This window comes from Bactrocera oleae, chromosome 3, assembly GCF_042242935.1.
Source record: "Bactrocera oleae isolate idBacOlea1 chromosome 3, idBacOlea1, whole genome shotgun sequence".
NCBI lineage: Eukaryota > Metazoa > Arthropoda > Insecta > Diptera > Tephritidae > Bactrocera > Bactrocera oleae.
The window spans coordinates 33,331,761-33,403,849 of NC_091537.1; the positions used below are offsets into that span (position 1 = coordinate 33,331,761).

Consider the following 72,089-nt stretch of genomic DNA (forward strand, 5'->3'; position numbering starts at 1 on the left):
CGGAATATTCTTTATGCGCTTATTCCAGAAACCATCTTGATGATTAATGAAAAATCCTTTAATTCAGAATCCATTATAGAATTAAATTCATGATAGAAAATGAATTTGGAATAAAAATCTTTCGTACAGCCCCCTACACTAGTTGATCTAGCGGTCAAATAGAACGATTTCATTCCCCCCTACAAGAAATCATGCGTTGTTTACAGACAGAAAACATCGATAATTTCATGAACTCCTATACAGATCCATAAACGAATACAACCTATCTATTCATACAGTTACGGGAAAAACCCATAGAAGCATTTTTTGGCAGACGGGTAAGCTCGAATCCCGAACTACTAGTTAAAGACAGAGAAGAAACAATTAAAAAACTCGTAGAGAAACAAAGAAACGATCTTGCTTACCATAACGCAAACAGGACACCCCCAAAATAATATACAGAAGGAGAGGACATTTTTGTGAAAATAAATGAAAGACGAGGAAACAAACTATAGGCCAAGTATAAAAAGGAAACAATAGCACAGAATCTGAATACTACAGTTATGACCAAGTCGGGAAGAGTAGTTCATAAAAACAATATCGAACTATCTTGAAAATTCCAAAGGCGCATTACGCAGCAAATGAACATTTATATCTGCTTTTTTTTTAAGACAAAATGAAAATTCTACTTACAATTTTAATGTGGATACTAGTGACAAAAGCACAACAATTGGAAATATAAGACCTGACCAACAATAACAGGTACATACCCATAAAAACGGGAGACCAGAAGACAATCAGTTACTACGATAAAATTTTACACTTCATAAACCTGACCTCATACGAAGAAAATATGTTATTAATTTCTAAAAACATAGAAACATTAAACGCTACCACTTTTGAAGACAAACAACTCCTTGATATGATAAATAAAAACTTTATTTTACTCAATACACGAATAAATAACCTACATATCAATTCTAAATCTAAACGAGGACTTTTCAATGCCCTAGGAAAAGGTTTGAAAATTAAGGCAGTGTCCATGAACAGCAATGACGAATAGGTAATAAGAGAAACAATATCTAAAATATATAACAATGAGCAAACTATTAACAGCACAATTAATAATTTAACTTTTATAAACAATTTTATGACCGAACATAGCTCATTCAGTAATTGGTTTTATACTTGCTATTGTTTACATTTTGTGTTCAGTAATTGGTTTTACTGTTTATATTTTGTGGGTGGTCTTAGCCCAACGAAAAAGAATATTGATTACTTAAATAAATAAAGACGCTTATTAAAAAGATGTATTATTGCTAAGTGCAATGATACAGTTTTGTTTATAATTAGCGTAAAGCTACTGTGTGGAGGCTGCCGTTTACTTGGATGTATGCATACGGTTCTGGATGTATTTATTAATAACTTGTATACACATATTTTTATGTGGAATACACGCATAAAACATAATACATAAGCTTAAGTAAGTAAGCAGGTATGTGATTTTTCAATTTTTTTTTAAATATAAACAATTAAGACTTTGCTTTTATATTTATATCTCGTGTTGAAACTGCCTCGAGCATATACATTTATATATATATATACTTACATATATAATACATATTTTTGTATGGTTGTATGTATGTGCCATGAATATAGGATATATATAGTAAATATGTAAGTATACACATGTATAAAAGCGATCAACGCTCGCATTATTTTCGATACGATACAGTTTCCTAAAATGTAAAACACATTCAAATAATAATAATTCCTAACAATCGTAAGGTTGCGCGATTTTCTTGGGCCGGAATATTGTATTACAGACAATCATATTTCGGGCCTCGTCGAAGTCGATCAGCCTCAGAACGTTTGGGGATTGGTTATATACCGGTTATGTTCACTCCTCATATTTTGAAAACTACTAAGAGTGCAGAAACTCACTAAATAAATACGTCATAAGAATTAAACTTCATAACCTACGAGTATATGGTACAAAAGGGCCTCATAGGAATGGGTGTCAAATTTAGACAATGGGCCTGGCGCTGCTCAATTTTATATGAAATCCTATATAACAAGAAATTGCAACGATAATTATATTGCATCGATGTTTTTACTGACTGTAACTATGTCTAGTTCCCATATATAATATTTATAAACTTTATTTGATTATCAGCATATAAATCGAGAGTCAATGACGTAATCAAAACAAAACTAGTGCCTTATGGTCAAAAAGCAAAAGGTCCCAGATACCGAATACATGCCTACTGACTTTTTATCGGTCAATCTGTGAGATATAGTATTCGGAGACAACCTCTTAATAATATTATGTATGCCCTTGTGTCAAAAATGGGTAAAATGGGTTAATATTTTCTAACCTCATATAAAAATTTTTAAACATCCGGTTGACTTTCGGTGTGAGTTATCTACATGAAATTGCGTGGAAATATGTTCTCGAATAAACTTGAATAATATCAAAAGTGAATGCAATCAGTCCAGATCTTTTTCTGGTTGATTTTTTCTTCATATGACCAATACATATATTAAATTTAGCCTTTTTTTGTTAATTTTATGTTATATTCCTATATCTCATCTAGAGTTAACTATTTTTATACTCCCACAACATGTTGCTACAGAGTATAAGAGTTTTTGTTCACCTAACGGTTGCCGTGTCACACAAAACTAATCGAGATTGATATAGGTTTATACATATACATATGTACATATAAATTACCAGGATGACAAGACGAGTTGAATTCCGAATGACTACCTGTCCGTCCGCCTGTCTGTCTGTCCAAGCTGCAACTTGAGTAAAAATTAGACATATATGCCGCCAATTAAGATACAAAACTGTAATTTTGTACAACGAATCGCAATAACAAGAGGCATCTGTGGTTGAAAATTTTAAACATTGGGCGTGGCCCCGCCCCCTAGTATCATTTCGACACCTTTTACAACAACGTGAAAATAGGTGAAATCGTATGATAACCACGTCCACTTCCCATATAACGGTTTTGTCAAAAACTATTCAAAGTGTGATAAATCAATAATTAAATGCGACAGAGAGATTAAATTCTACGTCCAGAATGGCACGAAAGAGCTTTATAAGAGCCGATGTCAAAATTGGACGATGGGCGTGGGACCACCCACATTTTAGGGAAATCACATTATTTTAACACTCCCATAAAGAGTGCAACAATGGGCGAAATCGAAATACAATACGCCAACTTCCCATGTAACACAACTTTAAATACCATCTGATTTTTTCACTTTCCAGTAAACAAGTCCAGCACAAATTAGTATATCGAGATAAGACTTTGCACAAATAGTGCCTGTAAGATATGTCATCTCAAGTCTAAAAAACACTCACATATCGAAGATGTATACGCCAGAGCCTATGGCTGACTTTTTACCGAATATATCGGTCAATGTGTGATAATTGATACTACTTCTTTCCTGATTATAAAATTTCTGTTTGTGAAAAATGGGTTGAATCGGGTTAATATTTCCCTTAGTCGAATTTCCGGCTGACCTAACACCCCATATATCGGCCAATATATGAGTTAACATAAAAAAATTGAGTGAGAGTGTTTCTCTCCTAAGGGTGCATCTCTGTACCTAAAATGGATAAAAACGGTTGAAAACTTGCCATAGCCCTCATATAACTAGTATCATGATTTTCAAACATCCGGTGGTTTTACTCCTTATATTTATATTGTTGATGGTATGTGAAGTAGCTTAATGAAACTCTGAGTGCATCTGTTTTTGGTAATAATATGTAGTAATGCCAAAAATAGATAAAATTGAGAATAATATACCTTTGTCTCAAAAATTGGTTGAATCAGGTCAATACTTTCCTTAGCCCCCATATACATAATACAAGTATAAAGATTTTCGAAGTTCCAATTGACCGTATACCAATGTGCTAGTTATTTTAATGAAACGTGTATTTTTGTGCCTAAAATGGACAAAATCGGGCGAAAATTTGCCCTAGCCCCCATATAACTAATATTCACGATTTTAAAACGTCTAGACGTCTATGCAAGCTGAAACTTGAGCAAAAATTTAGATATCTTAATGAAACTTTATACATATGTTTCTTGGTACCGTAAGACGGTTGGTATTACAGATGAGCATAATCGGACCACCGCCATACCCACAAAACGCCATTAATCAAAAACAAATAAATTGCCATAACTAAGCTACACAAGAAGATAGAAGAATTTTATTTAGTATACAGGATCACAATAAGGAAGGGCATCTGCAGTGAGAATTTTTTTTTAAAGTGGGCGTGGTCTCGCCCCCTAATAGGTTTGATGTGCATATCTCCTAAAACCGCTAAAGCTATAATAACAAAATAATTGAAAACGGACGCATTTAGTATCTCTATTGACAGTGTGAAAATTGGTGAAATCGGGTGACAACCCCGCCCACTCCCATATAACACCATTTTAAATCCCATCTGATTCTTTCACTATGCATATCAAGCAACAATGATTGCATCGGGTAAAAAATTTGCGTGAATAATGCGTTAAAGTATGCCATCTTGCGACCAAAAATTGTCTAAATCGAATCAAAACTGTTCAAGCCCCTAGGTACTGAATATGTGGACCCCAATGCCTACAGTTGACTTTTTACCGAAAATATCGGTCAATGTGTAGGATATACCTATAATTGAAATTCATATAATAAAATAAGTAAATGAAACTCTTGATACTATAAGTAGTATGTTTTTGTGTCAAGAATTGGTTGAATCGGATCAATACTTCCTTTAATATACAATTTTGCCAACACCTGACGTAATTTCCCTTGCAAGTTGCGAGAGTATAAAATGTTCGGTTACACCCGAACTTAGAACTTCCTTACTTGTATATTTATAAAATTGCTTGGAAATAAGCTCTCATGTATACTTAAGCAATGTCAAAAATTAATGAAATCAACTCTTGCATTTCTATGCACCCAATGATTTAGTATTGTATAATTTTCGCTAACGGGAAGTAGAACATAGTAATAGAACTAAGTGAATCTATGACCTTTAAAATAAGTTAATATGATACCAAATTTGATTGTTATCCATCCACCATTTCATCGAAGAATGAAGTTTAACCTTTTCGCTACATTTCTAAATATAAAATTTTGACACCCGAAGTTATTTAGCGGGTTTTGATTGTGCAAGTTGCAAGAGTAAAAAATGTTCGGTGACACCTTTGCCCTTACTGACAGTGCTCGTACATACTTGTATAAGAACATCAACTTATTTTTTTTGCATTTCTTCTAGAATATTCTACGAAATTTTTGTGTTGACCAAATTTGTTTATTTTCATTTTCTATTATTTCTAGGGCGCATGACTTTTGAAAACGCACTTGCAAACAATTAGCTTGTATAATCCACAAAATCCGGAAAAATTAAAACAGAAATCAACATTAAATGATCGATGCCGTTTTTCGTTTGCAATTAATTAATCGGGCTGAGTGTCCGCAAACCTCAAATACATGCGCACATACTTAGTATGTACATAAAAAACACCTATGGAGATTTGTGCTAAATAATAATATCGGCATTCGTTTTATGTGTTTGCAAATGAAACATTGAAAAATTGCTTAAATTGTTCTAAAGGACGAATGCCAATATTGATTTGAAGTTCATTAAAATATACTCTTGTATGTACATGTGTATATGTATGTATAAACTAGAAAATGTGATATTTATAACTTTTCCCACTACAGACGTTTCGTTTCTAAATACATCTTGATTATAAGAAACGAAATTTAACGAAAACGCATGATCTAAAAATATATTATTATGTGCGTGGTAAGTGGTAAGTGGGCTTTTACACACAGATTCTTTTGTAACCCAAACCGGTTAATTGTGGGCGAGGGGACGACGAGGAAAGACGAAGGGACCGTGCCCCTCGTGTTCGGATGGCACGCTATGTGTTCTTGTTCGTAACAGCTCGCTGCTACCCTTTTCAGCATTCCTTTATTTTTTGTATGTAATATGCAAATATGTATGCATAGAATAGTAGAAATATTTTGAAAAATTGTAAATAAGGAGAACATTAAGGTACTCAAAAATATTCAATTTACATTTTTAATAACATACCGCATAACCGCAAAAAATTTAGTTCGAATATCATTTTATTTAAAGCAAGAATTGTAACTAATTCAAGGTTGTTTTATTATAAATAGAAAAAAATATGGAATAAAAAAATTATGGGATTTTAACACTTAAAGATTAGGAAATTCCTGTTATAAATTTGGCCTTGAAATATTAGTAGCGGGTATTTAATACATTCTGTTGGATTAGGGAATTCCGTCTTAAGTATTTTTTTGAAACTATTAAGCGGGTATTATGCATATTGTTCTACCATATGCGTGGTAATTCCTTGCAAGCAAACTGTGAGACCACGACATACAACTGAAATATGCAACACACTCTACGTGTTGCGTAGCCGAAACATTTGCGAAAATTATATGAAAAGGAATGACAGAAAAATTAGACTCGAGTTGCTGGACTATTTTTGCTCGTATGAATGCACAGAGCGACACCAAAAGAGAATTTGCCGAAAACTAGGGTCAAAAGAGTCTGTGTGTAAAAGCCGACTAACATGTTTTGTGTACGTAATCAAAATTTTATTTAGCAATATAAGATGTGTTTGTTCGCAAACTAACATACGCATTCAGAACTAGCGCAGCTATTTACAAGCTATAGAACGAGCAACCAATTCGAAATACATATATGTACGTTGTGTATTTACATGTACAAGTACATACTCGCACATTCCTAATAATAACGCATAGGTACGAACTTATAAACACATGCAAAGGTATACTTGTACGTTTCCACACACAATTTTTTGCAGCATTTTGTATGTGCAGATCAACACAATAAAATCATAGACGAACGTTAATGGCGTGGGGAATGCGCCTAATTGTTGCTAAGAAAGCTAAGAGGATTTTATAAAATATTTTCTTCTTAATTTTTGCTGTGCAATATATATATAAATTGGTATATATATACAAGCCCAGCGTGATAATCCTGTGAAATCAACTAGTTAGAAAATAATTTATAGGATAAATTATAGATAAGCAGTCGATAATTGTGTCTTCAAAAGAAAATGTTAAAACTTATAACAACAGTAACAAGTTACGGTTATTAATTTTGTATGAAAAACTCGTGCCTTTTACAATATTTTAAGTTAGACATGTTATTTGTCAGATATCGAACAGAAATATACATCTGTAAAAAAATATAGTTCAATTACGTAGCAATCCTCTTCTTAAATAAAGTAAATCATTAGAAAATCGTTCTATAGGTGGTATAATACTAATTGTTTTCAGTCTAGTTGTATTTCAGACCGGAATTTCTATTCACAAACAAATATATTTACTAAGTAGTTTTATGCTTAACCATAGAAATAGTCTGTGAATATTTATAAGTATATGCGTGTATCCATCAATATAGTCAAGAAAATATATATGTATACATTCCTAAAAAAATAGTTTTTTTGTATAATACAACAAAAAATATTGTTTGTAAATTGAAATGCTACAATACCTAAACTATTCGTGGGTGCAAGATATATTACATTTTACTAGGGATTTACTTGCTTATACCTGTATGTATGTGGAACTTACAACTTTGTTTCACCGTCATATGCTATACATACATACTACTTTTATTCGGTTACTTAAGTTCTCGATACTATTAAAGAACACCCCTAATTGTTTTTTTTTTTATTATGAGTAAGATTATTAACGATGATAAGATTAACGATGCCATCAATATTACAGTGTTTTATTGGAAATTTGGGTTTTTCTAAACTTTGTAGGTCTGAGCTGATTGCATTTACTTTTCCCATTAAGCTAAAGCATGCTCGAGGACATGTTTTCACTCAGTTTAGTTGAAATAATTCACAATTTTGCAAATATATTTACCCGACATTATATTTGATAGACACCTTTCACATTATTTTATAGAAGTGATGTCTTCTGAATTGTATTAAGATATCTCTCAATTTTTAGTATACAAATCAAACATCAATACAGTTATTAAGGTAAAATTTTGCACAAATAGTGTCCTCAAATTAAATATTATAACGTCCAAACATTGCGAAATCGGACTATTACTTTTCAAGGACTTAGACACCAAATATGTAAACACCAGTGCATATGGCTGATTTTTAATCGAACATACCGGTTAGTCTGTGAGTTCTAGTATTGTAATTCAGGGAGAATATTTGTGTGTCCTTGCGCTAAAAGTGGGTAAAATCGGGCCAATACTTCCCATATCCCAAATACCTAATATTATATAAATATTTTCGAACTTCCGGTTGACTTTATACCGCATCTATTGGTCAATCTGTTCGAAATCTTAATGAAATTCCGAAAGAATCTCTTTCTAATAATAGAGTATTTTCGTGCATGTGATTGTAAATAATAGATGCAATACTTCCTACTTTCAATTAAAATATATACGCGAATCCGATACATCACTTTACCTTGCGAGAGTATAAATTGTTCGGTTACACCCAAACTTAGACCTTCCGAACTGGTTTTTTAATTACGAAACAAATGTTGATTGTGTTTTTTCTTTCAGTGTTCGAAATTGAAATGATAACATTACGTGCAACAAAGAAATCCCGAAACAACAGATTTTAGCTATATGAAGAGTAGACTTGCTAACAATCTAAGCTAACTGAAAAATAAACTGTCATGTGCAAAGTTAATGCAATGAGTGTCACACAAAATTTTTGGCATACAAATCGTATACCAACCAAAATGTCTTTGACAACTTATTTCTGATTTTCATGCCTAGGGTAACGCAATTCTTAAACTAAACATACTTCGTAAGTTGATAGTAGCATACGTCGAATGAACTTGCATGTGTTAATACTACCTATCTACAGGTAATGTGATGCCCAGCATCGCATTTAATAGCAGAAACGATAAATGACTTGTCTGATGTGTTTTACTATGATAAACTACTTAACCTTTTTCAAATATTTAATGAAGATTTTCTTTTGTTTATATTTTGTTTATATAAGTCCCACATCAGTTAAAAAAATTTATAAGTATAAAATAAAGCATATCATTAGAAAATCGTTCTTTAATTGGTATAAGAGTAATGGTTTTTAGTCTAGTTGTATTTCAGATTGGAATTTCTATTCATAAACTGATATATTTACTGAGTAGTTTGATGCTTAACCATAGTTAAAGTTCTCGAATACTTATAGGTATATGCGTACATCTATATAATGAAAATATATATTTATTTTATACATACATTTTCTTTTATTGAAATGTAAAAAAACATTAGAGTCTGAAATTAATTATATATTATATGAGGTGCAGTTAAATACATAATTTTATATAAAATATGTTAAGAAATTATAATTTCAGGGTGGTTCTGTGAATTTCAAGATTCTATTTTCAAAGTCAAAATAAACTGTTCATATCCATGCCCATTCCGAAACGCTTTTTATGCGTTATATATGTTACTAAATCTCATCATTTCTTACATATGTACATATATGTGTTCTCTTATAAATCCACTAATCTCTCAAAAAGCTTTCACGATCACTTTTATTCGGTTGTTCTCTCTAATGGATCCTGATACTTTATGCAAACTTTATACTAACGCAATCGATTGCATCACTTCAATGGCTATTATCACACCACCACAAATGCCAAAGCAACTGAGTCATGCTACCGCATACGAGCGTACTGAATACGCCAATCGCGCATACAACAGCACAACGAAAACTATGCTAGCGATTCGTACATAGCGACAGATCGCGGGCATGAGCGTACACCGAAAAAGGGAGCGAATACCCACCAGGACAAGCTATGCGCGTATATAACGAATACGCATACAAACAAAATGAATACATAATAGCAGTGATCTGTCAATGTGTGGATGGATGTTCTAAATAGGAGGGGGTGTAAGAGATCAAGAAGAGGCGGCAGTAACGGTATCTTGTGTGCTTTTAGCGCTTTGGCGTAAGCGGTTCGGCAAATATCGGCGGATTGCTAGTATATGGTATCAAATTGCCTCATATAAAAAGGAACAGTGCCGGCTGTGTGGGTCAGAACGGCTTTCGAACGCGTAAGTTCAACACCTTAATGTTGGATTATTTTTTGGTTGTGTATTTTTACTGTGAATAAAAGCAATACCGTTTTTTGTGTTTTCACTGTGGCTTGAATCCCAATTATGTGAGAGCGAAAGCAAGAAAGAAAGAGAGTTAATGTGCATACGAGCGATCGAGAAGTAGTAGCAGTATGAGCAGAAAAAATTAAAACCCTGCCAATCCAGTTTATTTATCTGTTTTTCAAAAATTGTTAGTGATAAAAGCTTAAGTGACTTCTATAGTTATTTCCAAATATATAGTGGAAAAACAAAACTAGCAAAGTAATGATAAATGTGTATATAACATGCCGTACAGGACAAAAGGATCACTTAAGAGACACTTGTGGATTACTCAATACCCAAACCGTTATTTGAAAATAGAGGCCAAAACCAATGGATTACGACGTGGCCACTAAATACTAATGTGGAATATTATTTTTTTAATATTGATAAATTTTTGAACATATTACATATGTATATATATCACATCTTTAGTGATTTTCGAACTCACACTGCGTTTTATATTATATAATTCATTGATACCTGTGCAAATGGTTCAGATCAGATCAGAATAGCATATAGGTGCCATACAAACCGACCGGTCAAAATTGAGATAAAAATCTTTGTATAACCTTTTATGTTAAAAGAAATGCACCTGTGAAAGGTATTATAACTTCGATGCAGCCTAAGTTATCTCTTTTTCTTGCTTTATACCATAATATATGCAATAATAAATTTAATATCAAATTTCAAAACGAAATTTGTTTGGTGTCAAATGAGTGACACAAATGTGCATTTAATGGATAATACTACATCTAGCATACCCTATACTTTCGACACATATTTGTATACGCCTGTAAATATGTCTTCTTGAATAAATAATTCATCTAATTTTGCGTTAAAGTTAGAAAACCCGTGCGAACATGCACAAATAATATTTTCAAAAATAGAACACTTTCAAATCACACATAAAGTGATCAACCAATAGGAAGAAAGAATTAGCACTTTTACGAAATCGTTCAGCTAAATATTGGTACAATGTTCTAACAGAAATTAACAGGAATCCATTTTATCAAATGAACATGTTAATTTCATGGTTTTCGAAATGAAAAAATTTAATTTAAAAATTTATTCAGTAGCATCAGGAAGTATACGAAAGAAAATTCGTACATATTAATACATATGCATATACACATACAAACTCATATTCACACACGAAGCGCAAGGTGAAAGAGCACGATAGAAATAGCAATATTTCTACACATTTACATGTCCATGCGTACGCATAGGTGTCTCGCACTGGCCAATGTGGTGGCGACCAGCGACCAGCTATTATCTGCCGAATAGTTTTCACACGGTGTCGTTCGTGCGCTGGCATGCAAACATATGGAAAACGATTTCGAAATTTCAAAATATTACCGATTTTTTAAGGCGATGTACTACATTGAAATACTCTCTGCAAGAGAATTTTATTTTAGCCACTTTATATTTTCTTGTTTAGAGCTCAAGACATTTTCGCGTTTTCCAATTCATTGTGATCTTGCAACTCGGACGTTTTAGATCATCTCCTTTTGTGCGGATGCTGTTAGAAAGCGATTAATTTAATTGAATTTCTGATTTCTTATTCGTTCTTTTTTTTCAAAACGAACAGCCGACAAACGGTTCCCAAGATTTGTTTCGTAAATTACGAACATTTTTAAGAACAATTGAAAGCAATTTTTATTCAAAAGTGAGATTAAATTTTTGAATAGCTTTTGCCAAAGCGCGAAGTAAGTGTGAAATACAAAAAAACATACGTTGAGGAGTATTTTCGATAAAAAGGAAATCGTTCTGAACAGAAGTCTGAAAAGTGTTTAAATTATTAAAAATAATGTTAGAAATATTGAAATAAAAAACAGTGCATATGTGGTGAAATTGTATTAAAAAAAGACATTAAATATTCTGAAATAATGTTATAGCCTGAAATAGGATTCACGTATATTACATTAGCGACTATTTTTGTGCCGCGGCAGAGATTTTGTAGGATATCTTGAAACATATCGAATGCATATGTGTATTCTTTGTTATGTAATGTTTTATATAGGTATACATAAACCTTGTTAAGTACATACACATTAGAATTTACAAACCTCAGGAATATTATTAAACTTAATTTCGATAAAATTTTCAATTACACGTACCTATTTGTACACATTTTGCATTCTTAATGTGTTATTTAATATAAAAATTAACTGTTTTCTTTTAAACGGAAGTGTTGCGAATTTTCGAAAGGCTTACGTAACAGTTGCACCACAGAGAATACTAAGTACACACACACGCACATAACAACAAATATTAGTTTATAATAAAGAAGTTTTCAAACGTATTGAGTTCATATACAAGACCATATAAAAAACAACATTTAAATAATGTATTTATAGAATTGTTTTCGTAGAAAATAGGTGTGCGCCTATGTATGTATATAGGCATGTGGTGGCGAGGTTGCAGCATCTCCGAATGCTAATTTTAAACAGCAACCCACACATTCCACACACACTCATTCAGACGTTAGCTGAGTTGCTAAAGCAGGAACCACTGACAGCTTCACTAAGAGCAAGCGCAACAAACAATCGCTGCTTATGTAGCTTTTTCCACGCCATTTATTGGTTCATGTCTCAGCTATTATTGAGATTTTCATTATGTGTTGTATACGAAAGGCAACATCCGCCATAATTCGCCACGTTACCTGTATTAGGTCATGCAGCGCACAGTAAATACACTCACATACTCGCAGTAAAAACTTTTGTGGACTAATAGAGAGCGCAAGCGAATAGCGCTGCGGACTAATGAAAAAAATTGAGCAAAGAAAATCTAGAGAGAAACTATCCGATTACAATTCAGAATATCTAGAAAAACAAATAACGTTTTGGGAAATATTTGCGATATAGTTAGAGAAGGATTAATTTGTTTTCTGACCGTTAAAAATTATTTTATATTTCACGGTTTTGATATTGTTAGGCTTTTTCTTCGGGACCCCTTCTTCCCACTTTTATTATTTTTACTTTTTGCCTAAATCCAATCGCAATACAGAATACACAATCAACCACAATATCCAAACACATATAAAACATATTTTAGAACTTTAGTAAACATTTTAACCATAAGGTGTTTTCGTTCGGTACAATAAAGTGAAAATTAATATGAGGTTTTATATATTTTTTCTATTTTAGGGAAGCATTTGGGCTGAGACGACGCGAAACATTTCAATCTTTTGAAAAGGAAGACTTGGCAAGAACTTCGACTTTTGCACTCAAGCCCCGACTCTCATTCGAGTTACAATAATATATATTTAATTAACGTTTTCTGTTAAGAAAAAAGCGAATCTTTAACCAAGATGCCGAAGCCAATTGCTAGCCAAGAGGATGAGGATCCAACCCCATACCTGTTCGTGTCTTTGGAACAAAGACGTATCGATCAATCGAAACCCTATGACTCCAAGAAGAATTGCTGGGTGCCCGATGAGAAGGAGGGTTATCTTCTTGGTGAAATTAAGGCCACCAAGGGTGACATCGTCTCTGTGGGCCTGCCTGGCGGCGAGGTAAAACAAGCGTTAATAATTTGTATATGCAGATGATGTACAAACAAAAAACTCCACAATATGGATAGTAGTAAAACGTTGTTGCAGGCTAAACGAAACTAAATATAGCAAAAAACATTACTAGAAGTAAAAATTTTGTAGGAATCTTTCATTGGTTTTTGTAAATTCTGAATAAATTCTATTTCTCATGTTAGTTGAAACTTAGTTTTTTCGTCGATACTTTTTCTCTTGGTACAGGAAGATGCCTCTAACAAAACAAAAGGAAATCATTTCATTTATATAGTGCAGATTTGTAAATGATTCTGAAATTGTCTAAATAAAAAGGCAGTAATATATAATGTTATTTATTCACCATAATGTATCCCCTTATGAATAATTTCAAACCATTTATTTATAAATTTCTATTATGTGGTATTGTAAAACATTTAGACCAAGGATTTTAAAGCCGATAAGGTCGAAAAAACGAACCCTCCGAAATTCGAAAAAATTGAAGATATGGCCGATATGACTGTGCTCAATACACCCTGTGTCTTGCACAATTTGCGACAACGTTACTACGCTAAACTGATTTACGTAAGTTTCCTCAAAACGTTGCACTAATAAACCTTTTTTCTTTTCTTTCTCTCTCTCTCTCTGACCTTAAATTTTAAAATATTTCATTACCCATGAAACGAATGAAAATAAACCTAACAAAATCACTGCGAAAATGTAAACATAAAATGAAAATAATTTTAAAACACATAAAATCGGGTACTCACAAAATCAAAACTAAAAAACTATACTAAAAATTATAAAACGTATAAAAAACGCTTGAAATGTGACGCACAAAACAAAAGACCAAAGACTTTAAGAAAGATCAGCTTCAACAAGTCAATCCTCCGAAATACGAAAAGGCCGAGGATATGTCTAACTTGACATATTTGAACGACGCTTCTGTGCTGCATAACTTGAGACAGCGGTACTACAACAAACTTATCTACGTAAGTATGGTCGGAACCGATTGAAATGGGTTCCACCAAACCCCGCAATGTTTGCTTTGAATGTTTTTGTTTATTGTGTTTGTTATTGTATGAAATTGAATTGTCTATACCTATACACAACCTTACCACAACAAAATAAATCTTCATTTCATTCAGGATCAAACTATTACAACACAAACTAATTATCAAAAAGAACAAGAGAAATGAACCTTCATGCAGCTGACTAAAATTCAGTTAGAAAAACTTCAGATGCTTATTTGTGTCGAACTAATGCAAAATTTTCTTTAGAAATGCTAATAGCTTATGATAAGCAATTAAGAACTGTTATGCACATATTTTATTTAAACAAGATAATGAAATTCATGTAAGTACTATAAAAATATATTGAGAAATCAGTAAAGCTCTTTAAGCAAAATATGAGATACGGCACTCTCTAATTTTACTTATTTTAAAATGAAGTATATTTGGAAAACAGAAATTTGTGTTTTCAACATCTGAATTGGAAATCGGAAATGTAATTTAATAAGCTTTTTGAATCTGTTTTAAATTTTATATATGATGTATGATGATTATAATGTTTAATTGTTATCCCAATCCAAGCTACACATATTTTAATTTGTTTTAAAAATCTAATCCACTAATCATTATTATTCCATTAGCATCAATATCCTTCGTATGCGCTAACACCGCCACATACTAATTAAAAAACAAAATTAAATGCCAAATTTGGCAATTTTGTTCACCAGTTCATCAAGGAACGTCATAAAAAACATAAGCACGATAAACCCACACTATTACAACCCAGTGAAAGGATAGACTGAAACTTAAGAAAATTTTTGGAATCTTCATATAGCCATACACATTCCTACAGCAAATCCATTTCCCAAAAATCCAAATTCAAAATGCATAAAACTCATCAAATTATGGAACATTTTATATGCCCAAACCCATTGCATAATACACAAGAACACAAAATCCACCAACCATCAATCACATTACAAACTACGTTATGTTTCCTGACAAACGCAGAGATAAAAACCAACGGCATTTAATTAAAACACATTTTGTTAAGATAATGGAATGTTAATAAATATGTACGTACTAGTTGCATCACACAGTATATGAACCATCACTTGTCAACACAGAGCAAATATCATACGCGTTCGAGCTGAGTAAAATTACATTTACCAAATCAAGCAAAGAGGACAAAACATAGTAAAGAATAATCGAACCAACATAATTAACGAAATCACCCCAACACATCAAAAACACTCGAATGCGTTGACATTTAAGCAAATCACAAAAATGAATGCGAAAAATTTTAAGAAATAACTTTAACATTTAATTAGATTTTCTATATTTTAATATTGAAATCTTTAGGTGTCATCTACAATAGTATTACGTTGTTTGGGGTTTTTACGCAATTTCTATTTCTAATTTAAAATCTAAAGAAAAAACTCCACGTAGCGTAATATATTATTGCTCACTATTTCATTTCATTTATTATAAGGCGCAAGGTCAAAACTTATAGTTATATTTTAAAATTGATTGCTCCAATTTGTTAGTAATTTGAGTTCTTTTTTTTATTTTGATACATAGAAACTAATGACTGATTTAATTCAATTATTTTTCAACATTTTTTAATTTTTCCAACTTGTGTCGAAACGATCTGAAACGTAGACCTACTCCGGTCTTTTCTGCGTTGCCATCAATCCTTACAAGCGTTACCCCGTATATACCAACCGTTGCGCTAAGATGTATCGTGGCAAGCGCCGTAATGAAGTGCCACCACATATTTTCGCCATTTCTGATGGTGCCTACGTCGACATGTTGACCAACCACGTCAATCAATCTATGTTGATTACTGGTGAGTCTGGTGCTGGTAAGACTGAAAACACGAAGAAAGTAATTGCGTACTTCGCCACTGTCGGTGCCTCAACAAAGAAGGATGAATCGCAAAAGAACAAAGGTTCCCTGGAAGATCAGGTCGTACAAACTAACCCTGTACTTGAAGCTTTCGGTAACGCTAAGACCGTGCGTAACGATAACTCTTCTCGTTTCGTAAGTGTTGCTCGTTTAGAATGTTAAGTACAACAAAGTGAAACTTATTACTTACACAACAATTTTCCTCTCACCTCTTTCTTTTACAAATATCTTCTCTTGCCGATGTTTAGGGTAAATTTATCCGTATTCACTTCGGCCCAAGCGGTAAACTGGCTGGTGCTGATATTGAGACTTGTGAGTTTATAATTTTTGCTCGCTGTTCTGTGTTTCAATTAAGTAATTAATTGTTTACTTTTTACATTTCCAGATTTGCTGGAGAAAGCTCGTGTAATCTCTCAGCAATCTTTGGAACGTTCATACCACATCTTCTACCAGATTATGTCTGGCTCCGTTCCCGGAGTTAAAGGTAAGACAATCAAATTTAATTTTTATTTACCCCAGAGGTGATAAAATATCTCAGGACTATCCAAAAAAATAAAAGTCATTAAAAATCATACGCTAATTCGAAAATCATAACTACTTTAAAAGAAGTTTATTAATTCGAGTGACAAGAGCAAACGAGTTCAAAAGTTATTTTAAAGACAAAAAAATTAAATACTTAAAACAAATACTATTATAAAACTGTGTTTTTCATAAAAATATTGTATATAATACATACATATTGATACATACCAATAAGATATATATGTACACACGCATATATACTTGTATAGACATATACATACATTTCCATAGTATATTGTAATAACAAATTTTAATTAGATATTATTCGAAACTTTTAATAAAATCATACAATTAAACTATTATTACCAGTTCTTGTATTCATCTGTAGCCACTTTCCTATTCACTTGTCACACAAAACATAAATATATTAAAATACTATTAATTAAATTTACACTATATACATACACAAATATTATTTACAAAAATAAATATTACGTATTGCCAAATTATTAAATTCTTACCTTTCCACTTTTTTTTTATCAAAAACAAAATATACAAACCCAAATTGTCAATGATACCATATCATTCAAACACTCAGACGCTTGTCTGTTGACCAATAACATCTACGATTACCACATTGTCTCTCAGGGCAAGGTCACAGTCGCCAGTATCGATGATAATGAAGAATTCCAATTGACCGATGTAATTTCCTAATACTTTTATTTATAAAAATGTTGCTATTCTTTCGTTAATTACTACCCTAATTATTTGATTTTGTACTACCGTTAACACTATATTACATATGTCTAACTTCAAATTTACTAATTAACCAAAGTATTATTCACAGTCAATATACATATATTCATGTCGTATCATAAGTTTGACATTGGCTTGAGTAATATAAACCTGTAGGTATATTATTTAACGCACTATTGTACAAATGCTTTACTGTGCCCTCATAGGTACTTTCTAATGCTGCTCTCCCACAGTACCTTTCGAAATTCATTGACTTAAATTGTCTATCTACGGTTTTCTTATTTACCTGACCGCAGAACATTGATTAGACACATGGTATATTACGCGATAGGACATTTTACGCAAACTTAATTTAATTTTTTTTTTTTTTTACTACATACTAAATTCAAAAACAATTGTGCCTTCCGTATCTTCTTAATCACATCAACAAATACTTGTACTCATTATTACAACAACAGAATATTGTATACTATATTATAATATTACCGATTACAGTATTGTATCGCAAGGAAAAATAACCATACCCAACGTTGACGATGGTGAAGAGTATCAAATTGTTGACGTAATATACATTGATGAGTTAATACATATATTACACATGTAAATGGGTCTTAACATATTGCTAAAATATTTACTCAATAATCAATTGAAAATTTAAAGTAAAAAATTTAACCAAAATGCTGATGTATTCAGTGCTAGATTAAAAAATGTATAAGAAAATAATAATAAAATTAAGACTGAATCAATTTCTAAAAATATCTTCAACACGTCTAATCCTTAACTTAGGCTGTATACTGGAAAGAGGACAGAAACTTAACAGATGTCTAATAACTACCTTTAAATATGTTAAACTCACTCATTACAAAGTCTCAAATGTTTACTCGAGTGTTAACGCTTTCCAGCACCACCACTTATCATACTGAGGTTATAGATGTCATTTAATACTCTTTGTCGTCTTCAATATTTGAACTCAATGTTATTACTCTCTTTTACTTACACACTCGCTCCTTTATCCTCCTCCTTATGAGAGAGTAAATGACTGTTTACCACCGCTTCTACCGTCGACTTCAACAAGCCGTACGGTAGGATATCCGCGAAAATTGGATTTTTTTCGTAGAAACGAGTGAGCTGATAGTGCAGCAATCTCTTGCAACGCAGGGTTGCCAATCTCGATATTTTGTAGTGATTAAAAAATGGACTTGAATATATTGGATAGTTATTCCTAAAATAACTCAAAACCACAGTCGAATACACTTATTTATAAATAGACAAACTATTTTTAATAGTTGGATTTTAGTTTTGAGCTTTTACATTATGAAAAATTATAACTGAAAAACTAAATGTGTGAAAAATCGTGTATACAAATAGAACAATGGCAACATTGGTGAAATGAAAACAAAAGAGAACAACCGATTTCTGCGTTGCAACTACGGGCATAAATTTTGACAAATTTGGTTTGATACGGGCGGTAAGTACGGAAGGAAGGAAAGTCGGTGACTGTTTGTGCACTTATGCCTCGTGTCAGTGCTTTTATCCCTGGCTTCGAGGTTAGACTATCTTTGAGCTGCATTTAGTATTTATAATAAAGTTATTTTACATATTGAATAATATTATTTTGTGCACAGAGATGTTTATTGCTTGAAATCTTAAAAATCTAGCAAAAACATATGTATATAACTGTTTTAGAATATTATGTTTCTACGTACTTATATACTTATGTATATTTCTCTAATCAAATGACAACCGATTTCTACATGGCATAACAATTACAAATTGACAATTAAGTAGTGCCAACGACGCGTAAGATACCCTTCAAATGTTATTTTCCAGTCAACCATAAACTTAAGAAGTAACTTAAGTCCACACACAGTATTCATACATATCAATCTTTAATTAAGAAACATTATAAACGTGTAACCAACATTTGGGATACTTTTCTACCACAATTCTTTCTAAACAGCTCCTAAAACTATCCTGCATAATCCTTTTCCTTACTACATCTCAGTTGAGTTCGCCTTACTTGCCCGCAGCCTCCTTCACTGATAACTATTTTATATATCGTATTTTGTATCGTTACTTTTTATGAAACCAAATAACGGTATGTAAACAAATGCTAGAGATGGCATATTTATCGAACCATATTGGTGATTATCCTGGAATATGTCAGGGTAAAACAAGGATAGCCGGTGTCAACGATGGCGAAGAATTTGAATTGACTGACGTAAGTTGGTGTGAGCCTTTTCAATCTTACAATGTTACAAAATCTCACACTAGCAATGTTTAGTTCTATATTATCCTTCTACCTATTCAAATATGTCTTTCTGTATATTTTTTTCTGCAAACCTCTTTAATACATAATTTCTAAAAATATATTTTCAAATGTTATGTATTTTTTTGTTATTTCAATTTCTTGTCTGTCATTTCGCTGTACAGAAATAAACGAGATTTTGTATTAATATTTAATATAAAGTTATTTTATAGTTACATATTTATTGTACCTACTTGGATTTCATATTGCTGGCCTCTCTGAAGTACTTCAAATATTTATTTACTCATTGTCTTTCATTTCTATGTCAATTTCATTGTAAATAAGTTTAATTTTCCTATGTTATTCCGGAATTTCTATCTCTTGCTGAAATAATAATTATTATCTTTCTAAGTAGTAGTAGATCCTTTAGTAATATTTGGTCCCCATTTAATGCATTCACTTTATGGTCCAAATACAACAAATCTTGTAAAAAACAATATTGTACTTATTTACGATTTGACACTGCTTGACATAATAACATTTATCATCTTTAAGGCATTACGGGTATTGAGCATACACAATATAATGCATATCAAAAACGGGGTGAAATAGTCAATTGAATCATAATCAAGAAATCGTTCAATATTATTAAACAGCGCTACAAGTGTTAAATTCAAATTCTTGGTACAGTGGTTCTGATACCGGCACAAAAACTTATTACTTTGAGTTACAACTCACTAAAAACAGCCCACGCAACGATATTAATATACAATATGTATACCTTTACTGAGTGCATTATTTTACGTACGATATGAAATAGAAATATTCGTTCAATACAAACCAAAAACAAAAAAAAATATTTTTAAAATGATTTACAAAATGACGTGTTTCCTACTTCATAAAGCATTTTATTCAGTTTAGTATGTTTTGCGCTTTAATAAACCTGTTCATTATAAAACAAACAAAAATCGGCATCAGTTATAAGTCAATATTTTATTTCCCGCTCTATAGGCTTTACACTTGAAAATAAAAAAAAAAACATATCCATATTTTCCATTTTTACCGTAAACAGTCAAGAAATAAAAAAACACTTTTTTCCTATATCAAATCTCGCACTACCTCTACACACTTGATTTTTTCGTTTCCCTCATTGCCATTTTTACATATTTTATGAAATTGTCATGTGCAAAATTAATCCAAAAAATACCACAACAATTTTCTTCTCTCGACTCTTGTGCAGACGTTTGCTTCTTATCTGATAATATTTACGATTACTTTAACGTGTCTCAGGGTAAAGTCACTGTACCCAACATGGATGACGGTGAGGAATTCCAGCTGGCAGATGTAAGTTTTCGACGTAACAACGAAAAACAAAAACATAAAACAGAAACGCAGAAAATACAAAACCAACATAGAGCAAGCCAATTAGTGTAGTTAGTTGGTACTTATGTACGCAACGACGCCAAATCCACCAAACATAGTTAAATGCGCATGCCACCAGCACCACTTATATACTGCGTGCATTAATGTGGCGCCTGCCATAATTATGCCGTACTAAGTACAACAGCCAACACCACTACCATCCACCTTTTAGTATTTACATATACACCCACAATACATTGAACCTTAAGTTACTTTTCTTTGACATGCGTATCTGAATTTTACCAAACTCCTTAAATCTGCTCTTTTCTACACTTATTGTTCTACGTTAGATCGCTCGTTTGTACGTTGAATTTCATACTTTACTGTATTTGTATGTCATTATATTGCATCTATGAACATTTGTTGGAATGTCTTTGCACACACACACAAAATAAAAATCGAAAATTAAAGCGTGCACGGGCGGAATATTGAAAATTTACGCCTAATACGAGTACAAAAGTGCCAGCACACTAGTTAGCATAACTCTAAAATGCATTATGTTATAATTGGTATCTTGCGTTGTTACAAAAGGAAAACGAAATGTTGCATCAACTTGTATCTCGTGCTAATGTCATTTTTTACAGCGTGATTCATTCATTGCTATTTGCTGATCGTTGTGCGCTGTATACCTCAATAAAGTGGAAGGATAGTTCGGCTCCACATTATTTAATTTATTATACAAGTACTTACATATATATTCCGATAGACTGTATTTTCGTATGCATATGTTTGTGTATACACATGCTTGGTTCGCAAGGAAGCTTGCTCATGAAATTTTTTTATTTGATAATACGGAAATTTGTATTTCAAAAACCATGGAACACGTATAGTTACCGAACTTATAAACTAAAAAAAGTTTATTTTTTATTTACATGCACGTTTGTTACTTTTTCCATCTTATAATAGAGTTTTTGGTTAAAATTTATAGTTCAAATATTCTACGCTTTCCAAAAATTCCGGAATCTATTTACGTCTATATCCTAGTCGCTTTCATCAACGTTTCTTCAATTCGATTTTCCTTAAGAAAATTTATTTACTTACTTCATACAAAAAATTAGACATTAAATATTATACATGATAATAGATTTTGAAGAAAGATCCGAAACAGCTTATTATTATTTAAAATTATTTTTATTATTCGGATTAAATATTTAATTTGAGTAAATAGATAAAAATTATTGGCTTAGTGAGAAACGCAATTCAATTCATTAATGCATCTACATATATACTAATTAATAGCAGCTTGATACATGCAAATATGTAGTTTTACTATTTCCAGCGTAGAAATGAATATTACATTGAAGAATAAATCTTTCTACGAAATCTAATATTAAGTTTTTATGTATTTGTATATTTTTCCATATTGTAGCTTGTATAAATATTTATTTTGTGGTTTACTTATTGCATTTAAGTTTGATAGTTGTTTTTCTTTGCCTGCTTTTAATATTGTTTAATATCGATGATTTTAAAATATGTTGTAGAAAATATAAACAATTTACACTCCCTTAGCTGTACAAAAAAGCCAAACAACATGTCATAAACTCTCGCTTTCAAACACCTTAAAACTGCAAATAAAAACTAAACAAATAACATTTATAACATTTATTTAGAAATAAAATCAAAAATAAATTGAAACTAATATTATTCAATTTTCCTACCTTACTCCGACATTTAGCAAGCCTTCGATATCTTGGGTTTCACCGCTCAAGAGAAACAGGATGTCTACAAGATCACCGCCGCTGTCATGCACATGGGTGGCATGAAGTTCAAGCAACGTGGTCGCGAAGAGCAAGCTGAACAAGATGGTGAAGAAGAAGGTGGTCGTGTGGCTAAATTGTTCGGTTGTGACACCGCTGAACTTTACAAGAACTTGTTGAAGCCCCGCATTAAGGTCGGTAACGAATTCGTTACCCAAGGTCGTAACGTGCAACAGGTCACCAACTCCATTGGTGCTCTCTGCAAGGGTGTATTTGATCGTCTCTTCAAATGGCTGGTCAAGAAGTGTAACGAAACTCTGGATACTCAGCAAAAACGTCAGCACTTTATTGGAGTACTGGATATTGCTGGTTTTGAAATTTTCGACGTAAGTATGACACGGTCCTCCGTGAACACGCTAATAAGAGGTACAACTATTATGTAGGATTCATGTGAGATACACATATTTGATAAACGCGCATGAATCTTGCACTCTAGTTATTTGCTTGCAGCCGAGTATGATTCCCAACTTGGTTACGGCATAAGTGCTGATCTTACACTAACACTTCTTTTGGACGATGACATGTCTCCGAAACGAATGAAGATAGACACCAATTTATGGTATTTCAAATACACATGGTCTTTAACGTCCAATTTATACAGTCATATATTGCCCCATATACTATATAGAGTAGTCACACATTATATTCATTATAATCTTGTTTACTGAACGAAAGCAAAGCTCAACTCTTATCCATGTATTACTTCAATATAGTACAATGGTTTCGAACAATTGTGTATCAACTTCACAAATGAAAAATTACAACAATTCTTCAACCATCACATGTTTGTCTTGGAACAAGAAGAATATAAACGCGAAGGTATCAATTGGGACTTTATCGATTTCGGTATGGATTTGCTAGCTTGTATCGATCTCATTGAAAAGGTGCTTATTCAAAACCAATGATAAGATGAAGACATTTCTATGTACATATGTTTCATGTGAAACCGTTGCAAGCTAGTCACTTTGTTCTGTTCTTATCAATATGCTGTATGATATGTTGTCAAAGTTTTGTTATTTATTAAAAGAAAAATCAGTTGTCTAATAAAACAGGTACTGGTATGCATTATATAGTCAAAGTATATGATTTTGAAGTTCAAAACAAGTATTAAATTTGCATAAACTATACCTTGGATATGCCCCCATTCATAACACTTTGTACATTAAAATATGCACAATTTATTTTAATTCATGATTGCAAGAATACTCGCACAATTAGATATCTCCCACTATTCAATGGTATATTAATTATTTGTTTTATCCATATGTATTCCCAACATCTATATATAATTGTCTTGTAAATTATTACCATGAATCACCAACTATCACCACCACGACCATTAGTACAATGGCTTTGAACAATTGTGTATCAATTTCACCAATGAGAAATTACAACAATTCTTCAATCATCACATGTTCGTTTTGGAACAAGAAGAGTACAAGAGAGAAGGCATTGATTGGGCGTTCATCGATTTCGGCATGGATTTGCTGGCATGTATTGAGATGATTGAAAAGGTTGGTTTTGAACGCGAATCAAAAGAGCAACAATAAAATATAAATGAAAAGTTCATAAGCATACTATTTAATAAATTTTTAAATTCTTTACGTAGTATCTAAACCAATAAGTATTGTAGATATTGGGAATAATGTATAACTTGAGGTAAATGACGGTAAAGCATTTGATTTCAACACCAATTATTCATATTGCATCCAATATTACAAAGTCACTGAATGAAATATGTGTGTATTGCACGTGCTCTCTTTTCACTCCCCCACTTTTTTGAATTGTGTGTATCTATGAGGAAGTACCCTACCACCTTTCACCTGCACTAGTCCTACATAAAACCCACATAATTAACTTTTGAACATTAACATTTATATCCTTTTAACCTTACATTTACCATGTTTTGTTGTTGTGTTCCATTTTCCTCTCATATACAGTACAACGGTTTCGAACAATTGTGTATCAATTTCACTAACGAAAAACTTCAACAATTCTTCAACCATCACATGTTTGTTTTGGAACAAGAAGAATACCAACGCGAAGGCATTGAATGGACTTTCATCGATTTCGGAATGGATTTGCAGATGTGTATTGAATTGATTGAGAAGGTATTGGCACTGAAAATTTAGTAAAAAAGAAGTTGCAACGCAATATTTGCTTCGCTATGGGCTTCGCATAGTAAAACAACAATTAGTCAATATAATAGAAAATTAATCGCTTCATCAGAATCTAATCCCAAAAGATTGGTGATTCTATAGCCACTCTTAAACATTGATATGGTTATTTTCAACGCGTATATTAATAATAATATGAATAATGGTATTCTTAAGGAAGATTCGAACAACTAAATCAACAATATTTATAATAATTTTTGATTTTCATTGATTATATAAATGTTTTACGTACCCATTACCATATTTATTTCTCGTAAAAATTACACCTTTACTTAACATACCCTGCCTAACTTATTTACCCCCTAGTATTCCTCCACATTTTTATAAATAGACTCTTACCTATATTAATGTATGAAGAACACATTTGCGTATTGAAGAATTTTTAAGTAAATACAATGTAGTTGTGGGATCCTGAAAGCGTTTGTTATGTAAATATGGAGCAGTAAATAGTCGTAAATTCAAATATCCCTTTATTATTTAAAAATCAATATTAGCATTGATGATAAGAAGATATCTATATATATAAGTCAAATGCTCAAATAACGATGGAAGTGTACATAGCTAATCTTGTGCTTGTTATTTGTTAATAGTAATAATTGTAGTTGTTTAAGAAAGTTGCAGTACAATTAGTAAACTGTATATAAGAGGAATAAATTTAATGATAAAGCTATAAAGCACAGGTAAGCATTGCATTCACAGTAGCTATGTTATATTTTGTACGCATAATCTTAAATTTACTTTACTGCACTATTGTAGCTGGTAGTTTTCATAGTAATTCTAGTGTAAAAATCGCACGCTAACTTTGTACATGATGCCAAATGTTTTTTGTCGATTTTTTTTTTCATTTTACATAATTTAGTCTAATCCAAATATGTTTTTCTTTTATTTGCCTTACATTACATGCCTTTCGACTACGAAATAGCCTATGGGTATCTTATCCATCCTTGAAGAAGAGTCTATGTTTCCCAAGGCTACCGATCAAACATTCGCCGAAAAATTAGTTAACACTCACTTGGGCAAATCGGCACCATTCCAGAAGCCGAAACCTCCAAAGCCTGGACAACAAGCTGCCCACTTTGCTATTGGCCATTATGCTGGTGTTGTCGCTTATAACATCACTGGTTGGTTGGAAAAGAACAAGGATCCATTGAACGATACTGTGGTCGATCAGTTCAAGAAATCACAAAACAAGCTGTTGATCGAAATATTCGCCGATCATGCAGGTCAATCTGGTGGCGCTGAACAATCAAAGGGTGGTCGTGGTAAGAAGGGTGGAGGCTTTGCTACTGTCTCTTCGGCCTACAAGGAACAGTTGAACAGCTTGATGACCACTTTGCGTTCAACACAACCTCACTTCGTGCGTTGTATCATTCCTAATGAAATGAAACAACCTGGTCTTGTAGATGCTCACTTGGTTATGCACCAATTGACATGTAACGGTGTACTTGAAGGTATCCGTATTTGCCGTAAAGGTTTCCCCAACAGAATGGTGTACTCTGATTTCAAGCAGCGGTAAGTATTTCTAATATAATAGGCGTACTACATTATACACAAACAACCTTTTAACGATAACAATAATGAATAATAAAAATATAAGTGGGTATAATTTATATTAGTTGATACTAGAAGTTATAGATGCGGCTAAAATATAACTTTAACAAACAAATTTAAAAAAATAGAAAAATATGTAGTATGTTAATTAAATATTGTCTATTTTTTGTACCCATTTTCTTTGAATTTGAATACAAAAATTACCAAAAGTTACATGATATTGGCTCCAGCCATCATGGCCGCTGAGAAACAACCCAAGAATGCAGCCGCCAAGTGTTTGGAATCTGTGGGATTGGATCCCGACATGTACCGTATTGGTCATACTAAGGCAGGCAGCTAATTTTAATTATCTGTTTTCTTACTCCCCTTACTCATAAAAAGCGTTTATAGTACGACCTAAATTAAATTTTAATACACCAGATTGTTTGCCTCTATACATGTCATTTTCTGTATTACAATCCTATTTGCGTTGCGTTCTCTTTCTTGTTCTCTTCGTCTCTATAAATGAAACTTTCACCAGCCCACCAGTATTGCACGAAAGTTTTAAAACTTACAGTACTGCTGTATAAACACATTATTCTTATCCCAAATTAGTATTTCACATTTTGTAGGAATGAACTATATAAGTAGAATTATTTACCAAATACTTGTAGTACACGTTATACTTACCCAATTCATATTTAATATATGTAGTTAAAAGTTTCATTTACCAATTGCTACCCCCACGTTAATCCATAAAGGTTTATAAATTCTTAGATTATTTATTCAAATGTACTTGTTCGTATCATGTAATGTTATATATTATATATTTAAAATTTGGTTATTCCTAGACAGATCATTAATTGTTTTGACCCTTTATACATCGTACGCCTATGTACATATACGAGTATATTTATATAATATACAAGTATATGCATACAAATAAGTAATATTCATTATTGAAAGACTTGCATATATATTTTGTTGTTTGAAAACCCAAACATTTTTTTTATATATTATGTATTATTGTAAGACTGTATAGACCCAATAGCATGACGTATTTCTTAATTTTTTCGACCTGATTTTTCCCTGAATTTTGTCTTGAGTAAACTTGAACACTTTCTGAAAACATATAAACACGTTTTTAAATATTACTACACATTAAATATTGTGTTGGCATAATCAAATATTTCTGGAATCGAAATAGGTAATTTGAGTTCCTATTGGATGTTCGTGTTTAATATTTGTCTCGCATATGATTATGTACCACAGGTACGCAGAGTATGGAAAAAATTCATATACTGTCAAGCTTATCTCAACATCATACTAAATACTGTATGGACGTTAGGAATCTTGCCACTTAAAATAAACACTACTACTTTCACAGGTATCAAATCCTTAATCCCCGTGGAATTAAGGAGGTGTCTGACGATAATAAGGCCTCAAAGATTCTTATTGAGAGCACGGGATTGGATGAAGATCTTTATCGGCTGGGTCACACAAAGGCATGCATGAAACAAAAATTTAAATAAACCTATACAGTATACCATGACATGATAAGCTTACGCTAATTGGAATTAGGCGTCTTTGCATTTGTGGCTCACGCATTGACGTTATTTACTCTTTACTTTTCTTAAATTGATTTAAATTGGCATGTATTGCAATACAAAATTGAATGAAAATTTACATATATGTATACACATACGTCGTCCACAGACATATTCCACTCCCACGACACACAATGTTTACAAAACAATACAACAGCAATACACCATAAAACAAAAAATACTTCAAATATGCTTAAATTTTTTTTATTGTTTCAACACATCTTCCCTTAACGCAGATATCAAATTTTGAATCCAAAGGACATTAGCGGAATGGAAGATCCGAAAAAATGTTCTAAAATTCTTATTGAATCCACAGAACTTGATCCAGATCTATATCGTCTTGGTCACACAAAGGCATGGTTCTACATTTTTTCTCAAGAATGCGCCACAAACTTTGTTTCCATTTAAATGTTTCTAATTACGTTTTTCAGTTAAAAGTTTGTTTCTTAATTGGTTTGCAATGCAATATATATGCATATTTAACGGCAATAGAAAGCATGTATTGCATCAAAATATATCGTTCATATTTTCGTTTGTGTAATAGGGATCTACCAAAGCCGAATTGCCCCTATGCAAATATATACAAAAAATAAGCCTATATATTCCCAGGAATGTGTAAAAACTCACCTCGAAAGTTTAAGTTTGAGCTTCCGTCATAATGAGTACAATCTATATTATCATTTAATTCATTAATGTTTACACATTATATGTTTACCTTTTACTTCCCCGGTAACACAATGACGAATACATATTTATAATTCTGTTGTTATAGTTTTTTAATTTTATAAATAACTTATATAAATGCCCTTTATATATTGTTTAATTCCCCTTTACTAAAATATATTTTGATTACATACACATTTTTAAGACTGACATTTAAAATGAACCTAAAACAAAAAAAAAAAATTCCAATATCCACTACAACTACACATATATACAAACCAACAGCTACCAAATCCTGAACCCAAGAGGCATCAAAGGCTTGGAAGATCCAAAAAAAGCTAGTAAGATTCTGATCGAATCTACTGAATTAGATGAAGATCAATATCGACTGGGTAACACTAAGGCACGAATTCAATTTGTCACAAAAAATAAAAACAAAATGCCACACGATACCGCATAAGTATACATACATATAAAGTTACATTATCAAATAAACATATTGTCGGTGTAGTTTTTTGTAACTTTAAAATATTTTATTTAAAAACATTAGACAAATCCACATTACATATTTACACTAAACTCTGCATTTACCAAAATAATTGGTTTCATTGCCGTGATTACACACTCGTACACATTTTAATATTTGAAAGTCCGTCAGCACCCATACACATAAAGCATGTCCCTAAATACACCCATCCAAAATATCAATACACACTATATTAGTTCAGCATGTTCTCATTAGCATTGTTATTATTTCTATTATTTTAATGCTAGTAGTAAGATATGGTCCCGAAATAAATATTCATGTCCATCGCTTTTAACTCCATCGGTATCCACTCTATAGCACGCAAAAAGTATTCAATATCTAGACATTTCATATCTTTTAAACATACATACATATGAATAAGCTAAATGCATATTATTATATAGTATATATCCATTAACATGCATACTCGTATTACCATATATGGTATAAAGGGTAAATTTATTAGCTTATATATGACCGACATCCATTGTCCACTAAATCAATGACCTCATGAAACTCTATATATAATTATACCCTGCTTTCTAATTAGTATTTCATAACTTTTCTGGGATATAAATTAAGTGTTATTAAAATAATAACTAAACTTTTTAATAATATGTAGGTTTTAAATTTTTTTTTTTAATTTTTAATTTCTACAAATTTATTTTAATTTAATATACATTGCTTTGACAGAAGAAGAAATATTTTTATTTAGGTGCGCATCATATTCTATTCTTTTACATAATCGAAATTTTTTTTCCATGGAATAAAGTAAACAGTTATAAAATTATTAATGTCTTAATTATATTTTCACACCACCAAAATCATCAATTAAAAATAAAACAACTATGTCCAATCCAAAATGACACCACCGATCAAACCAAACAACCATCGCGACATCAATTTATCTACACCCCACAAAATTGCACTTTCACACATACATACACACTCTCGTACCTACATATGCTCGTATAGCTACAAGATCATGTGCCCGAAACTTTTGGTTGGCGTAGAGAAAGATAAGAAGGCCACTGAAATCATTGTTAAACACATTGACTTGCCAGAAGATCAATATCGCCTGGGTAACACCAAGGTACCTTAAACACACTAATGAAAAATATAAAAAGAAATGCAGTATAAAGCGATTAAATAAAAATTGTCTCTTGTAAAATTGTAAAAAATTGTCAAAATAATTTTTAAAAAGCAACCTAAACTAAACAATAACAGAACTGTGTTTTTCAACTATCTATAAAAAAAACCAAAACCAAAAAATTTTTAAAGGAAATTATATAATAATAAGTTGTATGTGTCAGTATCCTTACACTTGTCCAGTAAACTCGTTAAACCACTAACATTTTTATTAAACTTAGTTTGCATGCACATTTTATTATTTATTTCACTCATTACGTATACCACAAGCCCCAATGTGGTTTCAACACAATTACAATAATTCACAGTTTTTTTACACATCTACATTCTTGTTTGTGATCGTACTTACAGACATATGCATATATCAATCTATGTAAATATATTCAATTTCTCGTCAACACATACTCGTATTTTTCATAGCTTTAAAGCTTTACAAACCACGCTATAATTCTGATAGTTGCTCGGTGTTCTGTTTTCATAGCCATGCTTTGTTCATTCTTAATTCCAAAATTACTTGATATTCAAGATATATGTATATGTTCACATACATATATCTATAAATTTATATGTAAACGCTTTTTAAAAATAGTAGACTAGCGGTGAACTGAGAGAGTGTTGCATGGAATAGTTGAAGATAACTGTGTACACCGATTTCAAGTATATACAAATATATAATATATCTATACAAATATATTGTACTAAAAAATAAACTATTTTGTCTGTTAATTAAATAAATTTATATTAAAAGAATTAAAAGATTGCTGATATAATCTAAACATACTAATTTTAAATGACTCCAAAGACGTTCTTTCAGCTCAGCTCAAGTCAATCGCAACATATGTGGCATAAAACTATAAACAAAAGATAAAATTACTAATCATATTTTCATTTCCCCACACAAATAAAAAATCCAACACAATAGGTGTTCTTCCGAGCTGGTGTCCTGGGTCAGATGGAAGAATTTCGTGATGAGCGTCTCGGCAAAATCATGTCATGGATGCAAGGATGGGCTCGTGGTTACTTGGCCCGTAGGAACTTCAAGAAATTGCAAGAACAACGCTTGGCCCTCAAAGTTGTACAACGCAACTTGCGCAAATACCTTCAACTCCGCACCTGGCCATGGTACAAATTGTGGCAGAAGATCAAGCCTCTCCTCAACGTTTCTCGCGTTGAGGATGAGATTGCTGTAAGTAACAACAAAAAACGATAATTATTGAAATTGATGGAGTAGCAGAAGAACAAGGTGACGGTGTTAAATTCTCAGTTAATAACTGCTTAAATGGAGGTGGAGGAAAGCAAGCAAACGCCTTTTTATAGAATGGATTTTGTTTGGCGTCAGTCTATAATTATGAAAGATATAGATTTTTATGCTGCTGTCGTTGCACCTGTCGGAATTAATCACTCTTGTCTATGACAGCAATTCATGTATGCGCCACTAGTAGTGCTATAAAGAAAGTGGCAAAGAAAAAAAAAGGCATCTAAAAATAGGAGCTAATGACTTGTCGAATTCCTTCTCTATTTCTTTTTTCCCCTTGCTGTACGTTTGATTTTTTGGCTTATATTTCTGACAATGTTAGCAAGTGTGTTCACATAATTAGTGCCCGTGTATTTACATGCCAATGATGATCAATTTTATAATTTCATGTAGGCATATGCTCAGACCATATGTATATGTATATGTATTTTGACATCGTAAATCTAGCAATCTAATTGCTAATAAACAGCCTCACATCAAATTTGTAAGTGCTTGATATAAATGACTATTACATGTCACATAATGTACATAGTTCGTTTATAATTGGTGTTAATCATACGCCCCAGCGTACTTAATTGCTTGTTATAGCCTGAACAGGGTATATTAAGTTTGCCACGAAGTTTGTAACACCCAGAAGGAAACGTCGGAGATCCTATAAAATATATACATAAATGATCAGCATGATGAGCTGAGTTGATTTAGCCATGTCCGTCTGTCTGTCTGTCCGTCTGTCTGTATATATACAAACTAGTTCCTCAGTTTTTATGCTATCGATCTGAAATTTTGCACCTGTCCTTTTCTAACAAAGAAGCTACTCATTTGTCGGAACGGTCGATATCGGACCACTATAGCATATAGCTGCATACAAACTGAACAATCGGATTCAAGTGTTTGTATGGAAAACTCTTTCATTTGACGAGGTATCTTCATGATATTTGGCGTGTATTATTATTTAAGGCATTAATCTAATCTTCGAAGAAATTGTATAGATCGGATGACTATAGCATATAGCTGCCATACAAACTGAACATTCGGAATCAAGTGCTTGTATGAAAAACTCTTTCATTTGACGAGGTATCTTCATGATATTTGGCGTGTATTATTATTTAAGGCATTAATCTAATCTTCGAAGAAATTGTATAGATCGGATGACTATAGCATATAGCTGCCATACAAACTGAACAATCGGAATGAAGTGCTTGTATGGAAAACTCTTTCATTTGACGAGGTATCTTCACGAAATTTGGCATGTATTATTATTTAAGGCATTAATCTAATCTTCGAAGAAATTGTATAGATCGGATGATTATAGCATATAGCTGCCATATTAACTGAACGATCGGAGTAAAGTGCTTGCATGGAAATTTTTTTTATTTGACGAGGTATCTTCACGAGATTAGGCACGAGTTATTGCCTAAGGCAACAAATTATTCTCCACCGAAACTGGACAGATCAGATCACTATATCATATAGCTGTTATACAAATTGAACGTTCGGAATCAAGTTCTTGTGAGGGGCCTTTGTATTTGTGAAGGGTATTATAGCTTCGGCGCAACCGAAGTTAACGTTTTTTCTTGTTGTACTTGTATCAGTTTATGACATAATTTCTTGGTGATGCTAATGTATTATATTTTCCAATGCGTAGGCACATACTTTTACACCAAATAAATTGGTCAACGGTTCTTTCGAGATGAAACAAATGCCTGGATATTTCTAATGGTCGTTTGTATTTCTAATAGCTTCTATATACATCAAACACTTTAGTGACAATTTTTATCTACAAATACGTACTAACACCAACAAATATATTTTCTTTGTTTGCTGCTTTATTTCAACATATTTTTCTACTGCTATAAATAATTATTCGCTTTCTTTTCTCCGTTTCCTCATATTTTTACCGCTGTCAATACATATGCGGCCGCTATGAAAATATATATCCTACATACCTACATAAAGTGAGCAGTAATTGAAATGTGTGCACAAATACCAGCGAGAATAGATACGTATGCATAAGTATGTAAAAGCAATACGTGGCCTCGACTTCTTAGTAAGCATCCCTGAATATATTTGGATCAGCAATCTTTTAATATTTCAATAAGTTGCTTGGAATAGGTATTCCGTTAGCACATAAATATACTCGGACAACTCGACGTATGCAAATATTTGTGCATATGCATTTGTATTGGTATTGTTCGTGAATACACTTTTCGATACTTAAATGCTATACCATCTAGGCGCTCAACTCAATCAGCAGCTGCGGCAGCTGTTAAAAGCTAACATCATCCAACTCACCATTAGCATGATTAATGAAATATTGAATAAGAAAACAGGCAATTGAATTTTTATTTTACAAAGTTTATTAATAGGCATTCTAATTGAATTCTGATCAAAATAATTTGGCCAACTTATGTATATTGGCATAAGGAAACAAGCAGGCGACTAACTGAGGAGTTATTTGTCATCTTGCTCATGATGTTCAAAAGAGCGATAGTGTTAGCGGCAGCACAAATTATATAATCTATGATAATCAAAGCAACACATCTACCTACATACATCTCTAGACCTAAATATGCGTGGCTCACGATATTTGTGGCACAACACCTGTGCAATATCATTGATGGCTGCACATGTATTAATCTCTCTGTGCCTCTCTGGCGTGACTCTTACGGGAAATTAAATTGCCGATGTTTGTACATTTGCGATCATGTTAATGTTATCGTTGCGGTGCATAAATATCAGATTTATTAGTGTGTAGAAGACATGCTGTTCGCAGAATCTTCGATTCGATCATACTCGGGCCGTTTCTAAATTTATTTACCCACTCACACGTTTACCCAAAATCATTAAGCATGAATTAATTGTACGTAGTATGTATGTATTTTTTAGGAATGTACTCGGAGGTGATTGAATTGAAATAATTTCTTATGTGAACTCATGGCGGATTGCTCATTGGTGCTGCACTTATCATTATTCCAGCTGTTAACCAGTAGCTAGTCGGACCTAGTTGTCTAAACTCGTCGTCGCGCAGTTCAGTTCACTCGCTGACCACAACGAAAACTTATCGAATCCAAAGCTATTTTGAAGTTTGAAACATTTAGATAAATAAAAGGAAAAATTTAATAACGAATTATAAATACTATAATAATACTCTGAGAATAGTTAATTGGGTATCAACGATCCTTTTGAGACTAACGAAAGAACGAGAGAACAAGTGAAAACTTTTGTACCTTTTCGTTTTGTTTTATAGTGAAAACACATTGAAAGCTTTAATAACTGGTAGCTCATGCGAAATAATTGTTGCTTAAAATTTTAAAATTTTTTACGATTGTGTTATTGCCACACAATTATTTTTCGTCAATCTCAACATTTGTAGAAAATCCTTTTTAAGTGCCTACATATACTATGGCCGATGATAAAAAGGTAAAAAAATCTAAAAAGGCAGCCACTACTCCTGCCAACACTGGTGAAGCAGACTCGGCGAAGGCCGAAGTAGCACCTAGAGAAAATTGTGTAAGAGCCGATTTAAATTGTCAGCCTACTGAGGCTGTGGCGCAGACTACACACGAAATTTGCTCCATTTCTGCAGCGATTGAAGATGTAGTTATCAACGCCGTCACTTCGCCATTTTCTTCTGCAACGCAAGATAACGCAAATTTAATAACCGACATTAAAACACCCTCCATTCCTTTTGATTCACTCGAATTACAGCGTCTAGAAGAGAAGGCTAAAAAGGCAGAGGAATTGCATGCTGCTGAAGTGAAAGTACGCAAGGAATTGGAAGCCCTCAATGCTAAGCTGTTGGCTGAAAAGACTGCCCTTTTAGATTCGTTGTCTGGTGAGAAGGGTCAATTGCAGGACTTCCAGGAGAGAAACGCTAAATTGACTGCCCAAAAGAACGATCTCGAGAACCAATTGCGTGTAAGTAAAATAATTGCATTTAATAATGCCAAAACTCAAATCTAATCATATCCGTCTTTGAAAGAATTTAAATTGAAGTAAATAGATCGTTTAGTAGTTGAAGCAAATCTAAAAATATTATATAAATGTATACCTGAAATATGTAATGTTAGAATATAAACTCAATTTCTAAACTTTCTATTTAATTCCTAAAATTAACTTCAGTTCATAAAGGATATATATGTGTAGTTGCAATTTATTCAGCGTGGTAATCAAGCACCATTATCCAATACAAATTACAAATTTAAATAATATATAATATATGGTATATATAATAACCATTTGGTATGCCCACGGTGCATTTGCACTTGCGGTATCAGATCAAAACGTGATTAATTATAATTTTGCGATTTTATAATTATATAGTTTTCTCGTGTATTTGCTTTAATTTTAGAAGGATTTCCAATAGAATCCGGAATGGGAAATTTTTGCGTTTTGCTAAAAATAGATGCTTAGATTGTGGTTATGTTTAAATTAGATTAGGGGTGACAGCGAGTGTTGTCAGTCAAATTGTAACCACAGTACATGTGTAGGTTTAAAAAATAATAATAGATGTTGTTAATTGCTCAATAGGATATACAAGATCGTTTGAGCCAAGAAGAGGATGCCCGTAACCAATTGTTCCAACAGAAGAAAAAGGCTGATCAAGAAATTTCTGGCTTAAAGAAGGACATTGAAGATCTCGAATTGAGCGTTCAGAAGGCCGAACAAGATAAGGCTACTAAGGATCACCAAATCCGTAACTTGAACGATGAAATCGCCCACCAAGATGAACTCATCAATAAGTTGAACAAGGAGAAGAAGATGCAGGGTGAGACAAACCAGAAAACTGGTGAGGAACTCCAAGCTGCCGAAGACAAAATCAACCACTTGAACAAAGTTAAGGCCAAACTCGAACAGACTCTTGATGAATTGGAAGATTCATTGGAACGTGAGAAGAAACTACGAGGAGATGTTGAAAAGGCCAAACGCAAGGTTGAGGGAGATTTGAAACTTACCCAGGAAGCCGTATCTGATTTGGAACGCAACAAGAAGGAACTAGAACAGACCATACAACGCAAGGACAAAGAGTTGTCTTCAATTACTGCCAAATTGGAAGATGAACAGGTCGGTGTTGGTAAACACCAACGTCAAATCAAGGAGTTGCAAGCCCGTATCGAAGAATTGGAGGAAGAAGTTGAAGCTGAACGTCAAGCCCGCGCTAAGGCTGAGAAACAACGCGCTGATTTGGCTCGTGAATTAGAGGAATTGGGAGAGCGCTTAGAAGAAGCCGGTGGTGCCACATCAGCGCAAATTGAACTCAATAAGAAACGTGAGGCCGAACTCAGCAAATTGCGTCGTGATTTGGAAGAAGCCAACATTCAGCATGAGTCCACTTTGGCCAACTTGCGGAAGAAGCACAACGATGCTGTCGCTGAAATGGCCGAACAAGTTGATCAGCTTAACAAACTGAAGGCTAAGTAAGTATATTTTTTTGTACAATATGTTTCGAGATACATTTTCAGGCTTCTTATACCATATATAATATAATGCCACTTTTGATATATTTTGTGCATAAATGTTGAACGTCCGTAAAATCTTCTATTGGATTTCGTAACTTTTATTATTAATGCAATATTATTTATAATGAAAACAGGGCTGAACACGATCGCCAGACTTGTCACAATGAGTTAAATCAAACTCGTTCCGCCTGCGACCAACTGGCTCGCGATAAGGTAATGTGTTGTAAAACAACTTCAAGCCGTTTGGCCACTATTCACCAATTACTGCACTATCCCTACAATTATCCTCAACAACAATTACATACATATTATACTCACAAGCAATCTAACATTTGTAAAATGATAAATTTAAATATTTCTACCGGGTTTTGTAGTAGGTTTAAGACACAATCACTTCCAATTGAAGGTCTTCTGCAGCACGTTTACTGCTGTTAGTATCGCATAAGAAAGCAATATACTTCCTTGGTTTTCTATGTATCTCTTTAAATCGAATTTCCATTCATAATTTAACACAGCACTAACCATATCCAACTCTACTCTATTATTCACATAATCTAGGGCTGAAAAGGAGAAGAACGAATACTACGCTCAATTGAACGACCTCCGCGCTGGTGTCGACCACCTTACCAACGAGAAGGTATACAGACTAAAGATATTCTATATATTGAAAGATTTTGTTATATGCATTGCTGCTGCTGTAATTTTGCTGAAATTATCGATTGTATGTTTTCTGTAGTTTTGCTTTTTTTATTAAATTAAATATATTTTAGCTATTACAGGATATGCACACAAGGATTAATTGATATATCCATCCTTTCTCCGATGTGCACAAAGAATATAATATAATATAAAAAAGTATTGACGATTATATTTCTAAAGCAGCGCCGATCATTAACATAACCATTGAAATGTTTTTTTTTTTTTAATTTCGCCTGAAACTGTAATACCTATTACTCTAACTTTTCTTCGATAATAACGCACCGCTACTAATTGTACAGTACATACAAAACGCCACTATTTTGTATATAGTAAATATATTATCGTCCATGAAGTTGAGTATAACATATATTTCTTTACTATTTAGGCTGCCCAAGAAAAGATTGCTAAGCAATTACAACACACCTTGAATGAAGTTCAAGGTAAATTGGACGAAACCAACCGCACCCTCAACGATTTCGACGCCTCCAAGAAGAAGCTGTCGATCGAAAACTCCGATCTGTTGCGTCAACTGGAAGAAGCAGAATCACAGGTGTCGCAATTGTCCAAGATCAAGATCTCCTTGACCACTCAATTGGAAGATACTAAGCGTTTAGCTGACGAAGAATCTCGCGAACGTGCCACCCTCTTGGGCAAGTTCCGCAACTTGGAACACGACCTGGACAATCTGCGTGAGCAGGTAGAAGAGGAAGCCGAAGGCAAAGCTGATTTGCAACGTCAACTCAGCAAAGCCAACGCTGAGGCTCAAGTATGGCGTAGCAAGTACGAATCGGATGGTGTTGCTCGTTCTGAAGAATTAGAGGAAGCCAAGAGGAAATTGCAGGCTCGATTGGCTGAGGCTGAGGAAACCATTGAATCTCTCAATCAAAAATGCATTGGTCTCGAAAAGACTAAGCAACGTCTGGCTACTGAAGTAGAAGATTTGCAATTGGAAGTAGATCGTGCCAACGCCATTGCTAATGCTGCCGAAAAGAAACAGAAGGCCTTTGATAAGATCATTGGCGAATGGAAACTTAAGGTTGATGACTTGGCTGCTGAACTGGATGCTTCACAAAAGGAATGCCGCAACTATTCCACCGAATTGTTCCGTCTCAAGGGTGCCTACGAAGAAGGACAAGAACAGTTAGAAGCCGTGCGTCGTGAAAACAAGAATCTCGCTGATGAAGTTAAGGATCTACTAGACCAAATCGGTGAAGGTGGCCGTAACATTCACGAAATCGAAAAGGCACGCAAACGCTTGGAAGCTGAAAAGGATGAGCTTCAAGCTGCACTCGAGGAAGCTGAGGCCGCCCTGGAACAAGAAGAAAACAAGGTATTGCGCGCACAATTGGAATTATCTCAGGTTCGTCAAGAGATCGACCGCCGTATTCAAGAGAAGGAAGAAGAATTCGAAAATACCCGCAAAAATCATCAACGCGCTCTCGATTCCATGCAAGCCTCTCTTGAAGCCGAAGCAAAGGGCAAGGCTGAGGCGCTGCGCATGAAGAAGAAATTGGAAGCCGATATCAATGAGCTGGAAATTGCCCTGGATCATGCTAACAAGGTATAGTATATACAAATAGTGATACAAAGGGGGCGTTAGTTATATGTTGAAATATATATTTTTTTATATTACTTTAGGCTAACGCCGAGGCCCAGAAGAACATCAAACGTTACCAACAACAGCTTAAAGATATCCAAACCGCCCTTGAAGAAGAACAGAGAGCCCGCGATGATGCTCGCGAGCAATTGGGTATATCCGAACGCCGTGCCAATGCCCTCCAGAACGAACTCGAGGAATCCCGCACTTTGCTTGAGCAAGCCGATCGTGGTCGTCGCCAAGCCGAACAAGAATTGGCTGATGCCCACGAACAACTCAATGAAGTTTCCGCCCAAAATGCTTCTATCTCAGCGGCCAAGAGGAAATTGGAATCTGAACTACAAACACTCCACTCCGATTTGGACGAATTGTTAAATGAAGCGAAGAACTCGGAAGAGAAAGCCAAGAAGGCTATGGTTGACGCTGCACGCCTTGCTGATGAGCTCCGCGCTGAACAAGATCATGCACAGACCCAAGAGAAACTGCGCAAGGCCTTGGAGCAACAAATTAAGGAATTGCAAGTCCGTTTGGATGAGGCTGAAGCTAACGCACTGAAGGGTGGTAAGAAGGCTATCCAAAAATTGGAACAACGCGTCCGCGAGTTAGAGAACGAATTGGATGGTGAACAGAGGAGACATGCTGATGCCCAAAAAAATCTACGCAAATCTGAACGTCGTATTAAGGAATTGAGCTTCCAATCTGAGGAAGATCGTAAAAATCACGAACGTATGCAAGACTTGGTTGATAAACTGCAACAAAAGATCAAGACCTACAAGAGGCAAATCGAGGAAGCCGAAGAAATTGCTGCCCTTAACTTGGCCAAATTCCGGAAGGCACAGCAAGAACTTGAAGAAGCTGAGGAGCGCGCTGACTTGGCCGAACAGGCTATCAGCAAATTCCGCGCTAAAGGACGTGCAGGCTCAGTTGGACGTGGTGCCAGCCCAGCGGTGAGCATTTTTTTTAATTTCGCTTTAAATAAAATTATATTTAACTAATGTATTTTGAACTCACAATTTTGATTCACTATTTATTTATTTATTTATTATTATTCCTTTCGTCTCATGCGTTCAATTAGAATTGAATGCGACATAGCCAATGATCCAGCGATAAAGTGGTGATGTGATCAAACACAACACATGAGAAGCAAAAGCAAAGAGAATTTTAGTTCATAGGCAGCCAAAACTGAAAGTCTAAAATAATTGATAAAATTAAAAAATACTTACGCCATCTAAGATTCAAATTATTTTTAATCATGAAAAGAACATTTTAGAAAAGTTTAGTTGAATTAGCAATCATCATTACCTCGATTAAAAAATAATTTAAAAGCTGAATTAATATTTAAAAATAACAAAAATATCTTGAATACTTCTACTTTTTTATTATTAAATATGTATGTGTATACTGTAGCCGACATCGTCAAAAGGTGGCCGCCAGAATACGCTGGACCAATAATTACTTCTCATTACATTTGTAAGTCAATGAATGATACTCGTTATGCGTCCTTTATTTGTTCCCTAAAACGAAAAACGTGCTTTTTAGAGCATTAGTCATTAGCGCAGCCTTTAACATACTACACGTACTCACTCATTGCGCCCACCAAATGTTTGACGATCATTCATTAAAATTTTTACTCTCTACCGAAACCATTATTGCAATTAGTAGGAAAAATGAATGCATAAATTAGAATTAAATTTCCGAATTATGTTTGCAAAATGATGTTGGTTTATACCAAGTTTTACCACGCATGCACTCGTGCATATCTATGGTCATACATACATATATATTTATAAGCCAGTAAACCCGCAAATTCAAAATGTTGTCCTATTTATTTCATACTCTAATTTTGCTGATTTTTATACAATTTTCATTATTATTTTTTCATTCTCGTTCTTAACAGCCCCGAGCGATGTCCGTACGGCCACAACTTGACGGATTGGCTTTCCCACCAAGATTCGACCTTGCACCGGAAAACGAATTCTAAATGCCATTTCTGTACTTCGTTTATAAAAAATTATTTTAAAATAATATTTCATAATTATTTGTTATGTTTAATTTAATTTAAACTATTTACAATATTTTTTTGTTTATTTTATTTAAATAAAACAAAAACCATGTATAATTCGAACGACGGGAGGAAAATGCACTTAGGCAAAAACATCTCTTAAAAAATAAAAAATAAAAATAAAAATAAAAATACCAAAAACAAACAACAAACGAATGTAAAACAAAAAACAATGAAACAAATAAAAAACCAACATTAGCATAAGCTCACAGCTATGACGAAATTTGTTCTTGTTAGTTAAAGTACGTACGTCACATACGATTTACGCAAAATTCGGAAAATCTTTGAGTTGTACTAAAGTCAGTCCAGCCCGTATTGTATTTAATTTTTGCTTTTATACAAATAATGACTTAATTTACAACACCTATAGATATATTTACATGCGATTTATAAAAATAGTACGAATCCGTACAACTAAGACACGAGTAAGAGTTATTTCGAAAACAATAAAAACTGTATGTAGTAAAGTGCATAGTATAAAACATAAATGGCAGTGGGGGAACGCACTTACAAACAAGTTAATAAACATACACACACTCTCATACTGGACGAGCTTATGTTTATTGTCACTTTTTTAGTAATCCGAAAATTATATTAAATTTAAAGATAAAGTATACAAAAAAGGAACAAAATAAATGTAAATCAATAAAAAAATATAAAAATTATTGTAGTTAATTTTTTTTACATTTAGTTGGTCGTTGGTTGGAAAATGAGGCTTAAAGATACATTCATGCATAGAAATATTTTAGTTGCCGGAGAAACCGGGAAATCGTAACACTGTTTGGTTGTTGGAAAAGGGAGCCGCATAGAATCTTAGAGTTAGATATCCTGTGATAACGCCTATAATGTTATTTAATTCCCTTTTATCTAAAAGTAGAATCTTTGTGGTGGGTCCACCATCAATATTGCCCGAAAGTACTTTTGTGGTATCCCTTTGTGTTGCAAGACCTGAGGTGTTCGTCTAGAGTTCATTGCTTCAAGCAATCCTTGTATATCCTCTTTATATAGATTGTTTTAGAAGAAGGCTTCTTACCGATCCAAATAGGATTAGATCGCCGAAATAATAGCTGTTGTGGAAATTGGAACAGACAGATTGGCCCGCTTGCTTTTACGGCCACTTTGAAAACTATCTCAACAAAAGCTCTGGTGGTCGTTTTCGATATCTTGAATATCCATATCCAAGTGAAATATAATGCATAGCTTACGGCCAGCCGGCTTATGATTTTAAGCCTTTGGAGCCAAGCTCAGCATCACTGCGGGTATGGTATGGTATACTCGAAAACTCACGGTAGATTCACAATGCGACCGAGAAAAAGAAATGCATGGAAGTTAAGCACAACGCAGTAGAAAAAATGGACTTATTGCTCTATAATTTACCGCGATATCTTTGTATGTATTCACCGATAGATTAAAAGTTACTCAGGAGGATATCACTTGAACATATGTATGTGCGCTGCTTCGTGATCACAACCGTTTGGTATTAGACTGTAAAGCATGGTACCGCTGCACTATCCAAACCCCATTTTTGGTATCCCAAACATTCGTTTTTAAGAAGTTTAAATAAGAGCTTGCAAAATAAAAAAAAAAGACTTGTGTGGTTTTATGAAACCACGGTAAAAGTGAAACTTTTTTTTCACATTAACAACTAATATTTTTATTGAACTCTGTGCCTTAGAGTACGACCTACATAATACTTTACAATTATTTAGATGATATACACATATTAAAAAGTTTCACTTTAAAAACTTAAAACAATAATTTATAATCGTTGAGTCATTTTGATCGGTTTTTAAATTTTAAAGTGAAACTTTTATTACATCGTCTCAAACTTATTCGTCTGCGTTTGCATGTCATGCGTCACGCCACTTATCACTAACAACATGTGCGCGCACTGCTCTATACATATGTACATACATATGTGCGTATGACATTGCCGAACAAATAATGCATACACAAACCTACGTACACATGTAAATACGTCACCCGCAAAAATTACAAACATTGTTCTACAAAAACAACAATCGTCTCAGGTAGCATAAGCAGCACACACACATGTCAATATGGCAGCCAAATTGCTGTAGCCCAAATTTATAGTAAATCACACAACCACAACATTTTCATTCATGAACGAAGGCGTACTCTTACAAGCCAAGTTGACTCATTCATAAAAGTAAACGTCATACACATATTCCCAAGCATGCGTTTGCCCACAACCGTTTTTTCGCGACGATGGCAAAAGCTAACAAGTAAGGAAGGGCTAAGTTGGGATGTAACCTAACATTTTATACTCTCGCAAACCCAAATGGTATACTCGTTTTAAATTTCTTTGTGGATCTTCCTGCCTTGTTCTATGTTGACCGACATTTTCGGTAAAAAGTTAGCTTTAGGCACTGGGGTCCACATATTCAGTATCTAGGAGCTTGAACAGTTTGGGTTCGATGTAGACAATTTTTGGTCACAAGGTGGCATACTTTAAACGCATTACTCACGCAAAGTTTTACCCCGATACAATCATTGTTGTTTGATGTGCATAGTGGAAAGTGAAAAAATCAGATGGAATTTAAAATGGTGTTATATGGGATATAGACATGGTTGTAATCCGATTTCGCTTATTTTCGCACCATGACATAGAAATATGAAGAAGAATATTATGTACCGAATTTGGTTGAATTCGGTTAAGCAGATCCCAAGATATGGGTTTTCACCTAAATGTGGGCGGTGCCACACCCATTGTATAATTTCGAACGCGGCTCCTATAAAGTCAGCTCATATGATCCCTGCGTTAAAAGTTAATGACTCTGGCATGTTTAGTGCTTGATTTATCGCGCTTTTATTAGTTTTTAACAGTACCGTTCTATAGGGAGTGGGCGGAGTTGTCACCCGATTTCACTCATTTTCACACCGCAGATAGAGGCATTTGTTCTCAGTGAATTTTGTTATTATAGCTTTAGCAGTTTAGGAGCTATGCACATTACGCCCACTTTTAAAAAAAATGTTAACTGCAGATGCCCCTCCCTAATATGATCCTGTGTACCAAATAACGGTCTTGTATCTTATTGCGGAGCTTAGTTATAACAATTTATTTGTTTTTGATTAATGGCGTTTTGTGGGCGTGGCAGTGGCCCGATTACGCCCATCTGCAATACCAACCGTCTCACGATACCAAGAAACATGTCTACCAAGTTTCATAAAGATATCTCAATTTTTACTCAAGTTACAGCTTGCACGGACGGACAGACGGACAGACACCCGGATTTCAACTCGTCTCTTCATCCTGATCATTTATGTATACATAACACTATATCTAACTCTATTAGTTTTAGGTGATACAAACAACCGTTAGGTGAACAAAACTATTATACTCTGTAGCAACATGTTGCGAGAGTATAAAAATTATAAATTGAACAACTTTCTTATGTTACTTCTGGAAGGGAAAAGTGTCAACCCGGCAAACATAGAAAAAAGTGACAAAAATGGCAACCTAGCTCTTGTCGATTTAAAATATTTTACAATCTAAACTTAATATTATAAATGCGAAAGTCCGTTTGTTTGTTACGCTTTCACGCAAAAACTACTTAACCGATCGTCATGAAACTTTGTACACACACTCTTGGAGGTGTCAGAATGAACATAGGATACTTTTTATTAAAAAATGTATAAATTGTTTACGGATTATTAAAAAAATTATTTTGGAGGATTATATGTGTTTGTAAAATAAATTTGAAAATTTTGAATTTTGAAAAAAAAAGTTTGACAGATATGAAAAATTGTTTGTCGAAATATTTAAAAATGAAAGAAAACAAAAATGTATAAAAAACGTTAATCAGAGAAATAACACCAATATTATTAGTTACTCTTATATACTTTAAAAATGCCTCGAAAGCGGAAATCTGCGCTATCAAGAAATTCTTCGTCGGTCCGTAAAGCTAAAATTGCACGAAATCAAGAATCTGAAGTTCACGCAGAGCTGAGAAGACAACAGCAAGCAGAGCGACAACGTGTTTTGAGAGCAGCTGAAACTTCTCATCAGACACGAGTACGTTCAGAAAGACAAGCTAAGCAGCAGGAAGCTAAAAGATCGATGGAAACGGAAGAACAATTGCAGGCTGTAAGGATCACACGTCGTCGAAATTTCATGACTAAGGATTGGTCTGTATTTAATGGTACTGGTTTTCAATATGATCCTTTAGTTGAGTATTCTAATCATCCCTTAATTGTTATTGGCTCAATGGATAAAAAATGTCAGTATTGTGATGCTTTTAAATGGAAAGACGAAACTGCTGGAATGTGCTGCAGCACTGGTAAAGTTTCACTTCCATTACTTGGTGAACCAGAAGAACCTTTAAAAACTTTATTGTTTAGTGTCACAGATGAGTCAAAACGATTTCTAAGTAAAATAAGGAAATATAATTTTTGCTTTAGAATGACATCCTTCGGAGTTGATAAAGTGATTAGAATCCCTGGATTTTAACCAACATTTACTGTACAAGGACAAATATATCATCAAATTGGATCACTATTTCCAGGAAATAATGATCAGCATACATTTTTGCAGGTGTATTTTATGGGTGACGAACAAAATGAAGTAAATCGTCGTTGCCAGTATATAGATGGAGTGGAAAGAGAAACATTATAAAAATTTAACGAATGTTACACAGTCACAATGATTTGGTGAAGATTTTTAAAAGTGCGATAGACAACTGGCCTTCAGATAATTACAAAGTTGTCATTCATGCTGATCGAACTCCACGTGGTGAACATGAGAGGCGTTATAATGCACCGATGGTCAATGAAGTTGCTGTTTTGGTTACTGGTGACCCGTGCTCACCTCGAGACATAGTGTTACGAGCACATGATAATGCGTTAAAGCGCGTAGCTGATTCTCATAAATTTTATGACGCTTTGCAGTATCCATTAATTTTCAGTAAAGGTGAATCAGGATATCATTTCAATATTTCAGTCATCAATCCGACAACGAACGAGCCAATTCCAAATAAAAAAGTTTCATGTATGGACTTTTATGTGTATTATATGATGCATCGAGAGCATGACTTCAATCTTCTTCTGCGTACAAGGCATCTCTTCAATCAATTTTTAGTAGATATGTATATTAAAGTAGAGAGTGAACGTCTTCGTTACATTTCTCTAAATCAGAAAAAATTACGAGCAGAAAATTACATACATCTATAAGATGCCATTAACGCAAATGACAATATTAGACCTAATGACATTGGCAAAATGGTTATTCTGCCGTCCACTTTTGTGAACAGTCCCCGTTATCTGCATGAGTACACTCAAGACGCATTTACTTATGTACAAACTTATGGAAGGCCTAACCTCTATGCCTGGTCAAAAAGCAACTGATCGTCACGATATAGTTGCTCGCGTATTTCGTTTAAAGGTTCAGAAGTTAATGAACGTTGTGACTAAAGGAAAAATATTTAGAGACGTCGAGTGCCATATGTACTCCATTGAATGGCAAAAACGAGGTCTACCACATGTGCACATATTGATTTGGTTAAAACAGAAGCCACTTCCTAATCAAATATACAAAATAATTAGCGCTGAAATTCCAGATACAGAAGAAGATAAAAATCTGTACGACACGGTTATTAAAAGCATGATTAACGGTCCCTGTGGAACTCGAAACCCTGCATCACCTTGCATGAAAGAAGGCAAATGTTAAAAAAAATATCCTCGAGAACTGATTAGAGAAACAGTTCATAGTGATAAGGGTTACCCGTTATATAGACGAAGGGCGCCTGCTGATGGTGGTAAACATGTTAACATTCGGACTCACAGTGGGGAATTAAAGAGTTTTGATAATAGCTGGGTTGTGCCCTATTCGCCAATTTTGTCTAAAATTTTCAACGACCACATAAATGTTGAAGCCTGTAATTCTGTACGTGCGATTAAGTATATTTGCAAGTATATCAATAAAGGAAGTGATCAGGCAATCTTCAATTTGCATAATAAAGATGCTGTGCAGGTACCCAATGAAATACAAACCTACCAAGCGGGAAGATATGTCAGTAGCAAAGAAGCGGCTTCTTGGCTTTCCACTGCATGAAAGATATCCTACTATTACACATCTTGCAGTATATTTAGAAAACGGACAGCGTGTTTTTTTTAATGACAATACTTTTCAAGACAGAATTTTGTCAGAATTATAATTTTGTAAAGACATTATTGTACTCTGAGGTCCCCCGTTATTATAGATGGAACACCTCAAAAAAACAATGGCAACGTCGCATTCAAGGTACACCTGTAGAAAATCAACCTGGGGTTAAAGTATCAGATGCTCTTGGTCGTGTCTATACCGTCCACGTTACAAATTTCGAAGTCTTTTGTCTGCGTATGCTATTGCACCATGTTAAAGGTCCAACTAGCTTTGCAGAACTTAAGAGAGTAAGAAATTGTTAATGGTCAGAGATGTCAAACATACAGAGAATCATGTGAGGCACGACGATTGTTAGAAAATGATAATCATTGGGACGATACTATGGAGGAAGCCGTACAATGTCGATCACCAGATAGAATAAGGGAACTTTACGCTACACTTTTATCTTCTTGCGGTCTTTCTAACCCTCAAACTCTTTGGGATCAGTACAAAGAATACATGGCTGAGATATTTTACATCAACTTCAGCAAGTACATACAGATATGACTTTCAATGAACATATTTACAACCAAACGCTAATTCTAATTGAAAACAAGGTTTTTACAATGGTTGGAAAAAATTAGATGATTTTGGAATGGAAAGTCCTCGAAGAGATAATGAGGATGAATTTAACAATGAAATTCCTCGAGAGCAAAATTATGATTTCATAGCACTGTAGCAACAAGTTGAAGAATTGATCCCTCTGTTACTTCCAGAGGAAGCTCATGTTTTCCGTCAAGTTTTACATAAAATAGAATCCTGCAAAGGTGGAGTCTTCTTTCTCGATGCACCAGGAGTAACAGGAAAAACGTTTTTGCTCAACTTATTATTAATGTACATCAGAAAAAACAGACAAATGGCAGTTGCAGTAGCTTCTTCGGGTATTGGGAGGAATGGTAGTTTTACTGGCTGGTGATTTTCACCAAACTCTTCCGGTTATTCAGAGGGGAACACCAGCAGATGAAATTCAAGCATGCTTAAAATTATCAAGCCTATGGTCGAAAGTTGAAAAACTTCGAATATGAGAGTTCATCTTCATAATGACGTGGATTCGGGACTTTATGCTGAAATGTTATTGAAAATTGGAGATGGTTGTTAAGATGTTTATGCTGAAGGTTATGTATCACTTTCAAGAGAATTTTGTAATTTAGTAGAAAATGATGTGGATCTCATTGCCAATGTTTTTTCCAGAATTGCAACAAAATTTGAGTAGTGATCAGTGGCTGTACGCATGAGCAATATTAGCAACAAAAAATGAAGTTGTTAATAGAATCAATAATGACATTTTAGAAGAGGTGGAAGGGGAAATGATGGAATATTTGTCAATGGATACAATTATGAATACAGAATTAAGTACATCATATCCTGTTGAGTTTTTAAATTCACTTGAACTGTCGGGTGTACCATCTCATAAGCTTAAATTGAAACTAAATGTACCAGTAATGCTTATCCGAAATTTAAATGCTCCTCTGCTATGTAATGGAACACGACTTCGGATAACAAAATTGGGACAGAACATACTTGGCGCTACTATTTTAACAGGTGTTGGTAAAGAAAAAAGTGTGATCATACCTCGGATTCCAATTATTCCCACTGACCTTCCATTCCAATTTAAAAGAGTTCAGTTTCCCGTCAAGCTTAGCTTTGCCGTAACTATAAACAAAGCACAAGGACAAATATTACAGGTGGCAGTTTACACATATTTGCACCCAACGGAAAGACGTATAATATAGTTTATAAAAATATCTTTGATATTGCTTATTTTTAATTTTTACATTTCAAAATTATTTATTTTCGTTATAGTGAAATATATTTTAATCTTTGTTGTATTGATTCAATAGAGTATATTTTAAAACTTGAAAATTCATTGCATTTAGTAAGTTTTTCAAGTAATTAATCCAAGCGAACCAATAAATATATTCTTTCTATTGATCCGTTTCTACTATAATGATATCTGATACTTATTTGATGGATTCGATGCGAGCGAAGCCGCGGGTAAAAGCTAGTTCTAAAATATTTTTATATAGGTACGCCTGCCATTTTCACCACTGTGGTGTCCTGTGTCGCCTACTAATAGAGAGAAGTTGTACTGCTTTTTGCAAACTATTCAGGTCTCCGGCCGTTGGTATAAAATATCTTGTAATTGGCTAAATTTAGTCCCATAAATCTGGAATTCAAAGGAACTGAATTTTGTATTTAAGCAATGAATAATTTGCCTTTTATTACTCTGTCGACAAAATTCGTGGCCAAAGCGCTGCTTCGGTTGCAGTTAATCTGCGTTATTAAGAATTGTTTTTCTGGAATCCCTAGACTCCTCCTATAGCTATCCTATAACTCCGCTAGACTCTCCTCTAAGCGGATGCCTGTTATTTTTAACAATTGGTTATACGATACCAAAACGACCTGGTTTTATACGGCCTGGGCTGTTTTTGCGGGGATCTAACCTTGTTTAGATTGGTAAGTAGAAATTTAAAATTGTCATCTCTGGAACCACACCTTGCAAGTGGGGTGCTCTCTATCATCCTGACCCATGACAACTAGGTCGGTTACACAGAATGTGCTAAGAGCACTGTCCATTCCTACGGACATAATCGTTGGCGAACGTCAATTACGCAACGTGAACGCTGATGCTAACGCTCTAACTTCCTAGCCGAAGCAGCACTTGGGGCAAATTACAAGTACATATATCGCCTGAATTCAGTATAACGCAGACGAAGAAGTTTCAAACTTGTCAAAGTACTGTACTCCGTACAATAATAGGATGCCTCTTGCCTTCTCCCAACGTACATTTACGCAATGTGGCCCATTTAATTCTGGTTAAGGAACACCTCGAACTACTCTCAAGGCAGTTTATGCTGGGAGTCTTTCGCAGAAATCATCCTTGCAGTGATCTGCTTTGAGCGGAGCCGCTTCTTAGTAGCATCAATACAACATTCCTAGACTAATTCGGCGACATTGAACACCTTACTGACGACTACCCAAACATGGTTTAGATAACCGCTACAATAATAACATCGGTAGTTGATGAGGCGAGCGCCTCTGCGTAAGGCTTCCTGACTGATGGTTCATAGCTCTCCCGTTCTTAGTAAAGTCAGGTATTCTGTGTAATTTACCTAGCTCGGGAGGTTTTTTATTTTCGCAGAAGACCCCTGTTCGACTGTGAGCGGGGTTGGAGCCTCCAGAATCCGTGCCATGGCATTGCCGAAGCAGCGGGTGTATTACCTCTTACGTAGGTGCAACCTGGAGTATCTATCCTTATGTTGGCATTTGGCTGCTGTTTGTGCAATCGTTCACCTTATACTAAATGTGGATTGGCCTTTCAGATGATATTGTTAGCTTCATCCTCCTCTTTCCGAGACGCCTACTAGTAGCCAATTGGGATGCCCAGCCATCCCTCCTCTTTTACCAACGTGAGTTTGCGACCGGCTATGGCAACAACAACATATCAGTAAATAAAGCTTTATTTAACATTTTTACATAAAAATTACTGAAGCTCTGTTAAAAGCGTCATCTTCAAATAAAAAATAGATTGGGTGTCCTTTTGCTCCTGCATATTTTGATCCGCTTGGCAGATTTTTAATTTACGTAGTTTATACTTATTTATTATTTATTATTTGTTGTTATATTGTAACTTAACAAGTAAGGAAGGGCTAAGTTCGAGTGTAACCGAACATTCCATACTCTTGCAACTTGCAAGGATCAAAGCCTGGAAAATACCTTCAGGTGTTGCCAAAACTTTATTTTAAACAAGTAAGGGTTATAACCGAACATTTTATACTTTTGCAATTTGCAAGGATCAAAGCCGCCGAAATACTCATAGATGTTGGCAAAACTTTATATTAAACTAGTAAGGAAAAGCTAAGTTCGGGTGTAAAGAACATTTCATACTCTTGCAACTTGCCAGGATCAAAGCCACGGAAATACCTTCAGGTGCATAAGCTTTGTTAGAAAAACAAAAATCAATATACATACATATGTAGTATATGGTAGTTTGGGTATCTTGTGGACCAATTCCTTATATTTTTGGCATTAACCTATAGTATATCCATATTATACGTTCAGTTAATTTCGCTATGGTAGAATTCTTATTTGCCAATATATGCGATATAAAGTCCACCGATAGTTCGAAAATGTTTCTATTAGGTATTTGGGGGCTTAAGAAATTATTGACGCCATACAACCTGTTTTTGACATTGCATATTATTATCAGAAAATTTAATTTCTATCATATATTTATACAATAATGGTTTATATAATATCAAATTATACATATAACTTAAATTTTCTTATTTAAATTATTTACATATTTTTCTTAAAATTGTCTTAAAAACTACTGTCAAAATAAATGTTTGTCACATACTACTAACATTCCACAGACTAATGAAATGCTCCCAATGTTTCATTAAGGTACCTCACATATCAATGATAGATTTATCGCGCTTTTAGTAGTTTTTAACATTATCGTTATATGGGGAGTGGGCGGGGTTAGCACCCGATTTCACCCATTTTCACACTGTTGGTAGAGGCTAAAAACATTTGTTCTCAGTGAATTTTGTTATCATAACTTTAGCGGTTTAGGAGATATGCAAAATAAACCTTTTAGAGGGTGGGACCACGGCCACTTTTTAAAAAGTACAGATGTCCCTCCTTAATGGGATCGTGTATATTAAATAACAGTCTTGTATCTTATTGTGGAGCGGACGGACGGAGAGACAATCACCCGGATTTCAACTCGTCTGTTCATCCTGATCATTTATATATATATAACCCTATATCTAACTCTATACTCTGTAGCAACATGTTGTGAGAGTATAAAAACAACAACCAGACAATCGCAATTTATTATTTTAGGGATTTAAGGTTTGAACAAATGTCTAGACCGATTTCATTTATATTCCCACATAATTTTTAAGAAAACTTGTGCATTTAATTTCATCATCACAAATTTTGTTCAACTATAGGCACTGGGGTCCGCATATTCGCAACCTAGGGGCTTGAACAGTTCTGGTACGATTTGGACAATTTTTGGTCATAAGATGGCACACTTTAGAGGGACTATTCGTGTATACCAATATATTTATTGCTGCTGTATTTGTAAACTGACATGTGAAAGTATCAGATAGAATTTAAAATTGTGTTATATGGGAAGTGGGCGTGGTTGGGATCCGATTTTCTCACTATAGAAATATTATAAGACTGTTATGTAATGAATTTGGTTGAAATCGGTCGAGCAAGTCTCGAGATAAGTGATTTCACTTGAAAGTGGGTGGTTTACGGCATAGTTATAGTACATTATACGTTTTCGATTAATGGCCTTTTTGGGGCGTGGCAGTGGTCCGATTACGCCTATCGACGAACTAGTCCTTACTTTTTTGCCAAAGAACATGTGTATCAAGTTTCATCAAGCTATCTCAATTTTTACTAAAGTTACAGCTTGTACAGAGAGACGAACGGACGGACAGACAGACAATCATCCGGACCGTTACGGGAACAAAATTATCATACTCTGTAGCAACATGTTGCAAAAGTATAAAAAGTCTATATTACTTTCTCTTAATAAATAAAAGTTTAAAAATTATGCGGTTTTTAATATCACCTTTTGAAATTTTTGTTTTATAGAAACGTTTTCTTTTATTGGATTGAAATAATTACTTTATATTTTATTATACTCTTGCAACATGTTGCTACAGAGTACTCGACTGATTTCAAACAAATTCGGTACATAACATTCTTCTTATAGTCCTATGTTACAGGGCGAAATGGAGGAAATCGGACTTCCGTAAAAATTTTTCTTTGCTTATAATATACCCTTGTGTCAAAAATGGATTGAATCAGATCCATTCCTTTCCCTTTGCTCCTATATACTTAATATAAAGCTTTTCGAACTTCCCAAACGTCTTGGATTATAAATGATAATTTAATTTTTAGCCTCAACATTTATAAAATTACTTGAAAGTATGTTCTCAAGTATACCTGTGCAAAGTCCAAATTCCCAATCAACTCGCCCCTTTCTCTGTCCCCAATATACTTTATAAATGACTTCCGACTTTCCACCTGAATTTAAACCGTTTAGGATGGCCAAGCTGTGTAATATTTTAATGATATTAAGTGCACACGTTATAAAACTATAATAATGGTTTGGCGCTCAATATCAGTGGTCTTGGTCCAAACCTCATATCCCTAAATGCAATAAATTCGGATTTGACGTTTTGCGGATCACCTTAATGTATTAAATTTAGCCTCTTGGATTGAGTTTATGTCAGATATGTCTTATTTGAGGATGATATTAATATAATTTTCGCAGACGGAAAGTAAAATATAGTTACGTATATAAAACTTATTAAGTTCACAACCTATAATATAAGTTAATAATATACCAATTTGATTGTTATCCATTCTCAATTTCCACGAACAATTAATGTTAAATTCAACTCGTCTTTTCATTCTAATTATTTTTATATAAATATATAACTCTATAGCTAGTCCGATTAGTATTATTATAATTCGTAAACACGTCTGTACAACGAAGTAAATTTGAATTTAATGTTCATCTCATTCATATGTCAAACTAAACATTTACTTGTAAAACGATAAAAGCGGGCCTTTATTTTGCCATGAAATTCAGCTAAATCTATGTAACAGATTAGAGAAGTTATTTATGTAATGTACACTTTATTTTAAACGTAATTATTTGTAGTATCACTGCTTAATTGTAAGATCCCGGAGGCTTTGTGTTCGCCGTAGTACGTAGCAGTTGCATATGCTGTCCCAGCATATGTTCCAAATGATTGCACTCACGTAATTTCCCCTTAAACTGATCGAGAGTTTCATATAGAACCGGATAAAGTTGTGGCAAAATTCCGTGATCCAAAGTCGGGAACAAGTGATGCAAAATATGATCGCCAAAATGTGTTAAAACCAAGAATTGCGATCCCTTTAAATCCCCTCGATCGATAATAGTATCCACTTGGAAGAGGCCCCAATCACGATCCTCACGAGCTGCATCACCTTCGTGATAGATGTCTGGGTCGTGATGAGCAGCATTCAAACCAATAACGCAGAAAGCAAAACTGGCAATCATAGTGATGAATATCCACTGACGCAACGATAAAAAAAATGAGATATCAGAGAACAGAAAGATTGCTAGTGGTATACTGAGCGGCAGAATATCATGCCAGTACATGATGTTGATATGACGTAGCGAGTAAATAATTCTGAAACAAATGTATAATAAATGTAATAGTGTTCAACATTAGAGAAATTCGAGGCACTACCTGGTTGCCTTTTGTAATGGGAAAGCAATACAATAGGTCAATGGCTCTGTGATAATTGAGAGGTAACGCATCATCTTGTTCTTTATATAAGGATTGGGGATCCAGCAAACAAGCGGCTCAAACATTGACAATTCCAAATCGAAATATGAATTTGGATATATATGGTGGGAGAGTGCATGAGAAATGCGCCACGAGCAGAAGTTCATCATGCTCATATTAAAAGTGTACATGCGCCAATTGTCTCGCCTGTGGAAATAGTTATGCGCTGCAATGGTAGTCCAACAAAGTGTTGTGCCGGCCAGCGCTAAGCAGAGTATACTATTCAGACGCGCGCTTAATACAGCGAAAATAAATATGGACACAAATAATGATAAGTGTATTAGCTGAAAATTATGTTCAAATTATTAGCTAAACATAACTTTTCACGAAATTTAGGTATAATTTCAAAAGGCCACTTACATCACTTTTCTTCTTTGGAGTGGTATCAATAGTTTTGAGTGTTTCACGAACACGTTCACGCAAAGTCTTATAGAATCCATCTTCATGCAAAGTGAAGGTATAAATGCGCTGATTTTTTGCATCACGTACTTTATATTTTTGAAGTAACTTCTGGGGCCCCTTGAAGATATGGTGGGCCTCAAATGCTTCGGTAATGTCGGTACCCTGAGAACATAATTTAAGTGTATAAGCAAGCTATACCATATTTTGAATTCATATTAATTTTTACCTTCGATTCGATTAACCAAAACTCGCCACCCGGGTGCTTATTTATAAATTCCGTAAAATCATAGATTCCATCATAAATTCGCCATAAGCCTTCAGCTTCGTCGTCTTTTTGTTTGCCCAAGAGCCATCTGTGGAGAAGATGAAAACGATTTTAAAAAATCTCTTTGTGAAAATGTTTTGTTTTAATATTCTTCAGGTGCCACATTCAAATATTCTTTTAATACTAGTATAAAGTGATCCTTGTTATTGTAAACATTTTAAATATAAATACTGAACACCGTTTTATACTCTAAACAAAACATATATTTACATATGTATATTAAGACAGACACTAAAGGGTACAGGATTTTCGTTGTTTCCCTTTATCAAACGAAAGCTCATTTGTCGGATCCGCGAATATCGCACACCTATAGGATATACAAGTATGTACATAGCACACGAACTGATGATTCAGTTGTGAAGGGTATTATACTTACGTCGCAGTCGAAGTTCTCGTTTTTTTTTTTAAATTTACCTTATAAAATGTGACTCTTTTTCTTAATCATATTGAACTTGGCATAGGCCTGCGTGAGGTACACCTTTTACATACATTGCCGATGTTGTGGATAACCGCTGACATTTAGCTATTTACCTATTTACGAGTAAAGTAATTTTTTTTTACGATAGAAACGATTTGTCATTGCACCATGTTCAACAAAAATTAAGAGCTTATCCCACGTTGTTATAGAAACAAATTTTGATTATTTCAAGTTGTTTTACAACCAGCGTTTCAAATGCTGATACATGAGGTTGTCAAATATACATTTTAATTTATTAAAAGTAAATAGATGATTTAAGAAAATTACTTCTATCTACATATATAATAAGAAATAATTGAATTTAGTGGAAATTTTTGTTTCTAAAAAAAAGCAAGATTTCTAGTTTTAAATTTTTTTCCGTACATATTATATTATATATTATAACAAGTAAGGAAGGTTTAAGCTCGCACATTTTATACTCTCACGAGGTGTGTTCAAAGAAAAAGGTTCGTTGAAAAAAAAACGTTGAATTTATTTTTAAAGTACTTATTTATTTATCAATATCTATTTAGTCCTTTTCAAAGTAATCCACCTCGGATATAACACTGGTGCCAACGCTTATTCCAATTCTCGAAGAAACTACTGAAATGCGCTTTTCGGTATGGTCATCAGCTCTTTCTTCGATTCTAATTTGATCTCATCGATTGTGGCAAAACGCTTTCCTTTCATTGGTTTCTTCAGTTTTGGGAATAGGAAAAAGTCGCAAGGAGCCAAATCTTGTGAATACGGTGGTTGAGGCATGATAAGAATTTTGTTTTTGGCCAAAAAATTACGAACAAGCATTGATGTGTGAGCTGGTGCATTATCGTCATGCAGAATCCACGATTTGTTTTTCCACAATTCCGATCGTTTTGCCGTATTGCCTCACGCAAACGTTGCATAACTTACTTGTAGTATTCCTTATTAACTGTACGACCTTTTGACAGGAACTCATGATGCAAGTATTGCATCCATTATTTACAATCACAGGCAAGAAAATACTTTATTACTAGAAAGAGAGTCTTACGGAATTCCATTAAGATTTCTAACATATTGACAGATAGATGCGGTATAAAGTCAACCGAAAGTTCGAAAATATTTAAATTAGGTATTTGGGCTAAGGGAAATATTGACACGATAATACCCATTTTTAGCACAAGGGCACAGAAATATTCTCCCCGAATTTTAATACTAAAACTCATAGACTAACCGATATGTTCGATAAAAAAAATCAGCAATATGCACTGGTGTCCACATATTTGGTGTCTGGGTCCTTGAAAAGTTATAGTCCGATATGGACAATTTTTTGTTGTTAAATTAAATACTTCGTGGACACTATTTTCGCAAAGTTTTACCCTAATAGCTACATTGATGTTTGATTGTATACTATAAAAAGAAAGAATCAGATATAACTTAGTTGTCAACCGATTTCGCCCGTTTTCACAATATATAATATAATAAGAATGATTGGGTAGCCTCACACACCATATTTGGTTCTAAATGGTGTTGTAGTTCCTGAGAAGGTGCCTAGCCCATACAGCGGATCCCATAAAACCCTTCCCTGCCATTCTGGCTGTTTTATTCAGTGAGTTATCGCACTTTTAGTAATTTTCAACGTGGTTACTATTTTATTTCCTCCATTTTCACAGTTTAAGAAGAAATACTAAGAAAATTCTTCTCATTGAGTTTGGTTGAAATAGCTTCGTTTGGGATGGTTTAGGAGGTATTTAGATTTAACCATTAAGAGAGCGGTGCCACGCCCTGTTATTTTGTGAATTTCCAGAAGACATGTAGCTTTACTTTTTATAATAGTAAGCTGCAAAAATTAGTTGTGTCGTACTTTAAATACGCTTCTTTTCGGTAAATTCCAGATTCAACCAGGACCACCGAGAGAAAAACCGGGCCCAGGGGTAAAAAGAAGGGAGCCTTCTCCCACACGAATATTTCTGATACTTTATACATTTTATTAACTATCTTCTCATTTACTACTTCAATGTTTTTGAAGAATAAGTCAAATGCGACGTTTATGCTCTCAACACATCTGTATTAAATTTGCTTTCTTGTTGATGTTGGGCGGAACAAATTTGTTTTGCAACGGGTGACCCAAGTAGAGGTACTTTTTTCAATAGCCCTTTTTGACAGATAACACGTGAGTCGTGTCAAGCTGTCAAGTTATTTTTGTTTAGTATTGTTTGGCATTTAATCATGGAAAGACTTCTCTATGGTCTCTTGAAAAGTTACAAGAAGATCCGACGTTTTAGAGCCAAACTTTTTATTTGCGATGAGGCCCATTTCTGGCTCAATGGGTATGTAAACAAGCAAAAATGCCAAATTCGGGACGAAGAGCAACCTGAAGACATTCAAGAGCTGCCATTTCATCCAGAAAAACGACGGTTTGGAGTGGTATGTGGACCGGTGGAATCATCGGTGCATATTTCTTCACAAATGATGCCGGTGAGAACGAGTCATCTAAAATTGGACTCAAAGGATGGACCATCTGAGACGTAGCCGCGGTCAACATTTGAAAGAGATAATCTTTAAAAACTAAATTCCAAAGAATGTTCTTTCGAATGGTAATAAACATTTCCCATTAAATTTGAATTTTCTGTGTTTTTTTCTTTAAAAATGGAGAGAACCACGAAATGGATCACCCTTTACTATTTTAAAAATCAATGATGTATAAATTAATTCATACGTAGACTTTCAGTCAAAAATAATTTCTTCAGATTATACCGGAATATATGAATATAGGGATAGCAAAACTTGCCTGTTAATAAGAAGACAGAAACATCTCATTCAAACATTATTTGATAAAATAATATAATATAATAATATAATGAAAAAACGGTTCTTTTGAATTAGAAATTTTTTTGAAATTTTAATATCCTGATAAAGTTTTGGAACCTGCTTTTTAAAATCCTCATATATTCAATTATTTGAAACTTAGAAGGTAGCTGGAAATCCAACTTTTTGGCTAATTCTGCCTCTAGGCACAGTGTAGCTAGTCCAGAAATCCTGCCCTGTGACGAGCACGATCGATGAAAACATTTAACCCTTTATAAAGCACTAAATAAACGTTTACCACTTGAAACGAAAACGGGTAAAGTGCAAAATATTCTCAAAGCGATGCAAATGTTTGGGAAATATCTTTCAAATTTTTGAGCATTGATGGCATTCAGGATGTTGTATAAAGTGAGACATGTTTCAAAATTTGCATCGTAAACGTGTCTGAGATGAATAGCTTCAAGGGACAACTTATCTTATATATACAAAATTGCAAAATTGTTTGCAGCTGCGTTTAGTTCATCTTCTTTTATATGATGTCACTGCTATAGAAATGAAAACGATTCCTTTTGAATTCAATTTCCGTGTTTTTGGTTTTTTTTTTTGCTGATAATAAAATCGTCTCAATATGCTCTAAATTCTCTGCAGCAATTTTGCATTCATTACAAATTGCAAGTCCATAAGAAGGCTTTCTATAATACTAACTTTAACGTCGATGGTGGCATTGATCTCTTGAAGAACCAAATTTATTTCATTGATTGAATGAAGGGGTTTAAACCATTATGGAGACCATCAACAACTCAAATTTGCTCATATATTTCAAAATTCCATGAACGTCTCGACGAGTTTCTGCCGTAAGCTTGAGTTTTTTAACTTCATTTAGAGCGTTTATCAATCCGGGAAGAATTTTCGCAACTGGTTTGGCGTCATCGATTTTGACAGACCACGTAGTGTTAGAAAGACAGTGAAGCGAATTGAGTATTTTAGATTTAAGAATTTCCCAACGTTGTGTGCCGCTACTGAATGACACCGAAAAAGTTATTGCTCGAGGACTGCATGCAGCCGAGTTGACTCCAGCGTGTGGACACCACAGGGCGAAAGAACTGCATACTTATATTATTACCATTATCATCGGCCTGTCCACGGTAATCTTCTAAAAGAATATTGTAATTTTCCAATGTTGAAAATTAAAGCGGCAATAGCTTTACCGGTTTTTTTGTGACAATCTAAAAAGCAAGGAAACGTTCCTCTATGTAGAAGACTTTTTTCTCAGCATCGAGATAGATATAACTCAAAATAAATGTAGTTTGCTCTACGTGGCTGGAATCAGGTGTTGAATCAAAATTATTGAGTAATATTTAGCCTCTTTTCATTCTTCCAATATGAAGGATATCACACGATGAGCACAAAGTTCAAAAAATTCATTCTGTATTCGCGTAGACAGATAATGAACTTTTAAATGCTGATGTGATTCTTGAGAAGCCCTAAAGTTTTCTAAATGCCTAAATCTTTCTAAATGTCGACTAAAGAAGATCCCAGAAAATGTTCGTTGTTCAGTTGACCAATTTCTCCTCGTAACGCTAATTCTCTCCCACTCAAGAACAAAATGGTGTCTAAAATTCGTTTTAGAATTTTTCTCCACTTTTTAGCTTCACTCACTATTTCATCACACAAATACATGTTGATGGTGGATCCTCTGCTATACGTGTTTCCAAATTACACCATTGAATGTAACACTGAAAATGATCGCTGCTGCCTTCATGTGATGGGAATTTCTCACATAGTTCCTTCCATGCTTGTCCTTTAGCATTGTCGTTATATTATTTGTACTAAAAAGGCGACGTGGTAAACAGAAAAATGCTTTTATTATCTTATTCCAAACCAACCAGTCACGTTTTACCTTTTCACGCAAGACCGCGCTTTATCGGTAATAACACCGCCCTTCCGACGGGTCTGAGTCCAACATTAAAACATATATTTGCGAAAATTTCCCCACATTAATGAACTCCTCAAAATCCTCTAACTCAAAGCCTGCTATTTTAAGCCCCTGCTTCGGTTTAAACCAAGATTGATAAACACAACATTCAGAATTTTAATGATGGATTAGAGCTAATTTCCTAGAAATATTAAAATACTTTTACTACAAACGAAGAGATGCTGGCTTTCTTCACTCTCAATAAAATCTGCAGCTAAGAAGTTAACCACTTTGGTTTTTATAATTCAAAAAAGATGCAACTAATGGCAATTTTCTCGGCAAACACGCATTTTGAGTAACACTTGGCACTTTAAAAAATTTAAAGTCACTCTACTCACCCTTTAGTTGTGATAAGTTTCGAATTCCTATATGTAGGAAATTTGGTTGCAATTCCTGACTGTTTCCACGTTTCTACAACCATCCTTGTACGCTAAACGTAGAAGGATCTGTACTTCAATAAAATTGGTGAAAATGCACAGCGATCGATCGTCAATACCGTTCCAATTCGAACTGAGTAAAGATTGAATCTACGTAGACTATTTTAAATTGTTTACTTTTCGCCGAAATCCCAGGAGAAAATGACAAGCGGTTTTTTATCAATGTTTTGAATTATAATATATATACATATAAATATGTCTTGTACATACATGCATATATGCATATGATTTTGATTCGAAACTTTATAAATACAGGCGGCCACTTCTAATCAGTATAAATTTTTCCCATAAATACGTAGTACAAGTATATACATATGTTATGTACGTATTTTAAAAATTAAATTTTCACAAATTGGCTCTTATCAATAAATAAATAAGCAATACAGAATTGGCTGGAGCCTTAATATAATCTTCTATTATTGTCTGCATATACATTTTGATTGGGAGCTTCTTTGAAAATTATTTAATCATGCAGTTCTACTTGCTATGTAAAGCAGGGTTTTTCTTTTACCTATTCTAAATTATTTTAACTAGTCTCGAAATTAAGTGTTAAATTCAGCTGAGAGATTTTAGCAACCGACATAACATTCAAATTAGTCAGCATGATAAACCATATAGATTGAATAAACGTATGCACATACATACGTATATCTTTATACACATGGTCAACCAAATTTGGTAGATAAATTTCATCCGTGGCCATTTAAAATGCGTACATATATATGTACATGCATCATCACATTTGAGCAACAAGCAATATGCTGGATTCTATGAAACTCTTTCTTATTCTTTAAACACAAAGACGACTGCGCGACAACGAAATTTTCTTGTCGGCAGTTGTCGTCTTGAAGCCAGCTTCTTGAACATTTTGAACGACATATGTCTGATAATCTGAAGTACGCAATTTCGCTGTTGCCGTACTAAAACCAGAGAATGTTAATGAATAGAGAAGGAGCATATGTTAGCTGTACTAAAATGTTAATTACGATGAGGGAACATCGAAAACGCGCAAGTTCGAAAATAAAATTTCACCATCCTATCAATTTACGCAACGAACTACACCACTCTATAAGCAAAATGTATATACATACATACATATGCACAGATGTTCTTTATTATGCGCATAAACAAAAATTAAAGTAATAAAATGGAGAATAATTGACTTATGAAAAGAAAATATAAATAAGGAGGGAAATAATAATGAAATTAGGATTAAAATATCATTTAATAAAAAAGGGTTATAAAAATAAAAAAAATAGTATAAAACAAGTAAGGAAGGGCTAAGTTCGGATGTAACCGAACATTTCATACTCTCGCAAAGTCAAATGGTATAATCGTTTGAGATTTCTTTGTGGATTGGCTGATATTTTCGGTAGAAGGTCAACTATAGGCACTGGGGTCCACATATTTCGTACTTAGGGGCTTGAACAGTTTTGGTTCGATTCAGACAATTTTTGGTCACAAGGTGGCATACATTAAACGTATTATTCACGCAAAGTTTTACCCCGATATAATCATTGTTGCTTGATATGCATAGTGGAAAGTGAAAAAATCAGATGGAATTTAAAATGGTGTTATATGGGAAATAGGCGTGGTTGTAGTCCGATGTGGTTTGTGAGTCCGCCCATTTTCGCAATATAACATAGAAATAGGAAAAGAACGTTATGCACCGAATTTGGTTGAAATCGGTTAAGCAGATCCCAAGATATATAATTTTGAACGCGGTTCCTATAAAGTCATCTCATACCATCCCAGAGATAAAATTTAATGTATCTGGCGTGTTTAGTGCTTGATTTATCGCGCTTTAGTAGTTTTTAACAGTACCGTTATATGGGGAGTGGACGGATTTGCCACCCGATTTCAACTATTTTCCCACTGTAGGTAGAGGTTCTAAACACATTTGCTTCCAGTGAATTTTGTTATTATAGCATTAGCGGTTTAGGAGATATGCACATTAAACCTATTAGAGGCGGGACCACACCCAGTTTAAAAAAAATTTTTAACTGCAGATGCCCCTCCCTAATGTGATCCTGTGTACCAAATAACAGTCTTGTATCTTATTGCGGAGCTTAGTTATGGCAATTTATTTGTTTTTGATTAATGGCGTTTTGTGGGCGTGGCAGTGGTCCGATTACGCCCATCTGCAATACCAACCGTCTAATGGTACCAAGAAACATGTCTACCAAGTTTCATAAAGATATCTCAATTTTTACTCAAGTTACAGCTTGCACGGACGGACAGACGGACGGACGGACAGACAGTCACCCGGTTTTCAACTCGTCTCTTCATCCTGATCATTTATATATATATAACCCTATATCTAACTCGATTAGTTTTAGGTGATACAATCAACCGTTAGGTGAACAAAACTATTATACTCTGTAGCAACAGGTTGCGAGAGTATAAAAATATCTGATAGGATTTGAACTTAGGCAAAATATTTCACGTTGCAATAAGGAAGTGTGCTATACAAGCAGCATCACAGGCGATATTCGAACAATTTTGGCTAATCTGTGAACTCAAACAGCTATTGTTGTTTACTTTCTTCAATTCATCTATATATCCAAATATATTTGCATATATGTACACATATGCACATATGTATGTATGTCCCTCAATATGTCTTTCGCAAAAAAATAAAACATTCGCGCAAGTGACAAAAAACGTAGACGCATCATCATAGGCCAATAATATTCAAGCGAACTCGCGGCTTATTTTTTAAGTATTTTATATTACAATGACAGCAAATTCATTCATAAGGAACATACGTCTGCTTCAAAACAAAGTGCTTTCGTTCATAACTCAGCGCCACGCTATCTTTTCTGTGCGCCCCGTATGAATGAAATTGAATTTGAATGGTTTCAGTAAAACGAGAAAAATTCAATTTTACAATTTGACAGCCACCACTGAAAATCCTACCATTCCCCTCGCATTTGTATGTTGCCCACAAGCTGCTTCCTCACATCATTTGCTAAAAATCAGAAATTGAAGAATTTGTCTGATGTTCCCTTCAGAAAGGAGAATTGGCAACATGACCTATTAGCGAGTTAAAATAATATTTTAATATATTTCATATTATGCACTATATATGGCATTAAATTATAAAATGTATATAAAATTGCCATTTATATGAAATCATTAATTACTTCTATATACTCTAAGCACACTCCATATAGTACTTTTACACATACATATGTTTACTTATTATTATTATTTCATAGTTTGTCGATTTAGCTCATTTTATCTGAATACGACGCTATGAAAATGCAGCCCAATCGATAATCGCAATATTTCAAAAGAGCATAAGCAGAGAATGTAAATGAATATTCATTAATATTAATTGAATATTCATTTACATTCTCTGGCATAAGTCAACTTTCAATAGCAAACCACTGCAGAAAGGACAAACGAGACAACATAGCCGATCGACACTGTCGTAAAATTGTCGATTGAAACAAATTTTCTCAACACGATGCGCAAAATTCGGCGTCAATATGTATGCGAGCTCATATGTATATATGTATGTTTGTCGACAAAGTCGTCATTTGGTTTTTTTCGACAACACAATGTCCGCGAGTTAATATCGTTTACACGATATGAGTCGAAAGAAATGTACTTTTGAGCTGCACCGGAATGTGTACTCTTTATTGATATTCTTAAGACTAACTTGTTACATAGATAGATTACTGCTATTTATACTAACTAGTGTTACTTATTACTAGTTGATAGTTTCTTTACATATAACATATTGTTTATTTAAATACATTTGCATTGTTCTTAGATAAGGTTGTTTTGTTTAATGTTGTTTTCATACATTCAGTTCATTCAGAGATAAGGTTGTTTTGACGTTTGTTTGTTTAGGATAAGTAAACGCTCCTTAACTCTCCCCGGTGTTTAAAATGAAATGTCCTCATTTCAAATCTGCTATAGTCGGAGGAACTCGGCTTAAAGTCGGCGTAGTTCAATCTCGTATGATTCTTCGGAATTTTTACATCGATTGACATTTGATTGTACTATCACATATTATTATTATCAATAATTGATTATTTTTATCAATTAATTGTATTATTAACTAATGTATTTTGCTTCATTAAATTTTGATGTTTATAAGTATATTTTTATTATCGTGCTTTTATTTAATTAGTATTATCATTATTATTAATTTTCTTATATTAGGTATATATGTAATTATTATTGTGGGTTTCTTTTGATATGTTTATACTCTCGCAACCTGTTGCTACAGAGTATAATAGTTTTGTTCACCTAACGGTTGTTTGTATCACCTAAAACTAATCGAGTTAGATATAGGGTTATATATATATAAATGATCAGGATGAAGAGACGAGTTGAAATCCGGGTGACTGTCTGTCCGTCCGTCCGTCCGTGCAAGCTCTAACTTGAGTAAAAATTGAGATATCTTTATGAAACTTGGTAGACATGTTTCTTGGTACCGTGAGACGGTTGGTATTGCAGATGGGCGTAATCGGACCACTGCCACGCCCACAAAACGCCATTAATCAAAAACAAATAAATTGCCATAACTAAGCTCCGCAATAAGATACAAGACTGTTATTTGGTACACAGGATCATATTAGGGAGGGGCATCTGCAGTTAAATTTTTGTTTTTAAGTGGGCGTGGTCCTGCCTCTAATAGTTTTAATGTGCATATCTCCTAAACCGCTAATGCTATAATAACAAAATTCACTACAAGCAAATGTTTTTAGCACTTCTATTGACGGTGTGAAAATAGTTGAAATCGGGTGGCAACTCCGCCCACTCCCCATATAACGGTACTTGTAAAAACTACTAAAAGCGCGATAAATCAAGCACTAAACACGCCACAGACATTAAATTTTATCTCTGAGATGGTATAAATTGGCTTTATAGGAACCGCGTTCAAAATTAGTCAGTGGGCGTGGCACAGCCCACTTTTAGGTGAAAACCCATATCTTGAGATCTGCTCAACCGATTTCAACCAAATTCGGTGCATAACGTTCCTTTCATGTTTCTATGTCATAGTGCGAAAATGGGTGAAATCGGATTACGACCACGCTTACTTCCCATGTAACACCATTTTCAATTCCATCTGATTCTTTCACTTTCCACTATGCAAATCAGGTAACAATGATTATATCGGCGTAAAACTTTGCGTGAATAATGCAATTAAAGTATGCCACCTTGCGGCCAAAAATTGTCTAAATCGAACCAAAACTGTTCAAACCCCTAAGTACTAAATATGTGGACCCCAGTGCCTATAGTTGACCTTCTACCGAAAATATCAGTCAATCCACAAAGAAATCTCAAACGAGTATACCATTTGACTTTGCGAGAGTATAAAATGTTCGGTTACATCCGAACTTAGCCCTTCCTTACTTGTTTATTTCTGATTTAGTTTTTATAAATCATTTTTTCAAAATTAGTTGTGATATTATTACCAAAAGCGATTTTAGAAAAAATCTTTGCTTTTCCTAAGTTTTCAATAGTCGTATTGATCTCGGGAATTTCGTAGCTTAATCGTATGAGCGTCCATTTTCCTTTTTTGGTTTCCCTTGTTTTCGGTACCTTTTTTTGGAACTATTGGTTGGATAATTTAACAATTTTTCAATTTCTTTCTTGCTGTTTAGTCGAGGTGTAAACATGTAATCTTCTTCCTTAGATTACTGTTGTTTCGTTATTGTTGGACTCGGCGCTGTCCGCTCTTTCAGGATCTGCTTTGGAGTTTGGTGAAAGTATTATCCGCTATTTCAGGACCTATACTTTTTTTTTTGATTTGCTCCACCTTTTTTCAGATCTTCGCAGGATTGCACGTTGTCCGCTACTTCAGGGTCTTTTGTGAACCCTGGTGAACTCGCCGCTGTCCATTTTTTCAGGATCTGCTGGTGGTTCATTTCTTGAAGTATTATCCGCTGTTTCGGATTTGTACTTCTAATTATTGCCGTTTATTTTCACACTTTTTTCAGGCTTTTAGTGCTGGAAGTCTTACTTCCTGTGGAATTTATTATTTTATTCCTTTCGGAATATGGCTTTGGATAGCATGTATATTAGCCATCCCGGTTGAGGCCCCAGTTAATATCGTTTACACGATATGAGTCGAAAGAAATATACTTTTGAGCTGCACCGGAATGTGTACTCTTTATTGATATTCTTAAGACTAACTTGTTACATAGATCTTACTGCTATTTATACTAACTAGTGTTACTTATTACTAGTTGATAGTTTCTTTACATATAACATATTGTTTGTTTAAATACATTTGCATTGTTCTTAGATAAGGTTGTTTGGTTTAATATTGTTTTCATACATTCTGTTCATTCAGAGATAAGGTTGTTTTGATGTTTGTTTGTTTAGGATAAGTAAACGTTCCTTAACTCGCGCGAACTCGCCGTTATTTCGTTGGCTTGCCACCTCTCATAGAGGCGTGTCAAGTGAGATCTCATAATATAATATGTTGCTTAATTTGTATTGAAAAATACTGATGCATTTATGACTTATTTTCGTAGTATAATAATAATATATGTTAAAATATAAATACACATAAATTCATACTTGTAATCGTTTTTAAAACAAATTCGATTGATAAAAACTATCTGAAATAATTATGTGGCAGTGCGCCCTAACCCCTCCTTGCCTGTGATCGTTTAACTCGGAAGAAGTGTAGAAAAAAGTCATTGTTTGCAAGAAGAAGCAAGCATCAGCGTACGTGTATTTAAGAATGTTGTGTGATTATCACATTTGTGTAAATACGCATTATAAGGGAATATTCAATCAACCTAAACATATGAACATATTTTCCTGAAATATCTTAATTATCTCAGGAAGTAAAATATGCTATTAAGGTAATTGAATTATGATATTCTTAGACTCCAATTAATAAAATAAAAACATTAAATAAAATTTAATTTCCATGTGTTTTAGGATTCGAACGTATAGGCTCGTATTCGAATTGAGCTTAACTCCTTCACGCTTACGACCTCAGCCACCTCAAAAGTGAAAACGCGGCCGCTTAGCCACAGTTTTATTGTTATCCTTTTCGCCAACGCACATACATAAGTTGGAAAACGAGACTATTAAATTTTTATTTTATTATAAACTCTGGGGTTTTTACCGATAATACAGTTTTTTAATTCAGAAGGCTTTTCATAATTATAAATTTTGTCATATCATAGAAATTGAAAACATAAATCTAAATAAGTAGGCGCAACGATTTTTCATTTAGGAATATTCGTAGCGTCTATTTATGGTATTTCGCACATTGTGTGGTGTATTTTTCTTTTACGAAGTTATATTTTTCGATGTTCCCTCATCTGGAATTACAAATTAGTAAACAAAAAGATTTGATTTAACATTTGCGCCTTCTCTATTCATTAACATTCGCTGGTTAGAGCTTTAAATAATTTTACATTTCACATATTTGTGGCAATACTACAGCTGCCCATTGTCGTCGGCAAAATTAGAAATGGTTTTAATGGTTTGCAGCGACAACTGCAAGGCTGGTGGCGTGAAGTCATGCTGTTGTCTAAATAACTGTTATACTCTTACAACATGTTGCTACAGAATTTAATAGTTTTGTTCACCTAACGGTTGTTTGGATCACCTAAATATCCTATCATTCTAAATATAAATGATCAGGATGATGAGACGAGTTGAAATCCGAGTGACTGTCTGTTCGTCTGTGCAACTGATAACTTGAGTAAAAAATATATCTTAATGAAACTTGGTATACGTGTTCTTTGGCAAAAACAAGTGAGGACGAGTTCGTATATGGACGTAATCGGACCACTATCACGACCACTAGACATTGTGAAAATGTGTGAAATCCTCTTCCCATATGATGGTTTTGTTAAAAACTACTAAATCAATAACTAAATGCTTCAGAGACAAAAAGTTTTACATCCAAAATGGTGCGAGAAGACTTTATAGGAGTCGCTGTTTATATTAGGAGATGGGGGTGGCATCGCCCACATTAAGGGTCACATATCCCCGGACCTACTCGACCTATTTAAACCAAATTCGGTACATAACATTATTCTGATGTTATGTTCTGAACACGGATCGCAATCTGACTACAACCGCGCCTACTTCCCATATAACACGGTTTAAACTCCATCTGATTTTCTACTTCTTTTATACTTACCAGTATACAAACTAGGCACCAATGATTATTCGGATAAAACAAATAGTGCATTCGAGGTATGCCATCTCGAGTATAAAAATTGTCAAAATTGAACCATAACTGTTCAAGCCCTCGGATACCGAATAGGTGGACTCCAGTAAGTATGACTGACTTTTACTCACAAATATTGATCAATCTGGGAGGTATGTTATTTAAATTCGGGCAAAATGTTTCTTTGATAAAAAAAATATACACTTGTATCAAAAATGTGTTGGATGGGGTCAATACTTCCCTTAGCCTCAATTTCCAGCTGACTTTATACCACATTCAGGTTATTTGAAAAGCTTTGCGCTCGAAATGAAAAAATACTGTTTTGGTACAAAATATATTTTTTTATTCAATATAATCTACCTTTACTTCAATACACTTATTGTAATGATCCTCCAATAATTTTATGCCATCCCTATAATAACTTTCCGGAAGCTCTGCAAATTACCCGTCTACGGCTGAAATAGCTTCTTCATTCGACGAAAAACGATTTCCACGAAAAAATTGTTTCACGTTTCTGAAGAGGTAGTAGTCGTTGGGAGCCAAATCTGGTGAATACGGTGGATGCTCAAGCAATTCGTACTTTAATCACTGTGCGATATTCAATTTTTTCCATATTAAAAAAATACTTTGACACGTCAACTTCAAATGGCCTGTAAGCAAAGAATTAATTTACAGTATGGAGCTAGTAGTGCTATTTCTTGGTGCGCACTACTCCACTAACCTGTATATCGGCCAATGTGGAGGCTATTTTAATGAAATTGAGACAGCGTAATTTTCTAATAACCGTGTGTCTTTGTGCCAAAAATGGATAAAATCGGGCGAAAGCTTGCCTTAGCCCCCATATAACTGGTATTCAGGATTTTGAAACATCCGACTTATATTTTTATATTTATAAAATTGCTTGAAAATATGTTTCCAAGTATACCTGAACAATGTCAAAAATTAAGGCAATCAGATCTTCCGATTCTCTGCCACCAATTTACCCTATATAATTTTTGACTTTCAACTTGACTTTAAGCCGTTTAGGTTGGTCAAAATGTGTGATATTTTAATGAAACTTTGTACACTTTTTTTAAAAGTTATAAAACTAATTAATGGCTTGGAGCTCAATATAAATGAAACATCAACTCAATATATTAAATATAATTTGATTTAAGTACAATTTTTACTGACGGAAGTAAAAGCTAGTAATAAAACTAAGTGAGTGTATGACGTTCAAACCAAACCGCCCACAAAACGCCATTAATCAAAAACAAATAACTTGCCATAACTAAGCTCCGCAATAAGATACAAGACTGTTATTTGGTACACAGGATCACATTAGGGAGGGGCATCTGCAGTTAAATTTTTGTTTTTAAGTGGGCGTGGTCCCGCCTCTAATAGTTTTAATGTGCATATCTCCTAAGCCGCTAATGCTATAATAACAAAATTCACTGGAAGCAAATGTTTTTAGCACTTCTATTGACGGTATGAAATTAGTTGAAATCGGGTGTCAACTCCGCCCACTCCCCATATAACGGTACTGTCAAAAACTACTAAAAGCGCGATAAATCAAGCACTAAACACGCCAGAGACATTACATTTTATCTGTGGGATGGTATGAGATGACTTTATAGGAACCGCGTTCAAAATTATACAGTGGGCGTGGCACAGCCCACTTTTAGGTGAAAACCCATATCTTGAGATCTGCTTAACCGATTTCAACCAAATTCGGTGCATAACGTTCTTTTCATGTTTCTATGTCATAATGCGAAAATGGGCGAAATCGGACTACAACCACGCCAACTTCCCATATAACACCATTTTAAATTCCATCTGACTCTTTCACTTTCCACTATGCAAATCAGGCAACAATGACTGTATCAGGATAATGCGATTAAAGTATGCCACCTTCTGGCCAAAAATTGTCTAAGTCGAACCAAAACTGTTTCAGCCCCTAAGTACTAAATATGTGGACTCCAGTGCCTATAGTTGACCTTCTACCGAAAATAT

The 72,089-nt window shown here is 34.0% G+C and overlaps 2 protein-coding genes across 40 annotated transcripts; one reads left to right on the forward strand and one right to left on the reverse strand.

The window, feature by feature from the left end:
- Positions 1-10,069: 10,069 nt before the first annotated feature.
- Positions 10,070-42,685, forward strand: Mhc (myosin heavy chain). 39 transcript variants are annotated; one of them, XR_011395125.1, is made up of 19 exons: positions 11,656-11,877; positions 13,318-13,685; positions 14,522-14,665; positions 16,346-16,726; positions 16,840-16,903; positions 16,977-17,075; positions 21,358-21,461; positions 23,215-23,622; positions 24,010-24,180; positions 26,396-26,985; positions 27,235-27,352; positions 31,871-32,134; positions 35,912-36,121; positions 36,734-37,620; positions 37,797-37,875; positions 38,747-39,922; positions 40,000-40,905; positions 41,034-41,428; positions 41,856-42,685. XR_011395125.1 is itself a non-coding variant. In XM_070106388.1 (18 exons), exons 2-18 carry the CDS (start codon positions 13,482-13,484, stop codon positions 41,937-41,939), a joined length of 5,889 nt encoding a protein of 1,962 aa, XP_069962489.1. In that variant the 5' UTR covers positions 10,070-10,087; positions 13,318-13,481; the 3' UTR covers positions 41,940-42,685. The 39 variants fall into 39 exon arrangements, 38 of the variants coding, with proteins under 38 accessions (XP_069962489.1, XP_069962524.1, XP_069962520.1 ...); XM_070106388.1 differs by lacking the exons at positions 11,656-11,877; positions 41,034-41,428 and adding an exon at positions 10,070-10,087; XM_070106423.1 differs by lacking the exons at positions 14,522-14,665; positions 21,358-21,461; positions 24,010-24,180; ... (1 more) ...; positions 37,797-37,875; positions 41,034-41,428 and adding exons at positions 14,115-14,258; positions 17,712-17,815; positions 25,237-25,407; positions 30,775-30,892; positions 38,221-38,299 and having other exon boundaries at positions 11,652-11,877.
- Positions 42,686-54,755: 12,070 nt separating this feature from the next.
- On the reverse strand, positions 54,756-62,020 carry Cyt-b5-r (Cytochrome b5-related). The gene is made up of 5 exons (XM_070106426.1): positions 61,835-62,020; positions 56,182-56,308; positions 55,914-56,117; positions 55,455-55,837; positions 54,756-55,394 (listed from the first exon to the last, which is right to left on the reverse strand). The coding sequence occupies exons 1-5, from the start codon at positions 61,915-61,917 to the stop codon at positions 54,887-54,889; spliced, it is 1,305 nt and encodes a 434-aa protein (XP_069962527.1). The 5' UTR covers positions 61,918-62,020; the 3' UTR covers positions 54,756-54,886.
- Between the last annotated feature and the right edge of the window lie 10,069 nt (positions 62,021-72,089).

Coding starts and splice junctions, on each gene's coding strand:
- Mhc (XM_070106388.1), top strand. CDS start 13,482: ATGCCGAAGCCAATTGCTAGCCAAGAGGATGAGGATCCAACCCCATAC. Junction 21,462..23,214: donor AGGAATTCCAGCTGGCAGAT/GTAAGTTTTCGA, acceptor TCCGACATTTAG/CAAGCCTTCGATATCTTGGG. Junction 36,122..36,733: donor ATCTCGAGAACCAATTGCGT/GTAAGTAAAATA, acceptor ATTGCTCAATAG/GATATACAAGATCGTTTGAG.
- Cyt-b5-r (XM_070106426.1), bottom strand. CDS start 61,917: ATGGTTGTAGAAACGTGGAAACAGTCAGGAATTGCAACCAAATTTCCT. Junction 56,309..61,834: donor AAACTTATCACAACTAAAGG/GTGAGTAGAGTG, acceptor TCTTCTCCACAG/ATGGCTCTTGGGCAAACAAA. Junction 56,118..56,181: donor TTTGGTTAATCGAATCGAAG/GTAAAAATTAAT, acceptor TTATGTTCTCAG/GGTACCGACATTACCGAAGC.